Source organism: Watersipora subatra, chromosome 7 (genome assembly GCF_963576615.1).
Source record: "Watersipora subatra chromosome 7, tzWatSuba1.1, whole genome shotgun sequence".
NCBI lineage: Eukaryota > Metazoa > Bryozoa > Gymnolaemata > Cheilostomatida > Watersiporidae > Watersipora > Watersipora subatra.
In genome coordinates this window covers 14374052-14446140 of record NC_088714.1, presented here as the reverse complement: position 1 = coordinate 14446140, position 72089 = coordinate 14374052, and the positions used below count along the sequence as shown (strand labels likewise).

The 72089-nt window shown below is 35.6% G+C and overlaps 3 protein-coding genes across 4 annotated transcripts; all 3 read left to right on the top strand.

Moving 5' to 3' along the window:
* Positions 1 to 20252: 20252 nt before the first annotated feature.
* LOC137401140 (matrix metalloproteinase-14-like) lies at positions 20253 to 34975 on the top strand. Of its 2 annotated transcripts, XM_068087514.1 has the most exons (7): positions 20253 to 20346; positions 21417 to 21574; positions 21685 to 21775; positions 26207 to 26445; positions 27809 to 28028; positions 30790 to 30971; positions 34284 to 34975. In XM_068087514.1, exons 2-7 carry the CDS (start codon positions 21431 to 21433, stop codon positions 34473 to 34475), a joined length of 1068 nt encoding a protein of 355 aa, XP_067943615.1. In that variant the 5' UTR covers positions 20253 to 20346; positions 21417 to 21430; the 3' UTR covers positions 34476 to 34975. The 2 variants fall into 2 exon arrangements, with proteins under 2 accessions (XP_067943615.1, XP_067943616.1); XM_068087515.1 differs by lacking the exon at positions 20253 to 20346 and having other exon boundaries at positions 21401 to 21574.
* Positions 34976 to 38738: 3763 nt separating this feature from the next.
* Positions 38739 to 49606, top strand: LOC137401138 (uncharacterized). The gene is made up of 7 exons (XM_068087512.1): positions 38739 to 38751; positions 39140 to 39261; positions 41303 to 41393; positions 44049 to 44275; positions 46433 to 46661; positions 48678 to 48859; positions 49076 to 49606. The coding sequence occupies exons 2-7, from the start codon at positions 39154 to 39156 to the stop codon at positions 49400 to 49402; spliced, it is 1164 nt and encodes a 387-aa protein (XP_067943613.1). The 5' UTR covers positions 38739 to 38751; positions 39140 to 39153; the 3' UTR covers positions 49403 to 49606.
* A 5684-nt stretch (positions 49607 to 55290) lies between these two features.
* On the top strand, positions 55291 to 62565 carry LOC137400448 (uncharacterized). Its single transcript, XM_068086775.1, has 4 exons — positions 55291 to 55470; positions 56931 to 57144; positions 59477 to 59652; positions 61609 to 62565. The coding sequence occupies exons 1-4, from the start codon at positions 55291 to 55293 to the stop codon at positions 61879 to 61881; spliced, it is 843 nt and encodes a 280-aa protein (XP_067942876.1). The 3' UTR covers positions 61882 to 62565.
* The last annotated feature ends 9524 nt before the right edge of the window (positions 62566 to 72089 follow it).

Below are 72089 nucleotides of genomic sequence, written 5' to 3'. Positions count from 1 at the left end.
GATTCAGCTGAAGTTTTGTGATATCTCGCCCATGAGAGGAACATGAATTTGGAAATTTTAATTGGAGTTTAGAAAGTGAACGAAATATCAAAATATCGACGATATCCAATATTTCGATATGGGCAGAAAGCATTCGATAAGGTCGGTATCAGAAAGTGGTATCAACGGTATACCGAAATATCGTAATATCGTCTCAGCACTACATAGGACTGGACTTTTATCGCATTAGCCGATGTGGGTATGAGAGATAGAGACAGGGTGTATCACGCGTTACAACATTTTGGGCAAGTCTGGGCATGTTTTTTGGCGTAAGCATTTTTACCGCGATCAATTTTTTTGAATTTTAATCTTCAAATATCTTGACAATAAGGTTGTTTAATACAGCAAACATACCAACTGATAGACAATAAAAAATATTTTTTTAAAAATCACCTCAAATTTGATGCAACCACATCTTCAAGCACAATCACTAAACTGCTACACCATTTTGTAGTCTCTGTGACTGGCGGTATAACTCCTTAGTCCACCATCCTGTCGAATTGTTCCTTGGATTTTTCTCTCAACGGGTCTGGTATATTTTTTTTCTTGTGTATATGCATGCAGGCTTAGCATGAGTTTTCAATGCAATCTGGTATGTATAGTCTTTCACGAGCCCTAGACCTGTGAACAACTTACGGAACTTAGCCACAATATCATCTTTGTGAAAAGCCATTTTGCTTTGATCTATGTGGCAAGTAACAAGACGTAGCGCTAGACTTGCTTAACAACGTGAACTCTCTCTGTGTGCTTTCTTCCCTTGTAAGAAATTACAGCCTCAAAGGTGCCTAAAACTTCAATTTGTATCTGGTCTAGACCATGAAGTTTGATTACTGGCTTTGAGAGATTGACATGATTAAGTCAAGGTTCCAAATGATTAATGACTGTTCCATATGCCCCCGTATCTAATTTGAAAGTAGTCTAGTGCCATTTACATCTACCTCAGTTTTTCACGCCGCCACCTTATTTATTATGAGTTCACCAGTGAAAAGGTAGTTTTGACCACTTGTTGAAGCAGTTACTCTATGAGTAGTTTTACTTTGACATAGTGCTGGGCATTACAATTTTGGAAAGTCACTCCTTGTCACATTTTGGGCATTGCTTCTTGCTGTTGCTGCTGGCTTTTGAGTTATGCTCTCTTCTATCTGTTGAACGCCGGGTAGTATGCTTGGCCGTGGCTTCTTTGCTTAAGCTTATATTGGCCTGCTGCACAGCGTTTACTGATTTAACGCTGGCCCCCATAGACTTCATCGCTGTAGACGTAACTTCGTGGCTCCGACACAGTTTAACTGCAATAGCTAAGGTTAATACATTGCCTTGTAAAATCAACATTTTCCTTAGGCCATCTTTTCTGATTCCTAGCACAATTCTATCACAAATCATTTCATCTAGTAGTCTCACCGTCTCCACTATCTCTTTTAAAGTTATTATAACCACATTTTCCTGCTAATGTTTTGACGTCACCATAAAATGCGTCAAATGATTTACCAGGCAGTTGATTTGTTGTGTTAAAGTTGTATCTTTCGTGAATGACATTTTGCTCCCTTACAAAATATTGTTCTAGATTCTAGAATGTCAAGTATTGATGCACAACTCTCATTGGTGGCATATGCTGCAGATGATTCTACCTCTTTTGTAGCATCTGGCCTATCAATGTATAACGATAATGCTTGCTTATACTCTTCATATTCTTTTGAGAGTCTAGTGAGTACAAAATATGTAAGTCACCTACTTTTGAAAACCTGAAAATTAGCCTCTCTGTTATCATCTAATACTAATGAAGCAGCAGGGTCTATTTTGGGTAAATATCTATTATTGTTTTGAACAACGATTGATGAAGTTACAGCCTCAATCGTTTCATGCTCTCTCTGTCTCAAACATAACAAAAATTTACTCCAATGCTGCCACCATGTATTGTTTTGGTTGATACTTATCTTAAGAGAATGGGTGCTTTAGACTTTATATGATAACTGTATTTATTAAGTACTAACGCGTTGTTGGTTAAACCAGAAACTTAGCCGTGTTGAAACGAGCCGTGTCCCCATACGCTGTGTAAATACCAAAACCAGTGTGCACACACACAATAGCAGATGTGTATATACAACATGTTTATGTGGCACAATATAATTGTATTGTTTTTATGCGAATGTGTGATGATAGTAAATGTGTTCTGTTTTTCGATGAATTTAATAATAGTGTCCCATTTCATAGTGTTAGGATGTATCTTTTGTCGAGGAGTATTATAGTCTGAGCATTGGTAGAAGTAGTGAGTACTAGTTTTGTCTTCCAACAAAAAGGTGTAGGTGTATAGGTTGCTCCAATCGATGATATAGAACCCCCCAGGATTGGTTACGGCCATGATGTGAGCGGGATTTGTTGATCGAGCTCTGTTGGGGTGAACCCGAACATGGCCCCAGAACAAACAAATATGCTGAATAGCATTGAAGCCCCTTGTAAATTTACAAATATAATAAACAATGGTAGTTATTTTACTAATCTGTTGGTTTATTTGTGTTGTCAAACTACCTTCTCTGCATTGCCTGGGTATTAAAAATCAGCTTATAAACAATGAGAAGTAGTGAAAGTTGCCTGCCATTTGCTATTAGCCTGGCACATTGCCAATGAAAAATTTGATAAGCTTACTAATGACAATCACTCCAGCAATCACTCTGCGAAGTACGCAAAGCCGTTGGGTATTTGCTCCCATATAGGGACATATACCAGCTAGCTAACAATTCAATCTCTGTGACCTAATGGGTACGGCGTCAGACTGGGGAATGGTAGGATCTGAGATCAAATCTTCTTCGGGATGGATTCTTTATTCCAAGATTTTAATAGTTATAGCTGGAGGGACACGTATCCACATACTTTGAGAAATATATATATAGATAGATGTAGTTGCCCAATATTGTCACAGTTATGATCAGTCAGTTGCCATTCCCAAGCATTCATGATATTAATAGCCGCTATTGTGAAATGGCCCAAATTTGGTCTTACATTTAGAGTTTGAAAACTACTCTGCACAGTTTTGCCCGCTGTCCCATCTTATTGGCAAGGTCAAACAATAGGACAACGATGAAAGACTCATTTTATGGTAGTGGTGACAAAATATTAATTAGCAGTTAGAGAAAAAGGGCCATTGTTCGGGTGATTTTGGGTAAATTGTATTTAACTTTAAGCATATTCTATGATCCCTATCTCAATATCAATAATTGGAAAAAGTAGGTAGTTTGAAATGTTTTATTTTCCATGGATCCATTTTTCTGGTTAGGTATTACCCCTACACTGTAGAACTTCAAGGTTTGCTGTTTCATGGTTTGTTATCCACCATCGACGCATATCTACAATAAAAACCTAGACTAAAAAACCTAACAGGGCAACGAGATCGCCCCGCGAGAATTGTATTAGCCCCGAAACCCAAGCTAGCACAATCCCAACAGGGCTCAATCAACAAACCCTGCCCACATGATGGCCGTGACTAATCCTGTGGGGGTTTTATATCATTGCTCCAATGGTGTATTGAAATATTTGCAGCTTGCTATGACCAGTTAGCAGATCACACAGTGCATCAAATGCTTTCCTTTTTGTCTCAAGAGGTATTGGGTTATTGAATAAATGGTCTACTGGCAGAGTTAAAATTAGGCCTAGTGAGCAGTTTCCATTAATTAGTTGCATCTTCCTTCTTCTCAGCCAGTTTGATTTTGGTAAGATAGTTAATGTTTGTTTTACTGAGTTTTTCAGAGTCAATGTTATCAACTTTACATTTCTGGAGATTATCTTCTTGATATCAGCTTTTAATCATTTTATCAGTGAGCTGTGAGAAGCAGTAACTAAAGGGTGTGCGACATATCTGATTTAATCAGACATCGCACTATTTGTAGCATTTCTCTTGTCATTTGAATATTTATCGGAGGTACCCCAATAAGAACGCGTAATGATTCTAGAGATGGATTGAAATGAAATCCAAGAAAGAGTTTGAGGTGAGGATGCAGTGAGACTTTTTCAGTCAGGCTCCAGAGAATATGCATGTAGAGCCTTAAAAAATTGTATGAGTGAGAATCTTTTTTGCTGTTTGACAGCTCATTCTTGAATACAGAAGCAGCTTTAAGGTGTTTATTTTTGTATTCAGTGATTTAACGCTGTTGCCAATCTGTTTCTTAAATTATAAACTCTTATATACCCAGATTCCAAGTACTTCTGTAGAGTCTACGATTTTAGTGTTTTCTTTTTACATTACTGGGGTTGAAGATGACCACGGAAAACTATTAATTCTGTTTTTTTGATAGTTACCGTATTTTTCGGACTATTAGCCGCTACTTTTTTCTGACGATTTTAGCCATGCGGTAGAGGTGGAACGGGACAGGTTTTTTAAGCTCGAGACGAGACTCGAGACACTGTCTTGTAAAAATTCGAGACTCGAGACACGAGACAGTAAAATAATGAGCATTTGGTGATGATTTCACTACACAAGTACTAGCTACTTGGTAGATATAAAATTAATAAAACTCTTTTTAAATTGAATTTTCACCTGGTGTAAACGATTTAAATACAACATTTTAATAGTGATATGCATGTAGTTTTTGTAAACAAAAGTGACACAAACAGCTCTAAAATACCGAAGTTATATATTCTAAGAATTTTGAGCTTGATTGATCATAATTATTATAAACATATTGCTTTGTACATGTATATTTTTACCATCTATTGAATAGTTCTTACTTTTTAATGTAATGTGTAATGAAACCGATAGCCGTCACTCTACAAAGAAATACCGCAACTAAAAGAACACACGATAACACTTTCATTCTTATCGTTTCATTAAAGTTTTCTTTGTGTATTAGCTGTAGTATGTGAATTATATTTAAATTGTACTCATGAAATTATATTAATTACTGTATACATGCACATGTATATTCTTACATTGAGCTAACAAAACGTCATTGTTAACCGAGCACGGACTATGGTCGACACGGCCTTTCGTTCGTTTCTCCGTGTCCGGGCAAGTTTTACCCGCGATTGGTAGTATATACGTAAAAGAGGCCCGAATTTTATGAAGGGCAGTTGGTGTTTAGACACGATACGATAAAATACAGACATTTTACCCGCAAGTCTTATTTATTAAATTGGATTATCCGAAGAGTAATTAGATACGACCCGGTATCTGTTTTAACGACACAGAACCGAACTAAAAAATAACAGGGCCGTTGTCCGGACTACATGATTAGACTCAGTGGCCAACATAATCAGTAGCAACAGGTAGTAACGGACCGGGTATAACTTTAAAGGCAGTTGCCCGCAATCCATTACAATATATGGAGTTGTTGCTACCGCAAAAAGCCATGTTTTAACAACCGTGCGCAGGCGCTTTAGTTCTACTTCCTGTCTCGAGTTTGGCAATAGTTAAGTCGAGACGAGACCGATACGAGACGAGACAGGTCGATACTCGAGACGTCTCGTGTCTCGTTCCACCTCTACCATGCGGCTTATATAAGGGTGCGACTATTATGTGGCTTTTTCTTTCACTGCTATGGCGCATTAACCAGAATCTCCAGTTAGTGCGCCTCTAGCGGTGAAAGAAAATATGAAACAATGCCTAACGGTACTGTTCCGTTAGACATTAGGTTAAAAAGCGTCAATTAATACGAAACAGTGCCGTTAGGCACTGTTCCGTTTTACACAGCAAAGTTGCTGCCGCGTTAAAAGCACCGTCCTGAGTTCTGCAGCCCATACAAAGGTGCGGCTTATGTATTGTTGTATTATCAGTTTTTAGAAAATAAAGCCGATGTGGCTTATATAGGGGTGCGGTTTGTAGTCCGAAAAGTACGATAATCTTTAATTATCAGTTTGTCATCCATTCTTGGATGATAGGGCAATTTTTGTTGCATGTGTTTTGAAGCTCTGATGATGAATGCTCTGACATCAGTATGGTACAGTTTTCGGCAAATAGCAAACCAATGCCTTTTTTGAGATATGTCTATCTTGACATTGAAATGTTGCGATATCTCTATTATATGACAGCTATTATTCCATCCAGAAGATTGTGTAACAGATCTACATACGTTTTATTAGTATTCATTTCTTAAGACATTCATTTACATAATAACTGCGCTGAATCCACCATTACACCTGGACACGATCTTGCAAAGCACCCAGTTGCCATCTGTGTCATTGTTAACCTTCTTTGTCTGACCATTGTGCGTGCAACAAAATTATAATAGTATTACTTATTATTTATGTTCTTTTTGTATCTTGTGCTTGGCTCATTATAAATTATGATTAATGACTATTATGCTACCAACACTATATAAAGAAATGCTGACTTTTTATTAAGAATCTGATCATTGTTAGCCTCGTTAGCCTGTCAGTACTCATGATAGTTGTGCTAATAAATGCTTATAAGACCAGACACTCTCTTTCTCAAGAAATCTTTAGGCTTTAGGAGTTAAAAGCCACCTTAGAGCAGCATACTGTTACGCCTTCTATTTGTAGTAGCATATCATGTGTGTATATAATGAAAAGCAATGGACACAAAACACTGCCTTGTAGAATTTCTAATGTACATTTTTGTGGTGTATGTATGTAGTTGTTTACCTTCAGTTGAATACTTCTTGTGGTGAGAAATGATTCAATGGCCCTCAAGAAGGCGCCAGAGACCCCGAGGTCAGCTAATTTGGATATTATCCCTTGATGCCACACAGTATCGAATGACTTTTGAAGGTCTTTGAAAATGGCTGCAGTGTATTATTTCTTTTAAGGCTTTGTTGTGTTTCTGATATCAGTTGAAGAATGTATACCTACATCAATATTCCTCTGTTTTTTCTGAAACCAAATTGTGAGTTTGCTGATGATATATTATTTTCTATGTCATCTCTTACTCTATGTTCTAGAATCCTTTCTAGTGTTTCCACATGGGAGCTGATGGTTATGAGACGGTATGATCCTACATCAGTGTTGTCTGCTTGATCTGTTTTCCTAAGGAATATTACCAAGTTTGACTGATCCCATGGCCATATTTGAGTGTTGAAAACAGCGTTGAATAAGCAGTGTAAAGCTTTGAAAAGAAACGGACTCGATTATTTTAGCATCTTTGGGTGAATGCCATCAAAGTCTGCACTTTTTTGACAATTTCAGCTTTTTAAGAGCAAACTTCATTTCTGCGATTGTGATGGGCTCATTGAGTGAAACAAATTTCTCAGCTGGATTACTTTGATTTGTTTCTGGTGGAACTGCATTCATATTTAGGTGACCACCTCAAAATATATGGCCAAAAATATATTTTGCCTTGCTTTTGTCATTGTGTAGAATATTACCATGGTTACTTTTCAGGTCGCCTATTAAGCGATCTTCCTGGTGATAAAAATGTTCTTGAATGGTTAATAAAATTTAGAATTGTCTGCTGAGTTCAGTTCATTAGATGGTTTTTTCAACATGCTCATTTTTAGCTTTGTTCAGTTCGAGATTGAATTGCTCCTTAAGACAATTCATCTTTGATCTATTAACAAAGGAAAAATTATATTTAAATGCTTTCCTTGTTGCTCTCAGCTGTTTGGATAATTCTGACAATGTGGGGTTCCAATATGGGTTGTTGTGAGAGTTTGTTTCACCTTTAGATACCCAATTGTCGTTGCATATCAGTAGTAAGTCTCTGAGATTTTTCCATATTTCAGAGGGATTTTTTTCTGTTGTAAAGGCTTACATACTTCCTTTGCATTCATTTTCTAGCATACTACTGAATGCTGCCCAACCTGTTTTGATCCATTCTGGATACTCTGTGTTTGATTTGGTCTAGAGAGTTTTAAGACTGTTACTACTGGTATTTGACCTCTTTGAGGGCCGCCAGTGAACAACTCTATGGTGTCATCGGAATATTGTTGAGAGACCAATCCCAGCATATTTGTAGAACTGATCGTATGATCAATATAGCTGCTGCAATTGCGATAGTTAGATAGTTACCAATAGAAGATACAGTCAAACATGGATAACTCGCCCACAGATAGCTCGAACACATGGTTAACTCGAACGGTTTCTTTGGTCCGTTCCCACGTAATGATAAATTGTTAAAGATAACTCGAACTCAACACTGTTAACTCGAACTGTTTTTTGCCCAACGGCTACCGAAACGGTTGTTATCGCTTTAGAAAATCACTTTATATTCCAAGCCATAGAGGTAAACCTCAACTTTTCGTAATTCATAAGCATCGTTATTACCACCATCGGCAAAATATTTTTGTCAACGACTTTTCTAAAGGTTTGGTGAAATTTGATTTAAACCAAACATCCGCTTAGCGATCGCCCTTCGGAAGCAAGGTAAAGTGAGGTAATCTTTGCATAAACTTCAAGAAAAATCGGCAAAATTGATCGTAGGTAGAATGCTCAAAAGAAAAAGATGTCTTTTCTTTTGAGCATTTCAACAATGATCAAGTTTTGCCAATGTCAATCTAAAAAATGTCCTGGCAATAACATCATCTCAAACAACAAACCAATCTCAAGTGATAGAAAAATCTCTATACTTTTTGATAAAAACGTTTTAAACTTTACATTAGAAGCATTTAATTTGAAACAAGCCATTTGTGCTTTTGATCTATATTATAATTTGTATATGTACATGTATGGCCATGTATCTACTAATAAATAAGTAAATACATGGACTCGTGACAGTGATCTGATAACTTGAACGCTCTGATAATTCGAACACTTTCGCTCGGTCCCGTGAAGTTCGAGTTATCCATGTTTGACTGTACATCTTTATTTTTGCAAAACGATAATACTAGTAACAAAAAATTAATAATAGCCAATGAAAGTTACAACCTTACGCAAACAGATGTCATCTTCTACGCCAGCTCTTTGCAAGTCTGCCCGCATCAAATGATACAAGGGAATGATCAACCGTAAATTATTGCATTCTAGAGATGTTTTGTGCAGCTTATGTTACATGTATTTCAAGTCTTTATTAGATTAAGATATAGTTAATGCTGGGTATGTATTCATTAGCTAGTGTTAAGATATGGCATTGGTTGTGGATTTCATCTTAGATCTTTGTATTATGCTTAAAATAGTTGTATGTAAAAGCAAATGTGTAAGAGCGAGAGAAAGTGACAATATCGCCTTCCATCTAGAAAGTTTGTAGCGAGTCACTTGGAACATCTCCCTTCTTTTCATCATAATGATTGTGCATCACATCCTGATGATAACTTAAAAAACATCAGCGAGCAGAGCTTGTTATACACTCACTTTACAAAGCAAAAATAAATTAATAGATAATTATAACTCTATCTCAAAATTCGGCAGCCCGATGATAATTATTAAAACTAGTGAGCAGGGCATATCGTACACGCATTTTGCAACAAAAATAAACAAATAAAAAGTGAAGAAAAAAGGTAGGATGAATCCCGCTGTGTGATAGCTCAAACAGTCACCAAGATACTTCAGCCTTTTTATGAACTGCCTATTTCGGCTAGTGTGTGCACGTACAGAAGGTACATCAGTCCTTAGTATGGTTATGAGCGGCGTATCAGCATTACCTTTACCAGCAGACTCAGCAACCATAGACTGGGGCCTCAGGAGACCGATTAGTTCCAGTAATAAGCTCCTCCAATGCCCATCATTCTGGAACAGCACGAAGGCCACATCCATTTTATCTCAAAATCTGCCCATCACTATGTACCAAGCATGGCCCACCATCAAGCTTCTTCATCACAGCTGCTTCTAATCACACCTTGTCACCAAAAACAGTCGGCTTTTTAGAGGTTGTAGGTCTTTGTCTCCTCGGACATACTTGGCCTTGTCTGTTTCTTTCGTTTTTGGGTATGGTTATCTGTTAGTAGATGGCCTTCAGGATTCAGTAGAGCCTTTGTTGCGGATAGATAGGCGCACCCCTTCCTGCCAACACCAATCGCTTCCAATACCTTCTTGTTCGGTGTAAGCTAGTAGTGCATTATAGAGGGTTATCACCAGCTGCCTTTTCCAGTATATTCTTAAGTAATTTCAGAGAGGCTTCAGCATATGGATGATGGTGAGAGCTTGAAGTACGATGTGTATAATTACAATCCTTTGAAAAACGGCAAACTTTTCAGAGAGGAATTGTGGCCCGTTTTCACTGATTAGCATGTTTGACTCGCCATATCGACTCATGAGTTTCTTCACCTTTTTCACAACCTTTTTGTCGGTAGTCTCTCAGCTTATTTAGCTCGGAAAAGTTGGAGAAGTGATCGACAGTGACTAGGTAATCACTTCCTTCCCAAGTGGATATGTCACAGCTGATCATTTGCCAGGGTGGATCAGAGCATGCTACTTGCTTTTGGGAAACACGACCTGGTCTCCTCGGTAGGTGATGCCATCATAGAGAGCAAGCTCATCTTAAAAATTGGATTATGATAGTGCCTCTTCTGGTAGTGTGTTTTGTTCTTCTGGCTACCCATTACAACAAATTGGCCAATAGATTACGGTGCTCGGGCTCATTAGGTCGTCATCCTGTTGAGTAGCTGCTAGCAGTTTTTCCTTCCATCTATGATCGCTCACTATTCTGTGAATGATTTCACAATTGCTAAAGTTAGCTGGGACACGGACTTGGTTCATCAGCTATCAGTTGCTCTGCACCAGGACGATGTACTACATTAGCATAGTAATGCTGTAGTTTCAGGATCATATTTTGCAGTCGTTTGGGTACATATTTTAGGTGTTTCATTGTAATTTTCTCCAGCAGCTTGCAGTCGCAATAGATTGTTGTGAAATTCCCATAAGTGTATTGATGGTATCGCTCTACAACCCATTGTATGGCAAGCATACCTTTCTCTGGGAGCATATCGGAATTCTTTATCTGTGAGAGATCTGCTTCCGAATTCTACAGGTTTTCCACATTGCATCAGTGTAACTCCTAGGCCTTTATTACTTGCATCATATTGTATCTCCAAATAATGTGAGTTGCCGTGAAACCCAATCACAAGTTTTTTGGTGATCAAATTGTTCACATCAGTAAAAACTTTCTCTTGGTCAAAAATTCCAGGCGACTTCCTGGCCTTGGCTGGTCAAGCTCTGAGGGATTATGTGATGCTTGCCAGTCAAGGTAGATATCTACCAAGACACTAAAACATCCTTAGAAATTGTCAAACATCGGTGGCATTTGTTGGCGGCGGTACGCCAGTGATCGAAGGGGTTGTCTCTGAATCAGCATGAATCCCAGAATCAGGGATGATGTGGTCAAGAAATTTGACACATTTTGTTCTCAGTTGCATCTTTTCCTTGTTCAACTTAATGTATAGTTCTTGGCACCATTCCAATAATGCCTGTAACCTCTTATTCTGTTGTTCTGTCACCATTCTGGCATCCTCACTGACACACCCTCTGATGATGTCATTAGCAACACACATTACACCCTACAGTTCATCAAGTGCCTGATGCAACGTTCTCTGTAAGCTTTCAGACGAGAAATTCAAACCAAGGAGCAGACACATCCAACAAAATCATTTGATCAGTGTGTTAAAAGAGTCAGCAGATTAGAATCATGGTCTTGGCGAACATGTCAATAGCCTCATTTGTGATCCAGAACAGTGAACACTTGGGTGTTTTGCTGTTCCCAAAGTAGGTCATCAACAGTGGGCAAGAGGTAGGGTTCTTTCTCTAGAGCTACGTTCAGCTTATCATGATTGTTAAAATCTAACTTGCCTTTATTTTTCTCAGGGGTAAGGAGGTGAAAACCCGTTCTGTTGGGCCCATTACTCTTTCTATAACTCTTTCGCTTTCTGGACGCAACTACTCTGACTTCAGGTTATCTTTCAGGGCAGGAAATATTCGTCTAACGGGGTCTATTGACGGTTCGATGTTTCCATTTTGCCGGAGTGTGTAGATGCCTGGTAGACAGCCTAGCCCATCCATGGATACTCATGGGTAAGCCTCAACCAATGCATCTTCTAATAGAGCCGTCACCATGTTTACACATGTTTCTCTGATGTCGTTCCTGTTGATTTTCACAAGTCCCATCTTTTCACAAGCTTTTAGACCAAGAATCGACATAAAACCCTAGTATACTATCAAAAAATTCATGCTGTATGCCTTGAGAGTTCTTCAAATTTTTGATCCTCATCTTCATTTCAATTAGTGGTTTTCACACCTCACACAGGTTTTTAATGCCTCATTTAATGTAAGTGTATTCTCACAGGCAATCAGCTTGTGGTGTGTGTCACTTGATCCAATATCCCATACCAGTCTATCTTTGAGTAATTGATCTGTGAAGTCTGCGTATTCACAGCTGTTGACCATCTGTCTTAGCTTAGTCAGGTATGTATCAAAATCTTCATGTGCTGACTGGTTTTTACTGTTGAACAAATAGCGCTAGTAGATAGCATTAGTGTCACCAACAATACTTTTCTAGCACCTCACATCTCTTAGTAGTGGTCTTGTCCTCTATGCTATCAGCATCAATGACCTTGGCGCATTCAGCTTGCACAACATACTGCAATACTACCACTTTGTAGTCAACAGGCTAATCAGCTAATTTTGGTCTTTGGCTCTTGGATCCAAGTAGCATGAAAAATGAAGCACTGGCTGTACACCATCACTGGAGGTTTCTGACTCTGGGTCATACCGCCCATTTATGTCATCAATGATATACACTCACATTTTGTTAGCAAAGTTACAGTCCTTGTCGACAAACTGAAGAATGTCTTTCAGAGACTTGAGTAAAGGCAACACCATTGACACGGTGGTTTCAGTTTCACATATAAAGCAAATCCATTTCATTGTCATACAGATGACTGTGGCAACTATTATCAACATATTATGTTGCTTGCAGTCTTAGACTTATTGTAGTAGATGTATAGACATAATAATAGTTATATTACAAGCAGTGTAGTTTTACCAAATGTTTATCTTAACCTGAGAGTAAATCTGTAAATTGTCCCAAAAGAGATAGAACAGTGTGGATGGCTTTCAGCAGCATTTGTCTTGCCAGATCAACAAAAGATGTGTGTGTGTGTGTGTGTGCGTGCGTGCGTGCGTGCGTGTGTGTGTGTTTGCAGTCACTAAATATCACTCATCTTATGGCTGGTTATTGCTGCACCATTCGGTCCAGCATACGGTACTTAGCGCTCCATATAGTCTCACAATCAGACACCATAGCTTTTTGAGGCAGTTTCAGTTCTTCTTGAGCCTTTCGTAGATTTGCTTTTCAATGAAAGCCTTGTGTAAAATAGCTGGATATCTCTCGACATTTACCAATAACTCTGGCAGCCTTGTCATTCTTAAGAGCACCAATGATAGCAAGGTGCAAACAATGGCCAAAGCAATGCTTCTGCGGAGTTGTGAGAAGTTTACAAGCTTTTACCATGTTACTAGCATTGTCAGTGGTCATCGCACTCAAATTCAAATTACACAATGGCAATGAACAGTTGTCTAAGGAAATCTGTATAGCCTCTTGAATATTTTCAGCATTATGATTTTATGGAGTATAGAAGCACTGTAGACATCTGCTTTAAAATGACCAACTTCTATCAATAAAGTGTATGGTTAAAGCCATGTAGGGATCTGATGCATTATTTGCCCCAAAGTCTTAAGTACAAGAACACACAGAGCAATAATCCATAAGTAAACATTTCTGCTTGTTCACTTCAGCATTGTACAGTTTGGGTAGCAACATATTGGTAAATGTCTTTCTACTAGGCAGTTGATAGCGAAGATGTAACACTGGGAGCAAATTTAAAAAAAATAGATTTTTCAACGGTGTAGATAGGAAGTCCATCTTTGACAATAAATCTCAAAACTGCTTCATTTATTTCGGCTAGACGCTTATCTCCAGCCTCTCAGATAGAAGATGTAGGCCTATTGTGTTGCTAAGAAACACTAGTTTTTTATAAACATGAATTAGTTTATAAAAATGACACAGTATTTAAAGCAGGTCAATTTAGTAGATTTGGTGCCAAAGAATCGATCTGGCAGCAAAATCAAGTAAAGATTGTTAGATCAGATCGATTAATCCCCCAGCTCTACTTTACAGCCTACTCTACGTCACTACCTACTCTATTAGAGATCAAAAATAGAAGTACAAGCTGTTAAATACCTGACTAGTAAACACGACTTGTTTTTACTGCAGGTCAATCAGATATAATACACTTAACAGATGTAATATTAGTAATATTAGTAATATATTATAATAATTCCTCGCTATTTTGGGTCAAGAACTCATCCTGTCACTAGTCTTTGTTATCAAGTTATACTCCACTGGTATGATGTACTCAGCTTTCATGTTCATTTGGCATTTAAGTGAGTATACTTAGGAAAGCATTCACATCTGATCGACTATCATATTTTATGAAAAGTTGTTTTCTCTTTGCAAGACCACTTTAGCTCACATTTTACTTATAGGCTATTGCTGTTATTTTTTATCACTTTAATAGGCTAGAGAATATGATGAGGGCATGCGTAGCTTCAGGCACTTCAATTCTGTCACATTACAAACCGATTTATTCAACGGTATGAGGCATCAATGCATAATAATAAGCATTCTGTAGGAGTGGATAACTCTCAAATTTGTGGGGTAGGTATTCATCTCCTTAGTCTTTAGTAACATCTTTATCGTATGGCTTTCAATTTTTGTTACAGAAGCATCGTGTTCTCTTACCACTAAAAATTTCAGGTTTCTTAGGCATAAAATGCACCAGAGTGTATTTAATCAAATCGTCAAAAATAAATTTCTGCTGTGATATATGGCACAGCGAAATATGCTTGAAATAGCTTTGAGGTTTACGTCAATCATGGTTTCCGAGCTTTTACATAATTTAGCATGATTGATATCAACCCACAAACTTTGTCTCACAAATTAGTATAAAAACAGTATGTACGGTGCACAACTTTACTTAAAACGCGTGTGAATACTTTTGATACAATCTAATAGACATAGATAATAAAGCTAGGGCAGACAATACATTCAAAAAGTCAGCAATCATCTCCAAAATACATTAAAATAGGCAAACAGCAAATGTTGCAATAGCATGTGTAAATGAAGGGCAATATTAGCCTTCATCAACTGAGCATGGCAATGAGTCCAAAATTTTCTGAGCTTCAAATTGAAAAAAAATTAATTGCTCTTAGTCAAATTGATAATGTATTTAAATCTACAATTAATTTCTCAGCAGCAAAGAGCCTCAAGATGTAAAAGCATGTTGTAACTCAATATAATATGTTAACATTCACAAACCTGTCAGACAACATTAAGCTGTTTTCAACTCATCTATGATAAACTGGTATCTTTCATCGGCTTTATTCATTTGCCCTAAACATTTACATGTAACTTGAGGAGGAAGATGCCTTTGTGTAGTATCAAGAATAATTTCAAAAATTTATTTTGGTTTTTATGGTTACAGATCATAGGTATAAATATACTTGTTAGTAAGAAAAGTATTGTCATAACAGTAAGGTTTGTTGACCGGGTATTTACCATGCAAGGAGCGAGTTATCTCCAGGAGCTTGTGTGCTCGTTAGTGTAACCTAGTGTTTATTTAAATTATATATCGTGATGTATTAATTATATTATATTACCTGTTGGATTGTCTATCACAGGACTGGTATAACTTTATATTCAGCATGAACTTCTTCCAGTCTAACCATTTATCTGTAACTTCCGAATAGGCTACACGACGCTTCATTTGTATAGCCAATGTTTTTTGGCGTTCGTTTGTAGTGTAAAAAATATGTAATTCAGCGAATATAAAACATTGATGACATTTTTTTGCAACTAGCTATAAAGTCTGGTAACTGTACTGTAGAGTAAAATGTAAATGCGACCTCCAATTTTTTAATCAGGACATTTTTATTGACGCTCATGATTTACAGTAAGATAGTTTGTTAAACGTTGTCAATAATTATCTTTACAGTGCATAATGCTAAGAAGTCATGAAAATCCCAAAAAGAATGGCTGTTGCCATGACAACATTAAAAAGATTTTTGCATTATATGATGTAACGAGCAGCTCATGAGTTTTTATGTGCATTTTATCATTACCTAAAAGATCAGATTTATACATTTGGAAATTTCAAGTGTCAGACAATATCATCGTGTTTTCAGTTGCTATGTGCCATGCCGCCAAGTGATGCAACTATGATGACAGTGGTTATATGGCTGTGGTTATTAGGGCTACTGAAACCTGCTACTAAATACTTGTTTTATGATGCATGCAATCATAGTCCTTGAGGGGCAATTAAGGACTTAAATCGCCTGCGTTTGGTTAATGTGGACATTCGGCATCACAACTGACCATTCATTTATATTTTCATGGTGCTGCCCTGAGAAGAGATGCTGACCCAATACGGGTTCTTGTGCTAAATACCAGTAAGAAATTGATGACAGACGTATTTTATGTGCATCCAGATATTTCTTTGTAGTTTGCCAAGGCAAAGAAAGTCCTACCCAGAGATGCTGCAGGAAAGTTACACAGTGAGTGGTATAAAAAGATATGGATGGAATACCAGAAAGAGTATAAAGCTGACAATAGTGGAATCGCTATCTTGTTATTGAAGTGAGTAGTTCAATCATTAGTAAGATTATTTAGAAAGTATTCGGGAGGGTGGAATAATGTAAAAGCGGGTAATTTGATTTGCATAACATTTGAAGTTATGAAAGAACTGAGTTGAATATTTAGAGGTACCATACTTTTCGGACTATAAACCGCACCCCTATATAAGCCGCATCTGCTTTATTTTTCAAAAAACGATAATAAAACAATGCATAGGCCGCACCTTTGTATAGGCCGCAGAACTCAGGACGGTGCTTTGTAATGCGGCAACAACTTTGCTGTTTAAAACGGAACAGTGCGTAACGGCACTGTTTCGTATTAACTGACGCTTTTTAATCTAATGTCTAATGGAACACTACTGTTAGGCATTGTTTCGTATTTTCTTTCATCGCTAGAAGCGTACTAACCGGAGATTCTGATTAATGCGCCCTAGCGATGAAAGAAAAAGCCACAGAATAGCCGCACCCTTATATAAGCCGCATGGCTCAAATCGTCCGAAAAAAGTAGCGGCTAATAATTTGAAAAGTACTGTATTCCTAGCGTGAGGAAATAATGCGTAAGTAGGTGATGTTAGTGTAGTGTGCATTCAGCATTTGGTTTATTTAAGTGCCCAGTCATATCTACTGATTTACAAATTGTCCTACTGGCATATGTAATAATTTTAGTAAAGTAATAATGTTATTGCCTGCATTAGCTGTTTTCAGCAGACGCAACCATAGATTCATATTTTGAAATGATTTGTAAAATGCTGATAAAGCTTTCTTCCCCTTGAAGAGTTGATGGTGGGAGAATGTTATATTTTTAAAGCTGTTCATACATTATGATTTTTTTGCTCATGGGGTATGGTTTCTTGTGTCAGGCACACTGGTAAACTGTTACCTAAAAGATTGCTTGTTAGGATATAAAACCATGGGTATTTGGGATTCTCAGAAGATCACACCCTGGGAACCAACCTGCAGTACCGGAAACATTAACTTCAATAAGTTAAGTTGGTTTTGAAAAAGACCCAACTAACTAAAAAGTGACTAGTTACAAACAATCATGAAGACTAAATTCTCTACTTATTTTTATGTTTTAATTCTTATCGAAGTGTGAGAGCAGGTGATTAGTTTTTTGCCGTACTTGTCTGTAAAAGTCCTGCATTATTTTCATTGAAAATGTCATCAGCTGAGAGTCGAATGCAAATTTTGTATTCAAAAGGAAACAATAAGGTTGAATGTGATAGCAAGTTCGATAATTATTGAACGATTAACTTACACAATATTCTTGTAGATCTTATCAGAAGGTATCGGTATTTTTCTATCATTTGCGATTGTTTTTGATGTTTGAGCTGATCTTATTGCCAGGATGTTTCAAGATTAAAATTGATAAACTTGGTCGTGGTTACAAGCTCAGAAGAAAGATACGTGCAAAGTGATGTCACTAGGTGTTATTGGTGCGATAGTTGATATCTTCTATTGCGTTCAAGTGGTAGCGTTACGCGTCTCTGTTCTGTTGGACTCTTTGCAGCTATAGATGTCATAATCGCACTTTCGCTTGATTTGAGCGTTTTAATCGCAATGAAGTTATGTTGATTTTAATCCTGGAACATCCTGGTAGTCAGATCACTCAGACTTCAAAAAAGTTTCAATTAATAGAAAAATATCGATGCTTTCTAATAAAATCTATTAAAATTTCGTGTAAGTTCGTCTCTAAGTACTTGGACACATTGTATTATACTGAGTTGTCTTCCCATCATGTTTTCAATGAGTAATATTGATGTTTTATAACATGCCATTTTAAGTGTATAATCACCCAACGCGCACACTATTCCCATCGGATCTATTTAGCAACATTAATTTTTCTTGCACGCTTTGAAATGCTAATGTGACCAAAAGCGTCTATAAGTGGCTTCGTGAATTATGCCATTAGTCAAAGGCAAAAACAATAACTTTACTTGCCAACACTTTGATGAGTTTAAAAACATTCAGTAAATGGATGGATTGAAGCTAGAATCAGAAGAGGCTGATAGAGGTTTTCTGCAGAAGGATCATCTGTTGAAATTTAGTCTAGTATATTTATATACTGTAACAACTATGAGTAACACTGTGAGAGTAAAGCTGGATTGAGTCCCATTCACTTTCGACTTTATATTTCTTCTTACTCTAAGGCTATTGTATGTTTTAGTTTTTTTATCTGAGCTGTCAATAACTTTCACATGCAGGGATTTGTATACGTAATAACTTGGTGTGCATAATAATCTATAATGTGATGCACATAGGACACCTGAACATTAGGCTCTGTAGCAGGTAGATTTTCTCCCAATTAATTTAGGCTAGATCTATTTCTTAGTTTTTGTCACCTCGAGGTTGGGCTTTATGCTGGTACATGGGACCCTTTCCCTACAATTATTGATGAAGTTAATACCTTATACTGGAGACAACATTAGATTGACTGAAAGGCTCATTTCATAATCACCAGCAACCGTTTTTGAAAGAAAAATGGCACCATCTAGAGACACTTCAAAAACTTAGTATTTCTATAACGATATTGCTGACACAAAAACTACACACTTCATGTGCTCTTTTAGCACAAGTCAACCTTTACCGATCGTTCATGTTTACTCTACTCAATAGAAGGCCGCGTAAGGGCTACAGCATTGACATTTCGGAAACTTGGGAGCTATAGTGAGCCAAACTGCATGCCATAGGGTTGCAGCAATTGAGTATAGAACCATTTTATCTTCATAGACAAGATCATTGTCTATGATATTCTAAGTGAACTAGTGATGTTGGGATGGAGTTGTTTTTCCCTAAATACATACCGGGAATCAAACCTGAGGCATAGGGGGTCACCAGACTGACACCCTACCAACTCTGCAATTTGTATATATATATATGTATACAGTACATACATGTACTATATATATATATATATGTATATAGTACATACATGTATGTTAGGGACTGTATATCAAAGTTTCTATGCATTGAGGCTTTTGGCTATACTATTTATTTACTATACATGTATTTACTTTTCATAGATTTGTTATACTTTAGTTTATGGTGCTAATCGATCCATGATATGTGGTATAAAAATAATCTGAGTTAGCAGTTGAATGTGTCCTGTCATCTTTAATATATTTCAATCGGACAGTATTTATGATATGATCAGATACTTTATCTGATCGTATCATAAGGTTATCAGTATTAATGATAGGGATATCAGGTTTCTTACTAAAGTATAGGCATGATTCAGGCGCCATTTGGGACACTAAGAAAATGTTTAAGCCCTCAAGCTTAGCTAGAGGAGTAACTAGACATCCTTTTCTGGTTTTGACAAGATATCCTGTTGTTTATGCAACGTTAGCAGGGGAACACAGTATGGGGCCACTGCTCGTAGGTCATGTGAGCATGATCGGTTCATCATCAAAATGATTTGATAGTTCTTAGTAAGTACCTCCGTATTTTAGTGGAAGAAAGCTTATTAGCCTCTACATACTATTGAAAAGTTTGATAGCCTCTGCATCCTATTGGAGGAAAGGATTTTTGCTTGAATAAATCGTGTCATGATATTAACGTGTAAGACAAGCAGTCACCATGACGCTGATAACGCAAAAAGTTTGCATTTTACGATCATGAAAATTTTGGAGTTTTACAGACTTCAATTTGTTTCCCGCTACTGATTATCTAGTAGTATGATGTCATCAACAGTGCACATAATTACTTGATCAATTGTAAAAAGGAAACGCCAATCATCCATCTCTGTCTTTGGTTCTGTTAGCAGATGAGTCATAATCAGACAGGAGAAGGAGAAGCGAGGTTGTTAAGGTAAGTGTACTCTGCACCCTTTTAGTTACTAGCTGCTTAAGTAGGCTTTGAGAAGAACTCATGTTATATGCATAGGACACGCACTTCCTGTTAGAATTTTTATTTTGGAAAACTTAATTTAATGTAGCTTGCAAGTGTTTGAGAATAACATTTGTTAAAAGATTTAATTAGAAAGGTACATGTAAGAAGGCTGGTGAGTTACGTCCACATGGAGCTGTTAGTAGGTGCTTACAATGGCCTCTGTGGACAGCATTTGTACGGCAGCAGATGAACACACCTAGTATAACTAGGAATGCTGTGAGGAAACCTTGTCACTCACCATTTGTTGCTTTGCCACCACTTCTCTTCCCCGAGTCATAAGGTTGCAGCAGAAGTTGACTTCTTCCCCGATTCATAAGGTTGCAGCAGAAGTTGACTTCGCAAATAAAACCCTGTAGTCATATAGGTTATATGCATTTGCTGCAATTATATCCAACAATTGTTTTATACAACGTCGATGTTAGGCAGCAGATAGGCTTCTACAAGTTCTCATGATTATTTTATAATCAATACACAGTAATATAATAAAAGGAAATATATATAATCAAAATAAGCACTGCTATAATCTCTTGGGATGGTTCAGAATTCCTTTTGTATGTGACTTTCTTTTACCAAGTTGGTAGAAGTTTCGTTGTAAACAACATCTCAGCCTGGTATTGGCATGCGCCTGTCATGAATGTCAATGCGTGACATCATATTCATTGACATCTATGGCGACCGAAGAGCTTCTGTCGCAAACTCTTCAGGTTGGCCTCTGTATCATGGTAGCGATAGACATAGTGTTCCGATTTCCAGTGGCCGTGTCTCGGGAGAAGATTGTCCTGGAGGCTTACCAGTAAAATCAGACTTTTTACATAAACATGTCAGATTAAACTCATTAGTTCCAGCTCAGTAAAGCTAAGGCAAACATCTATGACTCAAGAACAAGCTCTTTTAGATAATAATAGCTTGTAGCACACGTAGTTTAGAATCCAGTGGCTCACCAATAACATCATGGCTTCAATAATTTTCATGCTACAGTCTTATCATAGGTTGGCTCGTCAAGATGTTTCTGCTGAAACTTGCCTTTGGAATTGTCTTCCTAACGTTGACAATCGCTGTACAAGATTCCAACTACAAACATTGCATTGAATACCTGATCAAGCATGGATGGATGGATTCACATGGGCTCCAGAGCAATTCTATGAAGGTAAGTCAGCCAGTCAGTCTATCAATGCTCTTTAGTGATGCTTGTGTAGGGGAGTTCTCATTGGATAAGTATGGCTTTGGATAGTTCTCATGCAAACACCTGTCTTGCAGAATATGAGTGAGCAAAGAGCAAGGAACTTAACAAAGTTTGTAAAAGACCCAATTAGACAGATGCAATCATATCATAAAATCGAACAAACAGGTAGGTAGAATGGTAAAATAACTACAAAGGTTAACTACCAAGTTATTTTTGTGTTATCTTCCCTTTTGTATTTGCAAAAATAATCTGTCCGCTTAAGGTCGGTTTACACTATGTCGCCGTTTGTAAGCGTTTCCCTTTCGACGTTCATCATCAATTATGTGAACCATGAATTGATGGCATTGACGGAGCAGTGCTGACACGTCGGAAAAGTTTGCAGCTGTCAAATTTTTCCGATATTTCGCCAAGCATCGATGACTGCCTTTCAAATTTGAACCATTTCGGCGATGGTAATTCGGGGTCACGGATAGAGTGATTTATTCATATTTGTTTTTGATAGTCGCTGCGGGACTAGTTTTTTATTTTAACAGGCGAAAACAGAGAGGTTTTTTCACGAAAGTTTAAAAAGATAAATGAAAACACTACGTCATAGAGTATTTCCTGATGCAAACGGATGGGTATGTGATAATGTGAACATGATTATCATTAACGAACACCGAAGTATTGTGTCATCAACGTCAAAATATGGCGATATAGTGTGAACCACTCTTTACATATACCTTAAAACCTTTATTTAAACGCCATGGAGCTCTATTTTTCAATCATTCCTTTAGAGTGGCTCTTTATTAGAGATGACGTTCAAATGAAGGGTGGTGTTGTATTTTGCAAACACCTCCGTCAAAATATTGAGAAGATGAATTTAACCCTTTCACTGTCAAATCGAATGCCGCTTATGTTCTGCGTTCTCCTTTAAGTGAAGCGACATTAACTCTTTTGGATGCAATAAATTTGCTAAAATATCTCCATCTTGTCGTTGACCCTTGAATAAATATACACAAGGAAGCTGCAACATTTCTCTACCTATTGCTTGCAATTAACCTGCAATGATCTTATAGCATAGGTTGCAATTTGTTGGAGCTTTGAAGTTTTTTATTTCATTTAAAATTTGAAGGCATCTTCATTTTACAACTATATTTAATGCACACAAAAGCTCATTGTACTCCTGGATACTTTTGCTACAGTTTGCAGCCAAAACTGGCTTTTATGTGTAATAGAAGAGGAGTTACGAGCGTCGATTCATTGTAAGCCAAGTTCATATTACCACAAGGATGCTATCAAGTAAAATGCAATAAATCTTCAAATTTATATGTTATATAGTAATAATCTATCAAATACTACAGACAAATATTCAATAACAAATGGCATAAACAAATCATATTTATAATACATTCAGAAACAAAAATTAAAAATTTTGAAACAAAAATATTTGCATCATTTGCTTGGGCAGTTGCATTCTGATTGTTTGTATCTTTTGGAACCATTTCAAATTCTTCTGGCTGTTCAATACCTTCCACAGTGTCCTCTGACCTCAATTTTTTTCTGTGCAACTGAGCTAGTCGATATTAGCGTTCAAACAATTTTTGCGGTGCAAAGGTTTACGGGATGCCATTTAGAATAGACACATTTCGCACAAATAAATGAAAGCGCGTGTAACGAAAATAGCCTCAATTTTAGCCTCAACATATATAGTAGTACAGATTTCATTGTAAATGCTAAAACTTTTTTCACATACATCGAAGTATCATGACTGCGCTAAACAAGAAACTGGTCATGACTTGATACAGCTATAAATCTTTTTCTGGCAATGCATTCAAAGTTTTAACTAAACAAATTTAAAGCTTCAGAGTTAGAAAATGGACTTCGATTTGAACAGAAAAAAGAATGAATTAATTGTTATACAAATAACCGAGTCATTATTAGTATGATTTTGTGGACACTTTTCTACTGATCACTTGCTATTATGGGTTCATAAGGATCACGAATGTCATATAGTGGCGCTTAAATAGAAGTGGCATTCGATTTAAAGGTGGCGTTCTATTTTTTAACCCTTCTCCCATAGTGGCGCTCAAATAGAGGTGGCGTTTAAATAAAGGTGGCGTTCAAATGCAGGTTTTACGGTACGTGTAAGATAGCCTAAGTGTATTACCTAATAGCGTGTTTAAATGACTACATCTGAATCAATTGCTATTAAATAGAGAGAAGAACAAAATTTTTTTTAGCATACTGCCAAAGTATATTATAAAAAGGTATTGAATTACCACTCAATGGCTCTGAAATATTTGCTTCTGCCTAGTTTAGTAATTTGCTGTGTAACTTTTCACACATTAAGTAGTGCAGAAGTTCAATAATTCATGTTGGCAAAGCAATTTAGCAGCTGGTGCTATTAGTAGCGTGTGAATTCTCACAGGGAAGGGACTCCTCATTATAAACTCATTTTTCACTGATATCAGCGTATAGGTAATAGAGTTGACACTTTATGGCTGATTCATTACCCCGACACACTATCATTACTCTCTGAGGCAAGGGTCTTTTCACTGCGGTATTGTACAAACAATGATCTCTTCACTGCAATATTGTTCATAGTAAAACACCGATTCCTAGTATGTTATTTTAAGCAAGGTTTTTTGTGAGTTTTTTGATGCTGCAACTCTAGCGCAACAAGGTTTTTAAGTTAACTATTGTCTGGGTGGATGCAGTATTTTGATATTATCAGCACTAAAGTTGGTATTTTGTGGTTATTTAGAAGTCCTTCGCATTGTTCCTGTTGAATTTGCTATTTTATTTTTTATTTTAATAAAGATCTAGAAATAATCAGCTGCTGCTATGATAACCAGGGCTCTGGCTGTTTCGTGCGCTATCAGAGATTGTCAGGTGCCAGATAAATCACAGATATTAACTATCTGCACAATCATTAATATGTTGCAGATTGTAGTCCGGATACACAGTTGTTACATTGTTGAATTACTATGCTAAGCGTTGTGAGTTCGAATCCTGTACATTGTAAACTTTTTTCCCAATTTCAATGTTGGACGACATGAGAATAGATAGACTGATGAATGGATAGTCACGGCTCTTGTTATCATCAAGATTTGTGTACCAACTAAAATATAAAAGGATCATTGTAGCATGTGTAACTTCATTAGTGGGATATTATTATACATGTGGTAGAGAGAACATATCAAGTAGCATGGAACACACTGTCAATCTTATGTGGCAGTTTCTGTAGCCACTAAAACATTGTGACAGAGTTTGTTTTCGAAACTGGTGTTCCTTAAAACACCAGTCGGCAAAGCTTAGTGCCAGCATTCATGGTCTGCTCTATGTGTGGGTAGCCTTGAGTTGTCAGGTTTTTGGTAAATCACTGCTAATCTTACAGTTTGTCAGGGCCACTGCTAATGGATGTTTGATTGTGGTAGTTAAAAACGTTTGATTTATTGGCATAATTCTTCACATTTGATAGGCGTAGGAGATATGAACTAAAAAACTGTCATGTCTTTCTGAAAAACGGGGACACGCTAATAGCAAACTACATGTAGGACTGCTTGGTTCTGTTAGCAATGGCACTTGTCATGAGGCTGAGAAGGGAAGCATTTAACACTTGATAGTGATTTCATTGCATGTCCTGTATGATGGACAACAAAAGGTTCTATCCTCACTCTAGCTAGTTAAGTGAAAAGATAAAGTAGAAGCCTTTAGCTCTTGATTGCCACTACTGTACTTACTTCCTTGATCTTTCAGTTTTCCGAAAAATGTCCGGTGATTGGTGAAGCCGGCCATTTCTTTCCGTAGAATTACGGCCTTGACTGAAAAGTGGCTTTTGCGACAAGCGACACAAACGATGCATATGCTTGAGTTCGTCGTTAGAGACGTACTGTAATTTTTGTTTAGTATTATTACTATTGTGTTGTACCCTATTGCAGGTAGAACTATATTTTATTTTTTATACTTTATATGTATACTATCTGTGCTTTCCGGCATTGCCCGGGTGTTAAAAATCAGCTTATGATCAATGAAAAATAGTTGGAGTTACCTGCCACTTGCTATTAGCCTGGCACCATTGCCCATAGAAAATGTGAGTTTGCTTAATGAGAGCTACCAGCTTCTCGTGACGTTATGCTATGACCCTGCCTAGTACGCAAAGCCGTTGGTCCCATATATTTGCTCCCATATAGCTACATATATCAGCTAGCTTTGAATCAATCTCTGTGGCCTGCTTGGTAGGGTGTCAGATTTGCGAATAGGAGGGGCCGAGATCAAATCTTTTTGGGTACGGATTCTTTATTCCAAGATTTCAATAGCTGTAGTCAAAATGCATACATACGATATAATTTGAGCAATATATAAAATGTATGTATTGTACCATATTGGAGCCTAGGAAAGTGCGTGTGAGACGATATAGGCTGTTTAATGTAAAGTCCTCAGTTTCAATATATCCAGTCATGGCCGAGTCTGTACTAGTCAGAATAAATGAGAGTTGTCTGTACTCCCCTCTCTTTGGAGAACTAGATAAATTCAACATAGTCTGTGAACAAAAGCTTGGAGGTTCACTTATTCAGCCCTCCAAGATTTTGTTAAGTATTAAATATTTTGTAGGTCTGTGCAATAATGCCACCCTGGAGTTTATGAGAAGTTGGAAGTGTGCTGAGACTTCCACACGTGGAATGAGCAAGAAAAATATAAATCGTGGGAAACGGTGGGCTGCTCTTTATGATATTCCTCTATGGAACAACCCAGTTAATGGCATTCCGTTTCCTTTGACCATTGGGTTCAAGAATTACCACCCAAATATGACAGAAGCTGACCAGGATGAGGCCTTGTTGCACTGCGCGACTGTAAGTTGGGTCATGTTACTCATCAAACACTGTCAGTATTATTTTTGCTTGTGATATTGTAAAACTCGGGAGTATGTCGTGTTGTTGGATCCAGAAGATTGGAGTATTTTGAAACTTGATGGTTTGCGCTATTATTGAGTCGTATCGGCTTACCGCACATCTGTCTCCTCTAGCCAACATCATCTTTCCTGTACTTTACTAACGGAGGTACATGTATCATGCCAAGTATATTCACACAAGCCTGACTCACAAGATGAATTATACAAAAGTAAAAGTGAAAGACATAGAAAATACTCTCCTGATTCAATAATGTCTGCTATATGATAGCTAGCTACCCTACAGGATGAAATTATTCGCGGAGTTAAAAATCACGGAAATAGTCTTTTCACGCGTGTTCGTGGACGAAGTTGTTCACGAATAAGTTAATCTGTGAAAGCAGCTAGAAATAGAGTAAAAACCTGCACGTGCATTTACCACATGTTTAGGTTTCTATATTTAGCTGAGAAATTTATGTCGATCATGTTAAGCTATAAATTTTTGGCTGCATTCAGAGGTTTTTTGAATGTTCATTGATTTGGAGGCCTTTGGTGAACACAACTTGTGGTAAGTTATGAGCTTTTTCAACGTAAACAATTTTTCGACGACAATGCCATGACGAATAACTTGTGACAACCTTAAAAGACTTTGTAAAAAAGTGTGATGCGTCCGCAATGGGCTTAACTCAAAGCCCCGACGATGATTTTAAAAGAGTTTGGAACTCAGCTACGTTTACTAACTCTGTCTCGCGGCTAGTTTGTAATTTGAGGTAGTAGTTATTCTCCCTTGTGTTAAAAATAAAACTAATTGCTGATTTTAATAATTCGTGAAATTGACTGTACGCGATCTTGCACTTGATCTGTACTTTCCTCCTGCAGGGTATATGATAGCTAACTTAAAAGTTAACTCATTACTGATAAAGATTCTGTCTCATCCTTTGAAAGAATTTGTTTAGTATGAATGTTTTCTTTGAATATGAATAGGAATTTTCAGCACGGCAGATATATAAATGGGTGGCAGTTCTGCATGTTCAACATCGTTGGTGGGCCTGCTGTTAAGTGTATGTTGGCCAGTCACTAGAAGTAGCATATTATTCTAAAATATTATTTTACTATAATCCACAGCTTTATATGTCATGTCATAGCCACTAATCTTTCTCTGTTGTTATTGCCATAACCAATATAGCTAATCATGCTTCATTGACTTTATTGACAATTTTAAAACTTTTGCTGTTACGTCTGCTGTTGCTGCGAATTGCTCATCATCACATATACATGTATATGATGATATTAGTCAGTCAGTACCATAAGAATCATGTTATTTGCAGATGTGGGCAGAGGCATCAGCCATCTCTTTCAGCTTTTCCCGTCATCAATTGACAGCTAACATATTTATCAGTTTCCTGGAGTCGATAGAAGGCGATGACGGACAAGGCGGGGTACTAGCTACAGCCGAGTCACCAACACCCTTCAGAAACCCTCCTCAATCCAACATACAGTTTGATGCAAGGGAACCCTGGGTAGCTAAATGGACTCCCGATCAGCCCGGTAAGTAGTCAAACATTAACCTTGGCAGAGCTGGTGGAGTTTCCAGAAAATTCATGAAGATGCATGTATGCTATCAGGCTGCTCATTGGCTATTTGCTCTTAAGCTGCTGCAGCAGAACCCCGGGATACAGCGGCCCTAGGATATGGTTAGTTCAGGTTAAAATTCGGAATACTGTGTTTTTCTGGCTCCTGGTTTCGCTATTTTCCTTTTCTTATGGTGTGGCCAAAACTACAAAGATGCTGATATGTTATTGGCTGAAATCTTTCTAAAAGGCCTGAAGGCGATATGAGACTGTATTCGTTGGTTATGGCAATCTAGGGAGGAATTAGCAGAAGTTAGCGTCATTTTCATCTCATGAGAGTGTTTACGAAATGTAGCATTTAGGTTGTGTTTTTAGTGCTTATATCAAACATTAATTCGTTAGCCATGGGTCCCAATATGGGTAGTGATGGTAAAGGGAGAAGCAAAGACATGTTTGCTATGGAAATGGATCCGAAAGTAAACGAAAAAGCTGAAAGAATAGTGACATAGAACAAACGTCATTGGCAGAAATAAGGAAAGCTATCGGTTGATTTGAAAGCTATGCTAGATTTATTGCGCAAAAATCAAGAAAAAATTCTCACAAGTCATCTTATGGACAGTTTCAATGACAGGTGCTTTCCTAAATATTTTGAGCAGTCGCAAGGAACAGGCTTCTTTTGTATAGGTATTTCTCCAACATAGAAGCTTCAGAAAGCTTAGGTGTTAAGAGGCCCCTTTACACGGATATCTCATCCTACGGATATCTCATCCTACGGATATCTCATCCTACGTTAGCAATGGTGGAACGGATTAGTGTCGTATCCCAGTGGTCTCCTCTATTTCATTGGTCTCATTCTCTCAAGATACTGTTCTATTTGTTTGTTTATTTTATCAATAGGAAAATAGGACAAAAAATGAAGCAATAAACACATCACATGGCTGTCAACATAAGAGTGTATAATTAATTTCTAATAATGAACAATAAATATAACAACACTAAGTAGGTGATGATGAGGCCTATGTGCCACGGCGAACCGGTCAAGGCAAGGCCCAGTTAGATGATATAGCAGCAAACAAAATAGACTCTCACTCCCGCTCCAGAAAATGAACTCTTAGACTATTTTTAAATTCGGAAATGGTCCTATGTTTTTTAACATATATAAGTAGTTGGTTCTATAGCACCAATTGTATGTTGTTTTTTGATGACTGGCAGCGGAGCTAGATGGTGGAATGGGTAAATTTATTAAACTTTGTCTCATAATTTTTACAGGCACAGTGTATTGAAGATAATCTTGAAATGTTAGAAAAGCACGAAGCAAAGTACGATATTTACATAATCGAAAGATGTTCAAAACGTTTTAAGGTTTGGAAAAGTTCTTTAGTAGGATATAGGAAATCTTTTTTACAAATAATACGAACTAGTCTTTTTTGAAAGAGAAATAAATGATTAAAGTACACAGCTGGAGAATTTCCCCACATTCCAACACAGTAAGTTAGTTTTTAGTTTTCATAAGAATTGTAAATCAGTAGTAAAATATATTCAGGAATACACTGGGAACATCTAAACAATAACCCTGAAATAAGACGTAATTTTTGCAAGATCCAATAAATATGATGTGACCAATTTAAGTTTTTATCTAAAGTTATACCTAAAAATTTAATAGTATCAGATTCAGGGATAATTTCCGAGTTTATGTTAAGGATTTATCAGTAAAATTGAATTTATTTTGGGGTTATTTTTTGTTTGTCCAATGCCTTTATTCCAGCTTCATTTATTTATATTTATATATATATGTCTATATATATATATATATATTCCTCAAAGTTTTTCTGTCATTGTGATTGTCCAGCTATAGCTATAAACTATAAACTATAATCTTGGAATAAAGAATCTAGATCGCAGAAGATATGATCTCGGACCCTCCGGTTCACCAGTTCAATGAATAACCAATTCAGCCACACAAGCTTGATGGATTTACTAGGCAATATATGTTGCTATTTGCAGCAAATACGCTACCGCTCTCTATCACGACGTAAAGTGACGGCGTAACATCATGAGAAGCGGTAGCTCTTATTAGAAAGCTTACTCAAATTATCCATGGGCAATGTACCAGGCTAATAGCAAGTGGCAGGCAACTCTCATTATCTCTCATTGCTTATTAGCTGATTTTTAATACCCAGGCAACACCCGGTAGCGCAGTTAGTTATTATATTAAGTCTCTAAATACTGATTTTGCGTTTTAACTTGTGTTCTGTGTGACTGAGACAAAATGTTTCCGAGCTTGTAGACCAGAAAGTCTAGCCAGACTGCCCATGCACAGTCTAGGATATATGGCACCGTATAGCAATATGCGAAAGACATTAATAGCTGTTGCAACCTTAATCGCCATTTGTAATTAAGACTTAATATGTGATATCAGCTCGTCTTTTCTTGAAAATGGTAATGTCAAAGGTGGAATTGTCTGCACGAGTACAACCATTTATATTTGTGGTCTTGTTAGATCACACAAATATCAAATAGAGATTCTATGAAGCAATTTTTACGATTCCACAAATTCTATAATTCTAAGAATTTGAAGAAACAAAATGAACATGAGAATTTAGTAGTTTCCATACAAAGTTGTCTTCAGATAATTTGCTCTTACTTTAACAAGAATAAAATTTACAAAAAAAAACCAGCATTTTCATATATTGCTAATGTAAAAACACTTGCTCATGCATATGTCTATCTGCTTTTAGCAAAGACAAAGAGCTTTCAAGCAGTGCTCTGCCATGAAATAGGGCACTCCCTAGCGCTGGGCCACTCCAGGGTGAGGACAGCGCTCATGTTCGGGGAGCTGCTATCTCGGCAACAAGAGGCTGCCCTTGATCAAGATGACCGTAATGGGATAGAAGCCCTCTACGGGCCGCCAAATGGCTTGGTATGTTCAGAGGCTATTTTTTAAATAGTTTTGCAAGAAAAGACTTTTTTAAGGTAGACTTTCTTGAATAAATTTGAGAAAAGTTATTGCGTAACTATAGTTATAGACAACTCGCCCTTTATGTGTAGCAAAAAGATCATTTCATTTGAGTTCTCTTGAGTTGAGTGAGATTGTCGAACAATAAACGCACGGTAAACATAAACAATTTTGCTCAGTGCTGCCAAAGATATTTTATGATGGAATTTCCAATTTCCATTAATATATTATGACATAAGGTCATGACAGATCTTTTGAATACTGATATACTCATGTAGCAGACTTCAAAACGGTGTCTAAAGTGGACATTGAAATAGCTAAATACAACAAAAAGAATTTAGCCAGAAGTCTTAGATCAATAGGACTGATGCCCTAAAGTTGACGATAGTTTCTGTTCTGCTGAAGTTTCACTGACAAGCACCTTGCTTACAATCCAGTCTGAGATATGCTTGGTAAATATGAATACTTGATCGCAATTACTAGGGAAGTTGCCGAGTATCAGCATGAAGGATGTGAATGTCATATGTATTACTGCCCTCTTATTCAACGATTCCAAAAAACATAAAAATGGCTCTTTTGCAAATATAAAAGCTATCAAAGTTGAAACATAATACTGCTATACGCGTTCTGCTATGGTATCGGTGAGCATTAAATTGAATTATACGTTATTACCTTTTGGATCAAGCTGTTCAGACATGTGTTGCAATATAAAAGTATTTTTTAAATTTTGTCCCGGTCTGGAGCTTGATGTAGAAATCATTATATGTTTTAGTTTATTTTGATTTACTAAGTAATAACTAATTCGATAGAGCAATTTATACTAATTAACCAATTGTGCTGATTGGATATGGTACGTTATAAATAATAATAATAATAATTGATGATGGTAATAATAGCGCTGAAACGCATGTTTTGCCAACTCTTTGAGAATCCTTTTTTTCTTGTGATCAACATAACTGTGGATATTTTTTATTGTTAGTATTATTAAAATCGCTATCACTACCCATTGAGGTTTTTTTATGTTGTTTGAGTATTCATTGACACTGGGCTGGATGGTTTTACACAGCAACTTGCTTGGTGGCATAGAAGTACACATTATAAAGCTAGATGCATATTATGTTTTCATCTGACCTGCACTGATTGATTGAACTACTTGTGCATCCAACTATTTGTACTGCTGCCGTAAAACTATGATTCAAAGTCGCACTGTTAATAGGTCAAGCGGATTTAAAATAATTAAAGTTTTGGAGTTGTCTGTTGATGCAGAAGATAACTCTGATGCAGATCTTGAAGAGCAGTTAGGCATGGCCATTGGATCATCTGTTATTACTAACGTAGTTTATATATAGGCTGATGGCAATTATCTGTCTCTTTTCGAGCATGAGTACTCTTCTTTATTGCACTCGGAGGCCAGCCATGAATTTTCTTCAAATTTTATATACCATAAAACCTTTATTTGAATGCCACTCTGGGCGAAGGCATGAAAAGTAGGGCGCCACCCTTTACTCGAAAACTACTCCTATTTGACCAATACTATTAGACATTCTTAATCTTTACAAACCCATAATAACAAGTGATCAGTCGAAACGTTTCCACAAAACCGTACTGATAATGATTCGATTACACCAATAACAATTAATTTGTTCGCTGTTTCTGTTCGCATCGAAGTCCATTGTCCAACTCCAAGTCTCTAGGTTTTGTCGTCAAAAACTTTGATTGCAACACCATAGAAATAATTATGAACTGTATCAGGCTAATAGTAGTTTCTTTTTTAATGCGGTCTTGATACTTCGATGTATGTGGCAAAAGGTTTTTGCATTTATGATAGAAAATGTGCTACTACATATTTGAGGCTAACATTTTGAGGCTATTTTGGTTACACGCGGCTTTTCTTTGTTTGCTTCTACTATGTACTTTATACACCCTTTTCCTGATCTCACACGCTAAATGACGTAATAATTGAATTTTTGAATAGAGTTTTTTCGTTCTTGCCGTACTAAGGCTAATTTGTTTCCGCAAAATGACATCAACAGTAATTCCTCTCGAAATTAAATTTTGGCGATTGTATCTTAGTTCAGCATCATTTGTTATGATGGTAAAACTGGGCTTGCAAATGGATAAGGGATAAAACTTTGGTTAAAGGTATACTAAATTGCATACTAAAATTTCCTTCAAGTATGTTTTTAGTAAGCTAAATTCATATGAGTTAGATTCAGCGTTTATGTTACACTTCTGTTTTGGAGGTAACCACAAAATACACTAAAGTTATTTTAGTTAGCTATAGTTGCCAAGGTTAATATATTGTTTTGCTACTTTTTGCTACTTTAATGATGATGATTTTAATGATTTTCACCAGGCAGTGATTGCATTAGATAATTACTATGGGTTTCTATACCACTCTATACGTCTATACGATATTTTCGGCTGATGATGCCAACACTGAAACAAACTAAAATCATATCATGGTATACCAAATAATTTTTCATTGTAATCGTAGCAAAACAGACTTAATTTAGCCATTACTTGCTAACAATTTTACACTTACATTTAAACGCTTTTATAGTTTTATTTTTCCTCCTAATTTATTTCAACGAAACACTTCTTTAATGATATGAAATTTAAAAGTTACAGTTTGAAAAATTTTGAAAACCTTTACAGTTGTTTTATTCTTTCTCCTAATTTATTTGAACTGCACAAACAAAACTTCCCCCATTAAATGAAGTTTAAAAGTTAGAACGATAAATGTTGTATATGTTAAAAAAAGAATAAATTTTCTGTCTAAAAACTTTTTTATTACTTTTTTGTTAGTTATAAATTAAAAAATATGCTTTCAACTTTAGAATAGAATGCCACTTTAAGAGAAGGGTTGTAAAATAGACCGCATGGCGTTCAAATAAAGGTTTTACGGTAACTTCGCTGAATACTAACGGAATGAGGCTGTAGAAGCTCGGAGTTATTTAAAAATAGATTCTTTGATTGTTTTAATGCAGTTCATAATGCCTACTACAACTGTTTATTTCTATCTAACACCTACTAGTTGTAAATTTTAATGGCTTGTAACTTTTTTCAATGTGCATCCAATGCCATCATCGTGGATACAGTGCATGTAGCACATGTTTCAATATTGGTCATAGGGTTAGAAGAGCAAAGACTCTCACATAATGAATACGTTAACCTAATAGTTTCACTGTTCTATGGGCCTTGACTTAGAGTTTGAGAAATATACTATGAATTATTTGCTGACGGCTGTTAATAGCATCATATTCTATTTGGTAGGTTATAGTTAACGCGACTTCAACTACAACATCTGCACCCTCTCTTGAGGATTCAATGACGGATGAACAAACAAGCAGAATCTCATCAACCACTTTATTACCGTCTGCTGACAGGCCTAGCAGGTGCACAAATGGCAGGAGAAAACTGCAAAGACGAAACTGTTCTAGTAGCCGATGGCGGAGCAGGTCTTGACCTTTGACCTTTCAGTAAACTCATAGCAAGGATATCTTAGAGGTTTCATAATCTACTTAGAAAAAATCTGATTTTGCTGTGCTAGACGCTTCATTCAGAATCCGTGTTACCAAGACCCTTTTCGACAATGAGCTCATAGCTCTCTGCAATCTTCATATAATTATGTATACTGTTTTTGAAGAACATATGCAAACCATCTATGTTAGTGCTATATCTGCGAGCACTAGGGATTTAGAACTTGATAGAAACTAAAGTGATATGGTGACGAGACCTGTATTCACTACTCCGTGGTATGGTGACGAGTCCTGTATTCACTACTCCATGATATGGTGACGAGACCCGTATTCACTACTGGGCAATCATAATTCTATTGTTATTACTATTGTTACTATTACTGTTGTTACTATGACTGGTTGCTGTTGCTTGCATGATAATCTTTTTAAATTGTTTTCCTTAATCACAAGAATATAATTATAATTACTGTTTATCCAAAGAAACAAGCTAGTTCGTATTCTAGTGCCTAGTTACCATCATATTTTAATTCTTTTGAGAATATCTTCCAAGTTATCTAAAAGTGCATAAAGAATTGGCAGCAGGTTATGCCACAAATGGCAGTCAAGACTCCTTTTATATACAGTAGTACACTGACAGTCTAGTGTGGTGCCATGAGAGCTTTCAGGTGTAATGTCAATACTCACAATTATGGTGGAAGGCGGTTCATTGAAGCAGTTGTGAGTGTCGAGCTGGTAAGCCAAATGTTGTGAGATCAAGTTCCATATATTACATTCTTTTTTCTCTTTGCAACCGTAGCTTTGAACGGACAGATACAGTTCCTGTTATAGTAAAAGACAAGCCAAATGCACGGTAATAAAACGATTGTCCAATGAATTTGAGCAACTTTCCTGGTAAGCCAGTAAAGGTAAGCATACCTTTATTGAAATGGATACTGTGTCTGCAGACGGTGTAATAATTGTTGTTTTATGCTCAACTGTCAACCATGCTAGTTGATGACACAAGAGCTTCAAGCGTAATTATTTTAACCGATGTAATGAATGTGCCACCAGCTTGACTGGCGTAGCGTAGTAGATTATATCGCTAGTCTGCTAACCGGGACGTTCCGAGAGCGATTTTTAGGCCTAGGTTTTAATTGCTATAACTGGACAGGCGACAAACTGAGATTTATATATATTTATTACCCGTGAATGTTCAGCATAGCCAGAGTAATAAAAAAGTCTGCCCAGAAAACTTATTTTTATTTAACATATACAGCACTTCCCGCTCAAACTTTTAAACTTCGTAACACGTGAAAAGACTTTTTGTGCAGTTTAAATAAACTAAGAGAAAAAGTAAGCAATATTACATGGAGGTTCGTCTGTATAAAAAAAGTTACCGTTGCAGCAGAAGTCCGTTGTATTCAAAGTTTTGATGGATTACGTTAAAGAATAGCCTGCTGGTAATCCTGTGTTTTGTGAGAGCTCATCATGTGTAATAGTTATCTGCACAATTATTCCACAATGCAGTAAGGTGTTTGAGGAGTAGCGTTGGTAGCATGCCTTGCTAAGAGGATTATCTGAGTTTGATACCTGCGCTATGCATTTTTTTCCAACGCTCTTAGCATGGCTTCAAACAGAGGAATGAACACTTATTATAGTAAAGATTTCATGTTGTGAATTCAAAATCTGTTAATCCCTCAAAAGTCAATTCATCTCTATCAGTTTGCAAATATAATACAAATTAGTTTTGATTGAAGTTATTGTTCTTGATTTAAGCTGTTTTGAGTTTCTGCCACAAATAAACTTGATTTTGTCATTTCTTCAGTCCTAACTCAAAGTAGCAAATTTGAAATTTGAGTTGGTGTAACATGGTAGCGGCACATGCGGTAGATCTGCTACCTATAAAAGTCGATAGTTCAAAAAAAATTGAGAAAGCCCATCATATAGCTTACTACTAATCAGTAGTACGTGTCTATGCATATCAATGTGTCCAAAAGTAAGTATGGAGTTTGCTTCTATGTACAATATTTTGGGTGTTATTATTAATATGGAATAGTATGGTTATCACAATCAAATTAAATTTGGCAATAACTAAGATTTTATATAAGTATAAACTATTACAATAACACTATATAATGTATATATTTGTCAGTGCTTCATTAATGACATTTTAAGGTGATAAGTTATTTGAACAGTTTTGCGCATGACTCATTGGTTGATTTTCAATTTTTTTGTAAATGAAAATGTTCAACTATAACAATACCAATAAACATTTTTTTGTACCTGAAAGTTCTCTAACCATTAATGGGTCTGTGCTTGCAAAAAGACTACTACTAACCTTGATAATGTTGCTAAGCAACATGACTCGTACAATATTCATACCTAGATGTAAAGGTTCCATTTTTATAATAGTAGAACCTCTTGACTAGACATATTGATTTGTAGTTGGGTCATCTACACCATTGGACACACATCTGTAAATCCTAAATTTAAAATATATGTTCCTAGTAACATATTCATAGCATATTTTGACAACTGAATTAAAAGTTTCAAGATCTTTTATGGTTTGTGTCCTCAATTTTTGTATCACAGTTACAGGTTTTCAACTCAATTAAAACTTACATAAACGGATTGCATACAGCCACTAACAACTATTTTAAAAATATCAGTGCTAGCTGTTTTAACAATATTTCACCTAATATTCGCTCCGTTAACAGAGAAAGGGATTTTAAACATTATTTGTCAAACCATTTATTTAGATCATATTGGCTAACTGTTGTTCTTGTTTTTGTTTAAGTGTTCTGGTATAGCATAATTTGGAAAAACTCTTTGCTTGACAATAAATTTTCACATATAAAGTAAGGCAGGCATATATATAACCGCGGGTTCTTATATCATATGTTATATTATAATTCCAGGTTTGAAAACGTTGATTTAATGAAATGTTCTACCAACTTTATTTGTATAAGAAGCAATGGTACAAAGCAAAATATTTAAGTCAGATTTTAAATATTTTGTATTTAAGATTTTAAGTTAAGTAAAAATTTTTCAGAACAATCAGTTAATATCTACAAAAGCTACCAACTAGTTAGCTTTTTTTCTATAAATTTTAGCAACATTCCCAATGATCTGATCTAAATAATGCTCAAAATAATTTAATTTCAACTCATTTTATTGTTTAACACAACTGAACTGATCTTCTTGTGAAAAGTCTAATTGCTTTCATCATCACTCTAGATGCAAATGTGGAACTTTTTCAGCCAAAAACAAACTATTAGTTGTATAGATTATTATGTTTCCTAATACAGATATATGCACACATCTTCATATCATAGACTCTACCCAGATTCTTGTCAGCTGTGTACAGGACACATAAATCTTTGTGTTTTCTTTCGGGTCCAAAATATATTCGCAGTCATATAAAGTAATAACACAGTCTATACACAGTAATAATTTGAGCTTAAGTTCACATCAACCGAGTTCTTACGCTCATAGTCATCAAGCTCCTGGAGATTTGAATTTGAATGAGATGTCTATGTTAGTACTGTGAATAAGGCCTAAGCACTGAATTACTAACTAACTTATTCACAACTATGAAAGAAAGAGGAATCAGATACTGAGATATAAAAACGTAACTAAGCATAACATAAAGTTGAGAGAACTAGACACAAACGGATGAAAAGAGAAGTCAAAAACAGATTTGCGTTGAGGTAAGTTATACAGCCTAAACTATAAAACCGTCATCGTAGAAACAGCTCGATAAGATAGAGAAAAAGAGAGCGATTGAAACGCCTATTATGGCATGATTATAGGCATGATTACGCCCATCTCTTTGATGGAGTCTGAGGGTTTGGTCAGACACTGAAATGAATTATAGTAACAGCTGGTGTATGAGTATTGAAACTTTTATAGCGCCTTTAAAAATAAAATTTATTAGGTCGTACAAGATAATTTATATACTATTGAGTAAAACCATAGCGTTTAGTTGAAGAAAACAGGTGATACAGTAAAAATAGCCTTAACTTTATTTAATTCGAATAGCGATGTCAGAAATTTAAAAGTTCACTCTTTGTTAACTTCATATTTATGCCTAGTTTGTCAATTTTGATATTTGTTAATATATTTTTGTAAAAGATTTTTAGACATTTCTTTTGTTTCTTCTAGTAAATTTAGCCAGGTTCCCTAATTAAAGAACCAAATAATTATGCTTCTAGTTACTGGCCTGATATAAAGTCATTTATTCAATAGATTCCTCAGTAGCTCTTGAGCCCTTCACCAGACAGGTCAGCATCTGAAAAAACGTTTATCTCTCTTCTGTAGTTTAGCTAGGTTATATAACAAAAAATAAATAATAAAATTTCATTAATTAATACTTACTTAAGAGTAACACAGGCTCAGTGCTTTAAAACTTGTTGCTTAATTTTTATTGATTTGAAACGTTAATTATTATAAAAATAGTTTAATAGTTTTTATCAAGTTTTTATGATTTATATTTGCTCTATTTTAATAAAAATCTGTATTGTTAAGAATCTAGACATAAATTAAAGATACATTTTAGCGACAATATTGCTGTGTGCTAATTCTAAACTTTAGTGCAGTGCATGTGCAAAGTGATAATCACTTTATCTCCTGTCATGAAATCTAAGCACTCTTATTTATGGTTCACTTTAGACTCGGCTGGCAGCATGAAGCTGTTGGTACTAGCAGTGGTGCTCCTTGGCTATACTCAAGCACAGAATGAGACCAGTTTATGCTACAGATTCCTTGTGAAGTATGGTTGGATGAAGGCTCTGGTAAGTTATACCATGGATATTAGTACGTAGGTCTACTAGCAGCAAGCTGGAGATGCCCACAATTGTTTCATTTTCTATTGGATAGTCCGCAGTTGGGTGTTCAAGAGCTCTATCTGGTTTTCGAAAACCAGATAGAGCTTTGCAACTAAATATTTTAGCAACTCGCAGAAGGTGCGGAACATATGAGAGCAACCTTTAAAGGTTGACTTGCAATAAAATTCACATTACAGTTATTTGGTATCAAAAGATTCACCATGTCTTACACTGTCGTGTTGTAAGTGCCAAATATGTGGAAACGTGATTACAAGCTCTTAAAAGCTCGAAAACGAAAAGCCGCGGTAGATTGGTATCTCTTTATTTCGTTGACGTAACCACGAAATTTGGTTATCATCTTGTCACGTATGTTCTCACGCAAATTGAAAGGCCAATAAAAGCCTCAATATAAAACTTATCGTAGTACTAGTTTATGACAAACACTTCAGGTTTTATCGAAGACCCCGTATCCAATATAAATGCTAGCTACTTTACAGTTTTGTTTCGGCCTGGTCTATTCGGCAAGTTTTAATCTGATCATGTGACTCAATACTTCGCAAATAATTTCTGCAGCACTTTTCGATTATCACAAGTGACCAACAGGCTCGTCATGGTTATCAAACAATGATATGTACTCCTTCAAGCTAAGGCTAAAAAATTAAACAAATTTTTACGGTAAATTATAAGATATCAGTGCTAAAAGTGACAGCATTACGATGACGATAAAACAGACGCGTAGGAACGATAGACATAGTTTTATTGATTGCGTGAAGAATATTTGTGAAAATATTTTGATGAATAAGGCTGCAAAAAAGTGTAAACAGAAACCATCTCTCACAACTACATCACATTTGAGCCGTTTTGGAAAGAGAATCCAAACTACAGCGGTTTCGTGTGGCTGCGATTTTCTGTTCATTTTTGAGCTTTTAAGAGCTTGTTATCACCTTTCCACATATTTTGCACCTACAACACAACAGAGTAAGACATGGTGAATCTTTTCATATCAAATAACGGTAATCTGAACTTTGTTGCCAGTCAACCTTTAAACAAAATCTACTAATCGTACTAACAGACACACACTGACAAAGTGGGGTTTTTAATATAGGTTGATATTATTCTAACAATTGCAACTCACTGCATATTAAAGTTGCTTTCTATAACCTTTTATTTCCACTCTATTTGAGCACAAGTTTCTTAACAGATGTGTTCTCTTTAGGTCATCTCCTAATTTGAAACTCCTTTGTGTTACGCTTGTCTATGCTTGTCTATGCTTGTCTACGCTTTAATCTTATGCTGTTGCCATATTTAAAACTCATCGATATTGTTATGTATTTTTGTGTTTTAGTTGATTTGTAGACAGACTCATTAAATCTAAAAACTACCAATTCTTAAACAGCAGTTGAGTTAAAAGCAAATTCCATCATTGCAGACCTGTAGGTAAAATGATCTATTGATAAAATGCATTAAAGATGAGTTTTTTACGATATACCGGTCAATTTTAAGAAAAAGTATCTGTATTTTCCACTATTTGCAATTGTTGTTTATGTTTGAGGTAGTCGTTCTGTTAGGCTGTTTAAAGATGAAAAAACAAAAGTTCATCATAATTAAAACACCCAGATAAAGCAAAAGTACGATTACGTCGTCTATAGTTGCAAAGAAACCAACAGAATATAGACACGTAGCGCTGAAACTTGAATGTAATAGCTGATACCAACTATCACAACGATAACAATTAATGAAGCCATTCGCACATATTTTCCTTCTTAGCTTTCAAATTGCGATGAAATTTTGTCGATTTTAATTTTAAAACATGCTAGCAGTCAGATCAGCTCAAACATCAAAAGCTATCAAAAATAATAAAATATACTGATACTTTCTGGTAAAAGCTACTAAAAGTTTGCGTGAGTTTCACCTCTAAAGTTTTTTCACTTCAGTTACTATGTAAGTATGTATAGTAAATGTACAGTTAAGTATGTATACATGACCAGACTGGCTGACCTCGTTATAGGATTTGAGGAAGCTGAGTCTAGAGGAATTAGAGGGTCGTATAAGGGAACCGCTGCTCCGACTCCAAAAGTACTACCAATTAGAACCAACAGGTAAGTGCAATACCAGGTTCCTTTACTGGCAACTAATTTTTTAAGATTTTGAATACGAGTTCTAAAATTTAACCTCATGTATAAAAACAGCTTTGGCATATGCAGCTAAATACCGTGTTATGATAATATAGCGGTGTCGTAATAGCTCTGATCTGAAAAAAAGATTAAAAAATAAAGCAATAACTCAGAAATAATTATATCTGCTTGTAGTTATTTAAAAATCTTTTGAGTGTCACATGACTAAATTTTGTCTAGAACTGATATGATCAAAGTATTAAATGGGCAGGATTTAGGAATTAAATGCCGCATGTTATTCATTTCTGGATACAAAGCCATTTGACATCTTCTCTTGACAGAATTTCAGAATATTTATGATGAGTTATCCATCAGTAAACTTTACAAGGCTACATAAAAACTACAAGGCCTTTTGATGAGATCGTATAATTTCACATTATCGGTTAGCCTTAAAATTGCGGTATTTAAATGCCAGAGCATCATAGGTGTGGCACATCACAGTTTGTCAATCACTTTAGCAATTTAGTTTCCCCTAATCATGATTTATCTGACCTCAGTTTATAAATAAATTTTCTGCATGTAGGTCACCTACAAGTAGGTCACCTTTTATGTCCTGAACGATGTCGGATTTATAAATAAGTGTAGTCTGTTATAAGCTGGCCTCGGTTGCGATACCAGTTAGTCAGCAGGCAGCAGCAAGTAGTAGGCAGCAGCAGCTGAACACCAGTAAACAGATCAGGAGACTATGAATAGGCATGATAAGGCTGCTGTTACTGGTGCTCTTTATATTCGGCATATTGACTGCGCTTCTAGGGAAACACAAACACTTCTAAAACCTTAAAACCATTTTTCAAACTAGGGGTGCTTTAATGCAACTTCACACCAGGAGAAGACTTTAAACTAATACTATGGTAAATGTTCTTTTTTCAAGAATTTAATAGCATTGAGATGATTAGCATTGGTTAGTACCACTTCTCATAAAATATTCTATGTGTAAACTTTCCAGGCTATCAATCTTTGTAAAAAAAATATTGCTTCCTTTGGAAAACAAATTCTTTAAACATACATCTATAGTTCCTTTTGTTGAGCCACAAGGATCACTTCGGCCTCAATCTAGCAGACTTTGATATATCACAAAAATCTTATACTGCTTTCTGTCAGGCTTTGTCAGTGTTTATGTAATTTCATATGTGTTTCTTAATCTCTTTTCATGATAAATCTTAAGTAAGCGATAAAAAACAGTGAAAACAGAATAATCATGTTTATACAAAAGGCATAAATAATAGAAAGTGTGGAAAGAAATACGTTAGGTTGGTTGGTTTCATCAAGCAATAAAATCACGCTTCATCTGCAGGTCAGATCCATTAGAAATGCTGAACGTTCGGATTTACTACAGCAGTTTTTCTGCCATAACTAAGAGGGGATTAGAAGTGAAATATGAGATAAAAACGCGAGTACTTCCATGTGTAAAGCAAAAAATAGAGATGAAAAAAATTGCGAAAAACAGTTGGCTGTTCTCAATAGCATCTAAAAAACTTTTCCAGCAAAAGATTCTCATTGTAAAATGTACAACTATAATTATGTGAGAAATTTGAGAAGTTTACAGTGACTGAAATACACTTGGTTGTATAGCAAAAAAAGACATTCAGTCCAAAGGAGTAGAAGACCTATAGACTTGGCGCAAAAATTTAAAGAAGACAGACTTTATTTAGAAAAGTTTAGATGAGTATGCCTTGCCATAATTTCATGAAAGTGATGAAAACCAAGCGTTATAATCACAGTTTGTACCAATGTTAATATTGCTCCAAGTATAAAATCTTCACGCCTACACTTTTTGAGCTTAATACTTATTAGCACACTGATATGAAATTTAAATGTTATGAAACAATTTTCAGTATGACCATAAAGTTTAGAGATGAGTATTAACTTTAATACTCATCTCTTTAGCTAAAACCTAAGAGATGAGTGTTCAGGTCATCTCTTAACTTTAATACTCATCTCTTAAAGTGTTAAGAGATGAGTGTTAGGGTCATCTCTTAACACTTCACATCTGCCAATATGGACAAAAAGTTGATAGGCATTCTCAAGTAGAAGCTGCTTTGCAATCATATACCCAGCAGTGCGGCAGATATCACAGTTTCTTTTTCATAAACTGTGAGTTTTTTTGCGACAACTTGGGCTTTTCTCTGTAATGGCTAGTCGACTGAATGAAGAATAAAATTCAGATTAGGAGCTGCCTGCTCGTTTTTATGCTGATTATATTATAGTTTTTGTACAATCATTTGTACACTTTTCCTGCAGCTAAGGTAAAGCAGACGTTTTTTTTATAGCCGTTCCTTGAAAAAATCTTTCAATATCGAAAACTGTTTTATGCATAAGTGCCTACGTATTTGTAATTTGTCCGAGACATCTTCTTGAATGCATTAAAATACATCAGTCTCCTTTTTAAACACTATAATGAAGATTAGTTATGACTGTTGCCGCCTTTCTAAAAGGTTTCTGGAGAAAATCTATGACTTTCAATCCTTGTAGCTTGCTTTAAATATCTTCCTGTTTAAATCCATCCAGATTACACAATTAATGAAATTGAGAAATAGCGATACCTTGGAGTATATCCATAATATTATTGTACGTTTTTAGGCATCTGTGACAATGAAACTATAGCGTTCGCTAAAGCTCGCAGATGCGGAAACTCAGACTTTCCTTCGCACGCATCTAAGAAACGTCTGCATGACAGATGGAAACGGTTTGTTATATCAGAAGGAATAGACAAATGGGAGACATTCCCTCTTACCATTGGTTTCAAAGACTACACAAATCAGATGACTAGAGCTGATCAAGACGAGCAATTATTATTTTGTGCCACGGTGAGTTTTGGATTACAACATACTCTAACAAACTTGTCTAACCATTACTGGTTTAAAATATGCAACCATCCGTAGTTGCATATTTATGTTTGCACTGAATTAGTCTAAATATTTTATGTCCTTCCATCAAATATATCAAAGGTTATTAATTAAAGGCCTTGAGACAGATGTTTTTTAAATACCAAAAAATGTAAATTAAATTTGAGGAATGTTAGCCGAGAAGTCTACGTTGGTATGTACAGTCATTAGTAGGCAAGCGAGATAAAACAGCAAGCCTTATGCCCGATTCGGACTAATGTCTTATGCGTGGATTGCGAGGTGCTGTACCCTGCTATAGAAAACTTATGCAAGCATGACCTGAAGAGCAATGAAACTGCAAGATGACGCAACAAAATCCTGCGCACCTTTTACAAGAGCATTTTTCTGCCCTGGCGGACAATTTATCAAAAAATATTGGTATGAATCTGGCATTACAAAAGCTTATGTTTTTTTTTATCTTAAAATAGCTAATAATACAACAAAATCTTTTGGCTGATATCTTTTGTCAAACTATAGTAGCTCTTCTTTGCATTTAGGGCATAGCTGATTGTTCAAAAACTCAAATAAGTTTAAAAGATCTTGTTTTACATGAACTCAATTGGTAGCGATAATTGGTTAAGAAAATGAGAGCATAGGAAGTAGTCGGTCATTATCCCGGCATGTATTTTCTTCCATCATCATTGTCAGTCATGGTGTTTCTACAGCTTTTCTCAATTTTCCCCAATGCTTCGTATTAGCATCCTTATAGTCTACTATTAGCTTTAACATAGCTCAACAACAATAAACTCTTTAAATTTTCTCACAGTTATTTTTGTATATTATTTAGCTATGTTGGCCATTACCAGAGTTTTTTGTTCTTATACTGAAATTATACTGCTAGTTGAGAAAACTTGTCAAAGTTTTAAGGGTGATCAGAGAATAATTGACTCACTACAGTAAATACACATGCCTGAATAACGTTCTCTATCTGCTATATATATAAATCTCAAAGTCTGTTGTCGCTTGGTCTATCCAGTTGTAACTATTAAAATCTAAAAATGAAAAATACATTTCATACCGGGATTGATCTTGTAACTTTCCATTCACCGCGAAATAACCTATCCAATTAGGCTACGCAAGATGCAATGGCCTATTAGACAACATGAGTCGTTATCTCAATTAAAATAAGCACAGCACTTTGTGTTACGCAATGTCATTAAAGCTTGCTCTCACGGCTCTTATTACTAGGTTTAGCAATACGGATACTAGCTTACTCAAATTAGTCATTAGCAATGTGTCAGGCTAATGGCAAGTGGCAGGCAACTACATTACCTACATTGCCGATTAATATATTATTATTAAAGTTGATTATTAATAAATTAAATCTTACAATATATTAATAGTATAAAATATTATTAATGTATACAAAAAACAGCTTATAAACAGCTACATTACCTACCACTGTTTATAACACTGGTAGGTAATGTAGCTATTTATAAGCTCTTTTTTAATACCCACGCACGCCCCGGTGTTCACCTAGTCTACATATATAAATGTGAACTTCTGTCCAAATTTAGCAATAGTTTTAATAACGAAAATCTTGTTTCACACAGAATTTGATCTCAGGTTTTGAAAGGAGTCAAGTCTTTCCATTCTGCTACAGTGAAAACTGACCTTAGCAAACAAGAATGGTGAATATATTCATTAAATGGGTTCAAATATGCATAAGATTTTAGTAGGTGAATGCCCGGCATTGCACAGGTATGAAAGCAGCTTATAAACAGTTGCAGGTAATGTAGTGTAAAAGTAATGTAGTAGGTAATGTAATATTTATAAGTTGTTTCTCATTCCCCCAATCTAGTCTATGTACACCATTAGGTTTTAACTCTCTCCATTAATTTTTAAAACTGTTATCATTGTTCAGACAGTATTAGCAAAACTTAGACACGATCACTATATTTCTTATCAATTTTTAGCCATCAAAAGTCTTTTATGTATCGAGGAACTACTTTCTTGTTTACGTCGCTTGAATTTGCAGAGCTTAAATATTCGGTGAGCCTAACTTGAAGTATTGGGAAAAAATGTTTGTAGCAAGATTGCTCCAGACTGATGAAGTTAATATAATTGTTTTGTTTGCAGAGGTGGGCTGAGGTCTCCGGAGTGTCATTTCAAATTGTCACCAACGATCCAACGGCAAACATCTTTTTAGGCTTTGTCACAGGAGTTCAGATAGAAGGACAAAATGACCCAGATCTTTTAATACTGGCAGCGGCTTTGGATCCAAACCCGTTTGGCACACCTCCTCAGTCAACTATTGAGTTTGAAGAGCAAATACGTTGGGTACCAAAGTGGACACCTACAAAACCTGGTATGTTCTAAAGTACACAATATATACTTTATTATATAATGTAAACAAAATATACTTTATTATATATTGGATACAATATTTACTTTATTATATATTATATACAATATAGACTTTAGCATATATTATTATATAAAATATACAATATATGCTTTATTCTATATTTGTTTAATATAATATGCACATCTACATGTGTGTCACGCAAAATATATAGAATATATATAAAGTAGATATTATATTCAATACACACTTTACATGAGCTTAAAGATGAGTCTGCACAAATTTTTTTACAGATTTCAGTGAAAATTACCAGTCCTTTTTTATCATTTGAGACTGTTTTTGATGTTTTCAGTCATTTGACTGCCAGAATGTTTTAGCATTAAAATTAGTAAAACTTGAGTTCGGTTAGAATGCACAGATCAAGGAAAAGTGCAATTACGATGTATATAATTGCAAAGATACTGACAGAATAGAGACATGTAACGCTGTTAATTAAATGCAATAGCCAATTGTAACTATAGCAATGATGGCAACTAGTAACATCATTTTGCACACGTTTTTTCTGAGCGTTTTAATAGCAACCAAGCATTTTTTGATTTTAATATTAATACATTCTGGCAGTCAGGTCACCTCATCCATCAAAAACAATCACAATTGTTCTGCATACCAATTATAATTTTTGGTAAAATCTACTAAAACTTTGTGTGTGTTTATGCTTAATATAATATGCGCAATCTAGATCACACGAAATATATACCATAACAGTATATATATACTATAAACAAGATTTACTATATATAGTACAGAACCATTCAAATTAGTCCACTTTATTGTGAAATTTTAAGCAAGACCACATTTTAGAAAAGTTCAGCATTTCAGCTACCAAAGAGCTATTACAATTTCAAAGTTGTGTTCTCTTTTTTAAATGTCTAATGCAAACAGCAATGCCAAGTTATCAGTCATTATGAATATTTAAATTTATAGCTATTTAAAAATATCAATGCTACAAAGTTGAAAACTGCCTGTATCATATGATCACAGGCCAACAAAGTAACATTATTACCAATTCTTTTCTCACACCATAAGATGTGCATCGAAATTCTAAAAATAATCCTGAGTGCTATGATAACAGATAATAGCTTGTATAACATGCCTAATCTTACATGTACATACAATTAGCTAATGTCAGTCTAGAAAAAAAAGCGCTCCGTACTAAAGAATGGTTTATAGGCACACAAAGATAAGATACAAGACATGTTTAGCTAACGATACTTTGCAAGGTCATTAGTACTACTGCACCGATGTTTATTTTTGTGCAAAATATTTCTTGGTGACTAAGAGAAGCACCTTAGTGGCGTTGTATCAGCTTGCTTCATTATCGAAAAGATCGCTATTCAGTCAAACGAGGCTTAAATTGGGAGTTGTGTCACACTGCATCAACATAAACTGATAACAATTATTGCTGCAGTTATCTACCCCTTTTCTGAATGATAATAATGGTTATATAATCACAAAGAGCATTAATACTCTGAATCCCTAAATGGTCGCAAATTGTGTAGGATAAATTTCATACATGATGTAAGCATCTGCAGTTTTGTGGAATTTTGACACAAGGCATAAGTCAATTCATTTTTATAAATTGATCATTTAAAATGTAAGAGCGCTAATATAGGTGATTAAACTGTAAGTTGTGAGATAAAGTAAAAATTGATAAAGTGCTGTTTATTAAAAGAAAATAAAAATTTAAAAAAGCTCATTTTCTAAAGTTCAGCATGTGCTAGAAAAGGGGTGTAAAGTAGTCGACACATAAAAAATTTGTGAACGCTTTAAACAGGCTTGTTGCAAATTTTTTGCGTAAAAATTTAGAGGAAAAAGTTTGAAGTATGTAAAGAATTTAGCATTACTAATAAAATGTGACTTATATTTCATGTTTCAGGCTGGTTTATTTTTTCCATCTTGAAGTTCTGATTACAACAGCTCTTTGGTAATTCCAGCAAAATCTGAATTTTATTGTTTCAGAGGACACATCAAGTTTCCAAAGCACTCTCTGCCATGAAATTGGTCACACACTCGGCCTTGACCACACACCCGACATGACAGCCATCATGTTTGCAGAGGACCTTGGTCCACCAAATGAAGTGATCCTAGCCCAAGATGACCGAGATGGGATACAATCACTCTATGGCTCATTTAATGGGCTTGTAGGTTTATTCACTACATGGGGCAGTTTATGATTGTATAAATTTCTTCTTGAAATTCCTTCAAATGGATCATCATAAGAATAAACACTTTTTTCTTTATAGGTGTTTGTGGCTTAAGATTTGCTTGTATATGCATAAAAAGCAAACATCCCAGAAAGTGTAATATAATATATATTTTGTCTCAAGTTTTCTTGGAGCGCTTCTATTTCTTTGTAGACTATAATTGGAGGTGTTGCAGCACCTGCTGCCACCCCACCACCACCACCACCACCACCACCACCACCACCTCCAGCTCCAGCCCCTGCTGTACCTCCAGCGGCTACCAGGCCACCAGTTTTTGCTACACAGCCACCATTTATAGCTCCTACTGCAGCACAAGCACCTGTTCCTACAACCGACTTTCCAATTCGGCGGAGAGGGGGTAGGGGAGGTAGGAGAAGGAGAAGATGCTCTCAGATTGCCAACAGAAGACGCAGACAACGATGTCTGAATCGAAATGGCCGTCGTGGCCGAGGAGGAGGCCGACGAAGGCGTAGAAACTAAAACCGCAGCTGGTTGTTGTTCAGCCAAACATATAAATTCTAAATTTCTTTGACATATGCATATCTTACAGGCACTAGAAAAAGATCAGAATTGATTGTAGTTCTGTTGTATATCACCTTTTTTTAGAATATTCTCTGTATTAATAGATTTGCTGTTAACAGTATTAAACTCATCACAAATAATATAAAAAATTGTAAAACAAAACCATTTGCTCAGAATGGGTGTTATCTTCAAAGTATCCATACGTGAAAATTTCTTCTTGGCTGTCTTGTATGCAACGAAACCAGATAGAATACCTGTTCTTGTTCTGCAACTATTACACCTACACATATAGCATGCAAATACAAGTAGTGATGTTCCAGTTTCATGAGTGTATAGCACTCTGTAAACAACAGAGTGAATGGAACAACAGAGTAAACGTAGATTGTCTCTATGTAAAAATAGCTACAGTTTATTGGTAATATTTTAAAAAGCGCAGCTAACGAGCTGAAATGAAATTCAACCGCTCCAATCGTATTTCTTAAAGGTGAAAACACACTGGGAGATATTTAGAGTGATATCGCGCTGCGTGGTGCTAATCTAGAACCCGCTCAGCAAGCTCATGCAGAGCTCATGCAGAGCTATAATGCTAGACTTTCTCTACACAACTTTATCACCAGCGAAATGCATTTCGATTAGTTGGTTTTTACCAGAATGCAATTTTATGGCAGGTAATTATTTCTTATCGATTTTCATCAACGTACAGCAACGACAATTTGCTATTTTGTTACGATTGAAACATCTCCAGAAAAAACACTGAAGTGTTTATAGATTTAAAAAAAGCACTCCCAGTCCTGTACACTATAACAAACAAAAATTACAAAAAATCCGAGTTTAAAACGAAGATTTGGAGTCAATCGTTGCGCAGGTTGACCATCTTGAGAATGGTAGATATTCAATATATCAAATATAAAAAACTACTACAAAATAAAATATTTATAAAGATTGTAAAATATTACAGTTAAAAATACAATAACCGTTTTTTCTTATGCTTTCTTGTAGTGTAGGCAGTGTACAATCCGTGAACGTGAGATAGGTTCAATAACAAAAGCAGAAATTGTTTATGTTGTTGCTTAGACGATGCCATATTGACTTACTTAAATTTATGAACAACTCTGTAGAAACTAATGATACGGAATTTTATTGGTAGTTTGTGAGCGTGCTCATTATATAGTTTGCTAGTAAATCGCTCAAGTGTGTTTAAGCACACGCCAGCGATATCTCCGCCCTCCTCAAAATGCTCGCGATAAAATTGCCTAGTGTCTTTGAACGCTAAAGGTTACAAAAATCAAGGAAACTGAGTGAAATGCTTAACTTAAATATAAGCTACCATTCACAAACTGCCTTTTTAAACTTCATATTGACATACAAACAATCCCATCAACTCTAGAACTGGCACTGTGTGTTTAAACAAAGCTTTAACCTATAACGCACTGTTTTAACTGTGTCTAGTGGCGAGCCTAGCAACACCCTTGATTTCTTTGATTTTGATTTTTAAATCAGATGGTCTGCAGGAGGGTTAAAAACTGGTTCTCAAGAACTAGATAAAACTTGAAACTAAATGTTTTTAGTAATCTGGAAAAAGGCAGAGTGCATAAGTGGAAAAAGTTTGAATGGAATCGGTCAAAAAGAACTCTGAGATATATAACATTTATGCGGGCTGAAACACACACACACACACACACACACGCGCGCGCGCGCGCGCGCACACACACACACACACACACACCCACACACACACACACACACACACACGCACACGCACACGCACACGCACACGCATGCATGCACACATGTGCACACACACACACATGCACATATGCTTGCATGCATGTGTGCACACATGCGCACACACAAATTTGCAAAAGCATGTATAAACACACGGAAACATGTACACACATGTGCTGAACACACATGCACACACACGTGCAAAAGCAGGCACATGAACACACACCTACACATGCACACACATGCGCACGCATGCATACACACATGCATGCATGCACACACACATGCAAATGCACACACAGCTACACACCCACACACATGCCTGCACACATACGCTAACATATGCAAGCACGCACACCTGCATGCACGCTAGCAATCATGCTTGCAGACAGGTAAGATAACAAAAGTAGAGTTTTCTGCATGCACATGTGTATATATATGTATATATATATATATATATATATATATATATATATATATATATATATATATATATATATATATATATATAAATATATAACTAGAGTTTTGGAATAGGTTAAAGCTGCTTATGTTTATTCAGGTTGATACTTGTCTCTAGGGTCACGCCAGCTCTGTTTCGTGCTTCTGCACTCTTCAGACAACTGGCGGTGTATTTACATTTATATATGAGTACCTATATAATACTATATTATACCTAAATATAATATTTATACCTATGTGTATAAAATGTATATGGCCGATTATGGTGGTACTCTACCAAATGGCTACAGTATGATGCAGCAATGTAGTACCTGTCTGTCACAATTTTTATCAAGCCACTAGCTAATTTGGCAATGGTCCCATATTGACCATTTGGTATAATAAGACCTACATATTAGATATATACACTGGTATATGTATACGTACATGCATATGTGTACATTTCCTTGTATGCCACATTGTAGCATAGGCTGCACTTACATTAGCTATATCTTTTTGATGGCGCCTAATCCGGTGTCACTCTATGTCTAGCAACATTTAGTGGTGTTGCTCACCACCATTCTCCCTCATCGTTAATTCAGCCAATCGGATTCAGACACTGACTAATATAAGCCTTTGCACATCTCTACCTCTTGATGTTCATTACCCAGTCTCTACTTTGGAATCTTGCTCTTCCATTTCACTGTAAGTGTAGCTTTGTTTATATACATGTATGGGCTTTAGTCTTCTGCTCTATTTCTCTGCAGAGCATAGTGTATTTGTTAACGGCAAAAGGTAACCATTTGTGTTCACGCTCTACTAATATTATTTGTTGTCAGTATATGATAGCTGTGTAAGCATTTTTAAAATTCTGAGTTGTAGGAAAGGTGAACAACTTCTTTAGAATCTCTTTTAGTCTTTTTAGGAACTTCCTCACTCAAATTCGTTCACACCTTATGTGATTTACCTTGAGCTTTAGCTCTAGTTTAGCACTACATATAAGAACTAGCTTTTGTCTTGCTTCAAGAAAGCCAATTTTTTTCCAAGATTCAGTTTGCAATAATTTTATCCAACATAATAAAATTCAGTTATAAGCAAGTTCTTCTTTTTTGGAGCTGGTTAATTACTGCCTCCATTAATGTATGCATATTGGTAGATTGAATATATACGTATGTGTCTATTTCAGCATAGACTCTACCAGTAAGGATGAAGAACCGGTACATGAGGCTATGGATGTTCCTAACTGTAGCTGCTGCCTTACCTATTGAGGAAATCACAAAGAGTAGAACACAGGCTTTATCGGTAAGCACAATAAATATTCATAAAAAAGACCTTTTACCATAACTTTTCATAGACTTACTTAGTGAGTTAACGCTTTGATGAATCATGTTTTACTTTGCATTTAGTCAAGAGAAATTACCAGAATAGCTAACCATAGCTGCCAAACCACATATGGTCTAGAAATGTTACTGTCAACAGTGTGATGTTGATTTTTGGCATTATTATTTTCCTGTTTGCAGAATCATCCCATTCAAGACATCTCTAAAGTTACTGGTAAGTCCATTACAGTTGAATTAGCCACACATAATGAGCTTGTCATTTTCAGAATTGGGAGCTGTGACAACCCAATTCTAAGTGTTAAGCTGTGGCCATGAATAAACCATCCAAATCTAGACCGGAGTTAATCCAGTTAGATTTATAGTCTAATAGTGAAATCTTGTGCCAGCAGTTTGATTACAGTTTCAACTTACACTGATTACTTACACAACTTACACTGATTACTTGCACAACTTACACTGATTACTTACACAACTTACACTGATACTCCGCAAAACTCTGCTCACACCTTTTGTTTACCAATTACCTGATTTTTCTTATTTTCTGGATAAATAACGCATATTTAATTGGAAGTAGATATTCAATGGTATCTGTCGGTAACCATCAGTGCTCGTGCCGTAACAGTCAGGAAAGGTATGTCCTGTGAATAACACTTGTATTGCGTATTAAATTTGCATTATTTTACATACAAAGACAGTATCTAATCTGACAGAGACGTAGTTACTGAAAGGTTGTTATTTATCATCTCTTGCAATGTTATTCAGACTTGAGGACTGGTAAAGAAATTTATGGTTAGAGGATATCTCTCCAACGAACAGTTCCTTATCTACACGTATGTTTAGAAATAGCTGCTAATCAATTTAGTTCTAGGGCTATATATCAATTTAGTTCTAGGGCTATATATTACATCTAGTGTCACTTTACCAAACCTAATTTACTTTTTGTGTAAGTCTATATATACTAGTACCCTGACAGTCCGGCGCACAGTGAGATACTTTCCTGTGTAATAATTATGTGCACAACTATGTGCACAACTATTCCCAAATGTGGTAAGGTGATTCATTGTGTAGACCGTTGAATGTCAGTCTATGATGTCAAAGGTTATGACTTCAAATCGTGCTAAGAGTAATTTTTTTCCTAATCTCTAAGCATGTATTTCGTTACAGACAGACAAGGCTTTTGTTGTAGCAAAAATTCTAACTCAGACATTTAGTCTAGAAAGTCTATGATAGATTAGCAGTTTCTGAAGATGGATAATGTTAGTTTAAATGCTGAGTTTAAATAAAGTTTACAAAAGGTAAACTGTACTAACTTTAAAAACTCAAAGAAGTGAGCAATCGATATATTTGGCTTGGGTAGGGTGAAGCAAGCAATTTGGATACATTTGACTGCCAACTAAGTAACTCAGTATTTATTTCTTACTGGCAATGTAAGGCTGTGTTATAACTCTCTTAGCTAAAGTATAAAGAAAAAAATACGAATAGAACTTTTCATATAGAACAGACAACAGTAATTTCTTTTAAATAAAATTTATGCTATTCACTATTTTCGAAAAAAGGGACAATTTCTCCATGAGAGTTGATCTACAATCTAAAGAGTGTGCTCAGACAGTGCTAACTCAAAGTATTCACATACCTTTAAACCTTCCATTAGGCTGAGCTTAATGGGAGTGGCTAATCTCTGGCATTTGAGTTCACATTAACATGCTTAATTGCTAATCCAATAATACCAATGGATTACTTAAATTCTGTGATAATCTAATTTGCAGATCTAGTCTTCAACCACACACTCTCTCTAACACAAGGAAATATTTGGTTTTTGCTCATAAAACACCCATTTTTTGATGTTATGCTAACACTTTGACAAAATTTAGGATGTGTCTGTTAAAAGCGTTAGATCAAATTAAAAAAAATTCTTTTTGTGTGCAAAAACATTTTTAAGACTTGTTACCACAATCTTTGAAAAACTTTGAAAATTTCATGTATCAATATCTGTAAAACCCATGAAAAGGATTCAAAGAAGGCTATTCATAAAATCTTTGCAAATGTTTCAACATGTATACGGCTTCATGCAAAGTCATATACATGTATGTATACATCAAAGTTTAAAGGATGATAAGTAGTCAACATGCAGATGGTCAACAGTTAGATGGTTAACATAAATACTTATCATCACATTACTATCTAGAGTAAGAAATGTAAATTTGTGAAAAGGTTTCCTAACCCCCATTTTTTACAAACAGATTTTTGTAGAATATATACTTCACAGGAAATCGTTCTTCAGAGGCGGATAGAAGCGAAGAAACAAACCAAAAAACAAAAAATAACTTACTGTCAGAGGAAATGAACAAAGCTTTGCCGGATGAACTGACTCGAGTTAGAAGATTCACCCTTTACGAAAACCTCACCGCTACCTGGCTAGACCCAAGAACTCCTTTTCCTCTCACAATCAGTTTTCAGAACTACATAGATAGAGATATAAGCACGGAAACACAAGATAATATTGCTGTTAACTGCGCAAGAGTAAGAATTACATCATCTTATTTATGAAAAGAATCTATGAAGCTGATATCATAGTTTTGAAACAGAAGCAAACTTATATGGAAATTCATGTAGATATGTTTAAAACTGTCAGTCTATGCTAAAAAAAGTTTGACTACTTTTTTTCAAGCTTTACTCTGCTTCGTCATTTCCTAAAATTCCTAAAATAAAACTCCGGCGTCATCTATCATCGGCTCACATTATGACAAGTCTTCTATGAGGTTCTTGACACTCGGGATATAAGTTAGCTCTATTGTTTGACCATTAAGCTATTGTTATGTAACCTAGTTAACCGGCAAAGTCAACCCACATCAAAAACTAATGTCAGACAAAAAAATGCAACCTTTACAGAAACTTTCATCATCATCCGACTGGTTAGTAAATTGGAACAAAAACTCTCATTAAAATGGTCTCGGCTAATTAAACGATCTGTCACGAGTGATTTGTTGTTTACAAAAAAGAATATGAGGTTCATCAATTACAAAATAGGCCCATATGTAAAGTGCTCTCACTCAGCTATGGATTTGTTACTGATTTGTTACTCAGCTACTGAGTTATGGATTTTTTGTTATTCATCAGTTGGTGTTGGTATGCGTGCTGATTCTCTCATGACAGAAAATCTTATGAGTTTCACTTCTTAAATATTCTTTGAATATTGCATTTACAGTTAAAACAGCACAAATAGCTGTTATTAAATCTTATTTTAACGCATCACCCATATCTCTTTCTAGATTACATTTTGAAACAATACAGATATATGTTACTAGATTATATGACAGAATACTGTAACATATTAAAAAAGTATTAAATCATAAATAATTTGCTTGCATCTTCAGTATCTGTGATTGTTTTATTTTTTCCATCAACCTAGTAGATATATGTGTAAATTTAAATAACATAATATAAAACAGGACGCAAGCTGAAGACTTGAAGGATTGATCAGTATTTACAGTATTTCAGAGCATAAATACACACAGGTTATACTTTTACTATGTACAATTTGAAATCAGCCATTGCACATGTGTATTTGCTAAAGTTTACTTTATTTAACTCCAACTCTATTTAAAGAAATTTATCATCATCTAGGAAACCTGTGTGTAAAATTTCCTAAAACAGTTCTTAATATACATTTTATTTCCTTTTAGCTTGACATACACTTCAAATTTAATTTGCAAAAAACATCGCTTGCTAGAAATATTTTTGCGGCTTATAAAGTGATTAACTTTTTGAAAATTGTCAAAATGGAAAAATTTGCGCTTCGCTCAACGCAAAATATGTCATATCAACCAAAGGATTTCAAGATATCTGATTGAACAGGCACGTCACAGACCTCTGATGCAATCGTTATGGGCGCAGCTTATTTGCATGTCATGTTTTGCACAATATTTGGCTTGGGTTGTTTGACACTTTAATATTGTAATTACAGCAATGCTGTTTTGTAGTTGTGGGCAGAGCAAACCGGTATATCTTTCAAATATGTAAGAAATGAAGTTTCCAACATTCTCATCAGCTTTGAGCCAATAGTCGGTGACCCCGGTCCTGGAGGAACAGTAGGAGAGGCTGGTCCACCGCAACCTCATAAGACTCCGCCTTCCACATATCTTAGGCTAGATAGCAGAGAAGTTTGGAAACCTCGGTTTTCCTCTCCAGGCGCAGGCAAGTCAAGCAGGGTGAAAGCTATTCTGGAAATTTGACAACTCAGATAATGCTCAGCTTTTAACAAAAATAAATGATGCCTCATACCAGAAAATATGCCATAACCATTCGGGTGCTATGATTGGTCAATAAAACTGTGGCTTTAACAGCCTCTCTGCGGGCAATTTTAGATTTCCTACTAAAAACTTTTTGAGTATACATGTTAAATCAACAATAGATGTTTGTATAAAAATAGGCGCATGATAAGCATTCCATTAGCTCGACACATTCCCATAGACTGAAAGTCATCTGAAGCACAAGACAAATGTAATCAATATGATAACTTTCCTATTAAAGGTTTTCTAGCAATTCTAACAAATATTTCTGACATACCCTAACTACATTTATCATAAAAAATGTTCATTTATCAAACCCAAGAATGTTAAAATATTGATCAATAACTCCCACTTCAGCTATCCCTTATGCTGTGCATAGGCCTATAACCCTGTATATACTGTCCATTGTCAATAAACCCTGCATAATTCGATTATCATGTATCTTTGTGTATTAAGGCAAAAGCTGTTGTAATTTTATGTGTGAGAGATACACAGTTGTGATCTGGACAGCTCATGTGTACTTAACTACATACATGCCTTTCTAACAGCGCACCCTAACTCATGTACAAAGCAGCATTCGATTTAAACAAAACACTTGTGTCAGGCTACACTCATAAAAGAGCGTAAACTATCTTTTTTGGGCAATATTTGTTAGCTTTTCAGATTATAAGTTCATGCAAGTTTTTAAAACCTTCCTAAATTACTTTGATAATTAGACAGCAACATATTTTTGTAATTTCTACCAAAGTCAGAAAATGTTGAAGAAGGTTTTTCTGGTTCATTTTCAGACACTTACAAAATTGCAACGAGTTTCACTTCCGTAATACACTTACAATATATTTATTAGGTGAACATAATATAATCTGAGCTTTGATGATTGGTTATTTTCAGTCTGAAGAAATGCTAATCTCTGTGTATTTTCGAAAGATTTGCCACAAAGCATCTGATCAAATAGCGCCAATTAAGTTAAGCTTGCAAACCTTAAGTTTTATTGGTTTAAAATTACCACTTTGATCACTACTAGATGGTAAACTAGAAGGAGTGTCAACTTTGCAAAATGCTGGCTAAAAGATTTGCAACCTCATAATGGTTTCTAGGACTAGTTTGGTTAATTCACATCTTTAACTTGCTGAAACTGGAATCATTCAAAAATGGAACAAAAGTAGTTGGAACAATTTTACTTTTCCGAGATGGAACTGGCAATTCTCAGTCATTTATTTTTAACAAAATCAATTTTCCTCTAAATCTGACTTACTATTGCTGTTTATTTACTGTGAATATTGATCAGTTTAGAGGCTGGTAACTACTCAAAGCCATTGCTGTTGTTTGTTAAAACTGAGGCAGAGACATGCCCAGCTCTCTAGCTCATGTTATGTTAATAATGTTTGGTGCTACAGAAAATGAGTACTACCAAACTCATCAGTCAGTTTGAGTTTTATGGCTGTTGTTTGATACATACATGTATGTGTTCACACCCATTGTTTCCCATAAATTGCCAGGTTAAACGAGCATATTGTACTTTTATACAAAAGAAGGCTTTTTAATAAAAAAAACTTCAGTCTTAGCTTTAAACAATCTTCCTGCTTGTTTTTGTTGGTCTGTTGATTGGTTAGTCAGTCTGCCTTTCAGTTCAGTCTCTATTGATTGCTAGGTTACTTCAAACTTTTTGTGCAATACTTTATATAAATTCAAAATCTATCGAATGATAGCTTAGTTATTGAAGTTACATAGCCAAGGTAATTTTTAAATATATTTTTTGTAATGACAATACCTTGGTAGTCTAGTGTGCCCTGAAAGATCGTCAGGTGAAATAACAGTATGTTCAATTATCCCGTAATGTTAGAAGGTGATTAATTGGCTCAGGTGTCAAAGCAACATTCCTACAAGATAAATGTTGTAAGATCAAAACCGGCACAATGCAATCTTTTTTCTCAACCTCTTACCATGTTTTTGAATAGACGGACAAATACAGATCTTATCATAGTAAAGTTTGCAGAGGCAAAAACTTCAATTTTACAATGCAAATTGAATATCTTACCAGAAGTAGCCAACTAGAAAATAGCAGTGTAACAGTGTTCTGACCAATTCATATCATCTCAATTTACATGTATTCTTATAGCGCTGAACCTGCTAAAATGCTAAAAACCTGCTAAAAACCTATAAAATACCTCATCTTGTGCATATTATTTATATCCGTCAGCCTTTGTCATCTCATTCATACCTCTCTGTACTTTCAGGATTGAGTCTAGAAGAGGTCATTTGTCACGAACTGGGTCACAACCTTGGGCTAGGACACTCTGAGGTGGAAGAGGCTCTCATGTTTGGCATAATCGGGCTAAGAGAACACGACGTCAGACTTGACCAAGATGATATCAATGGCATACAGTCACTATACGGTCTCCCTGATGGCCAGGTTTAAATTTAACTTATAATTAATAATACTATTCTGCATAATAATCCCATCCTGCTGGAAACAGTCGCATTTTGAGAGGATGGCACTCCTTGGCAGCTATTTAAGACAGCAGTGTTGTGAGAAGGTAATGCCCATTACTAACAGCTATTGTTTGAGATAGTAGCATCGTGAGAAGGTAGTGCCCTTTAGCAACAGCTCCTGCTCAAAACCTTAGCGCTGTGAAAAAGTAGTGCACCTTAGCAACAGCTACTGTTTGAGACAGTAGCATTGTGAAAAGGTAGAGCCCCTTAGCAACAGCTTCTGCTTGAAATTGTAGGACTGTCTCACAATAGCTCCCCTTAGTAATAGCTGCATTCGATAGTTCCTAAAGATTTCTGTTGCTCAATTGAAGGTTACTTCTGTCATGGGGGCTTTTAACTTCTTTTTAAAAAGTGTTCATGTCATTCAAACTCAAGAAAGATAAGTAAGGGTGTCGTTAAACCTAAAAAACCATTACCATTTCTCCAAGTTGGCTTTACTAGTCAATCAGTAGACGAGTTAATTACCATAATGAACGAGTACAAATTATTTAATTATTATTAATGCTTTGAAAGACTTTTGGCTGTTTATTCAACTCTCATGACTTTTTACCGATATTGTAACCATACTCTTCATTATTGGTCAATGATAAATAATTTATGAAGTTTTCAAAATACTTAGCTATTGAGTTCAATGCAGAAAATTTCTTATATAACCATCAGCTCATCAACGACTAGGTGTCTTTGTGCCTTGATCAATATATGTTTTTTAAATATAAATCGACTTAAACAAAATAAAAGATCATGACATGCGCTTTTATACATGAAGTTCCCTCGCAAGCTATAAGTTGTCTGTAGTTTTGAAGGAGGCCGCAAAGGTTTTCAATGCTTCCCTTTTATGACGCTGCTTCTTTCAGTGATTTTCAACTAGAGATTGTCGATTGTTCATTGTTAAGAAACCTCTTTGCCCTCTGTGAACCTAGTCGGATTCAGGGCATAGTCAGAATTCGCTCAAAAGGGAAGGTTTTCACAATAGCAACCACTGCATGAAAAACCACAACTCGCTTTGCATGGTAGCAGCCAGTGCTTGGACACCTACCACTAAAACCGCACCCATCCAACCAGTTTACTTTTAAAAGTAGAATAGGAAAAGAAAACTACCGCTGACACAGCAATATCTTGACATTTGCTTGTGCACTTAACACTAGCAATCTTCCATAGCAACCATAGCATTAAAGCCAACCATCAGTGAGGCCCTAGCAACTAGTATACTGGGACTTACAGCTAGCAATACGCCCTAGCAACCAGTGCACAGTAAATTACATGTATATACTCTAGCATGTATCTTACTGTGCAATGGAATTTTCTGCCTTTTATCAGATAGTTGGGATCAAGAAGAGTCATTATTAGCAATAGTAGTTCATAAGAACACACAGCATTAATTCTACAGCATCTACAACAGCATCTATAGGGTAATATGTAGTACCCAGCTGAGTATTCAGAATGTGTCAACTTTCAATATATTCACAAATTTAGCTAAATAAAATCACGTCATAGCTAGGACTGATTACAGTACTGCTCATTATTATTTAAAAGCCTCAAACCCTGCCACATGTAATCGCCTCAAGCCCTGTCACATGTAATAGCCTCAAATCCTGCCACATGTAATTGCCTGAAACTCTGCCTGCCACATGCACTATTTGTCGGCTTGACCAACATGCATGATTTCACATTTGGGAAATAATGCTATGCAGGATTGGTTGCAAGTAGAGATCAACAATAAATATGGTGCTATTTTATTAACTAGCCAGTGCCGAGTTTCATCATGTTTATGCTTAGCATTTGTAGTCAAGACTTTTCTGTAAACTCCTAGTTAAGTCTTCAACTCTGATGATGTCACATTAGTAAGATATTAATGTACCAAACTTCTACCTTTTAGACAGTCATTGTTGACAATGAAGCTAATCAAGGCAGAAATAGATCTTCGCAATCAGAAAGAGGCTCCGTGCGACGAGTAAGATGTGGTAGACGCTCAGGTAGAAGGAGAAGAAGATGTCAACAAAGAAGAAATTTTCGAATGAGAAATTTAAACAGATCAAGAAGTCGATCAATTCGTAGAAGAGACATTAAACCAAAGACAGACAAAGTTTCTTATGACAGAGGAGTGAGAGATTATATTAGTTCCACATCGGGTTCCCGCTTTCGGTTTTGAGATGTCTGCAGAGTAATCTTTTTTTTAGAGAAAAAGCTTCTGTAAATAATGCTTATATTTCCCTAAAGATTTGCGTTGAGGTTGCATAGATTTTCTTCAAGCAAGCATAATGTAACATAACATCAACAAAAGCAAACCCAGTTCAGATCCAACATTACAGCTTTTTAAAACATTCAGTATGTTCTTGTTAATAACTATGTACTCTTAAGGTAACCAGCTTCAATGGCGAACAACAGTAATGAGCTCAATATCTGACAACTACCAAACAATATTTTATTTCTTAAACTTGAAGTAAAGATTTGCGCTGCGTTAGAATTAGAAAACCTACTTAAAAATCTTAGAATCAGAGCTGTACTTGAAATAAGTTAGTTCATATATTATACAATTGTGGATTGTCATGGGTTAGTTCTGAGGTGCCAGTCATAAAATTGGTCAAAAAATTTTGGTTTTTCATTTTGCAAAATTTATTTATAGGTAAGACAATCCCATATACAGCCAAAATATTTATTGTAGTTATTGCCCAGAATGTCTTGCTTTTATAAACACTATACACATAGTGCAGAACATTGCATGTCAGCCATTGATTACTTCACTCTCCACTTTTACTAGTTTATTTTATTCACGTATACGAATGAAAGCAGCAAGTCATCCTGAATGAGTCAGTATTCCTCATTTTAAAGTTGTATACAGTCTATTCTATTACCGTTATTCTGTTTCATGTGTATAAGTATGTTTAGTATCTTATATGTTTATTTTATTTAAATGATTAGTTTTAATTAATGTTAGTAAATGATGAATAAAACCTTGTTTGAAAAGTTTTACAAACAGTTGTTCTTGTTGAGAAGTATATCTTCTTAAAGGTGACAAAATTCTTTTGGCGTGTGTTACTATGCTCTATGGTGAAAGTCAACTTTCGGATCATGAGTGTATTTCTAACACATTTAATGTCAGTGCCAAGATAAAACAGAATAAGAGATCAGGTACGGGTTTTAGAAACCGGTAATAACATATCTCATTTTGTCATCGTGTGTTTGTGTCTGTTATTTCGCAGAAACGCCATGCTTTTCTACATTTTTGGCTGGTTTCATCTAAACTTTACTTACTTATTTTCCATGACTTTTGCCAGGTTACCAAAAGTCTTGAGTTTCAAGACTCCGTCTCATTATAACAAACTATGCGGCCCCTCAAACCTGCACCTCAGACCACCTGATTGAAAATAGAAGAAATTCTAAACCTCCCCAGGCTTGCTACTAGTAATCTGATTAAAAATGGAATATAGTCTTGTTGTGCCCATTCAATTCATGTTAGCACCTCTAGTCAATTTTTTTACAGTTTAGCCGGATAGAATGAATGAATATTTTATAGGAAACTTCTACTGGATCCTGTTAGGATGTATTCTGTCAGGATTTGGTAATGAGCGTGTTGAAAAATATTTAAAGTTTTATAAAGCTGAAGGGTGACTCATAAAAATGACTACTGAACTGTCATCCGCTAGATTATAAATGCAAGTGTACAAATTAATGACATCATAAATGTCCTTGATATCTGATTCTCCAACCGGCTAATTAATAAGTAAATCGGCCTCAGGAATCCTCTTGGTAATTCTATAAACAGGACACATTCAAAAAAGTAGAAACTGTTTCTAGTCTTTATGATTTCTGATGCATTAGTAAAATAATATCTTTGGAGCTATCAGTTATAAATACTGACACTAAAAAAGGCTTTTTGAACAATTTAAAGTCATAAAAACCTTTTAAGGATTTATAGAAACTAAAATATTTTTAAATACTTTATAATATATCCATTCCTAGATTATATGCCAAAGCAGCACAGTTCTCTGTTCCCAGATTATATGTTAAAGAACCTCAGTATTAAGCAAATCTAATTTGCCCGCTTCAGTCACCCACAGTATTTGTGACTGTTTGACTGTTTTCGCTTCACCTAGATCTACTTGTAAAGTTATATCACGTGATATAAAAATTTCTTAGTAGTTATAGAAGTTCAGTACAGAGTGTAGCTACGCACAACTATACCCCTACTATGCGTACACCAAGATATACCGGTTTAACACCCAAATAGTTTCAAAAGATTTCAGCCTATCAAACTTGGTTACCTATCAAACTTGCGGTTGGAAGAATATAAAAACAAACAAACGAAATGACCGCAATCAAACAAATGTTTGACAACTTACATGTATGTCATGTTAAAAATAACGGTACCCTCTACAAGTACAAGTACAATTGTTAAGCAGTAAACAATCATGAATGAGTTGTGACGACAAACAGGAGATGACTGACTGCAAAAACACGTCTCCGAACTTCATGTTTTCATTGTTAAATTCACAAACAACTGATTAGATACATAAATCAGGCATTCCAGCATACAGCATGCTTGCTAAGGAAAATATATTGTACATAACACTTCAGTCAATTTTTGTTCATGCTCAAAGTCTTGCAAACTTCAGCACTCTGTCAGCAAGTCATTTTATGTATTCACTGGACCAGAATTTAACTCCTTTGACTGCGGTGGGTGAGTGTATGTCAAATACAGTAGTTGAGAGGTCATACTTTGGCTATGTATATAGGTGGGTAAAAAGTGGATATAACACCATGCTTACTCTTGGGCGAGTTTAATGGTTAGGGTGTAATAATTAAATGATTTCGAGGTGTATTATTAATTACTGTATAGTTTGCTACAACTGTTTATTCTGGGTGGGCTCAATTGTTGGCACTTTTTCAAACTGTTTTCTGCTATTTTTTGCTCCTTTTTAAATTATCGTTTTATCAATTTTGTTCCTTCTTTTTTTAATTTTGTCTTATCTATTTATTTTCAATCCGTTTTTTTGTATCTTCCTTAAATTGCAGTAGCAATAGTTTTAACTTAATTTTCATTGTTTTGTTTTCTCATTTGGATTTGTTCTCTTTTACTGTTTATAGGATTTTAGTTCAATCTCTTTTTATACTTTTTATGCAACAAGAGAAAGCATAGCCGACTCCTCAAACCTTATTAATATTTTTATTCTAATATATTAACTATTATTAGCAATAGATATGCAATAGCTACACCTTAAGGTCATCCTCTCTTTCGGGAAACTTTCAAGTTAACATGTGGTGTTTTGACGAATGCATACACGAGCCTGTAAGAGAGCATATTGTTTACCTCTAAAGAAAACTGACTAAATTTCTTGAGTAGTTGAAGTCATTCAAAACCGCCAACAAGTTTAAATCACTCTTGAAGTCACTTTTTTGGTAAAAAATCTCTAGTTTTTGTATATATTGCTTAAAACATTTATGTTCAAAGCTTTCAGTAGATCTCCTCATTTCAAAATTTGAAGAACCTAAATATTGTCAAAATGTCAAACTCGTTGCTTCTGCTCTATAGCTAAGTGATTGATAAATGTAAAACACCATGCAGTCATGTTTACTTTTACTTACGTTTACTCATGTTCAATTTTTGAACAAGTCCATTAAACTGTCATATTTCAGTGTCTATTCAACTTGACAAGAAGCTACAGGAAGAAGAGAAGAATAGTGACACGTTTGATACTAAACTGAATGTGATAGACAAACTTCTAACTACTGAAGACAAAGGAGGTTTTGATGTGGTAAACATTCAGCTTCCTAGTGGCAAAGTTGGTAAAAAAGACAGGTACAGAGCTCTAATGTTCTATTGACACGTACTGAGTGAATTCTGTGATGTATAATTACATGGCTTTAGCTATGTTGTTACAAGAGCTCACATAAATTTCATAAAACGGGTGCCCAACAGATTAAAAAAAGCATTTAAAAACATAATAATATTTGGTGACTGTTTTTTGTACCTGGATTTATGCCAATACTCCAATAAAGATATGGCTTCTTTTACCTGCCATTTGTCTCATAAGGTTATTGGTATGCAGGTGATTGATTACAAAATACTCTATATATGAGCAACTAATAAAAAAATCAAAAACTTGGCTGTATTCCACCTTCAGGCCCAAAAGTTGGTAGATTTTGCTGGTGTTGGTTTTGTAATACAGTCAATGTCTTTACAACATAAATAATCTGTTGCAAGAACATTTATGCTATAGAAATGTTATGTTATATGTAAAACACGTGTAAATAGCTTAATTCGCTTTAAGATTTTTCCAAACTCAGCCACTTGGCTGAGTTTGGGCAAAACACTAAACTTAACTTTTTAATTTGGTGATTGTACAGTATGGTGACAGTAATGGTTTACACATTGTATATAGGCCTATACAACTTTATTTCTTTTTGCTATCACTCAGTTTTGGTTTAATTCCAATATTACAACTATTTTATGCTAAGTTATGGGAAACACTCGCTTTCAATTTTTTCACAGCAAATCGGTGCTGCAAATATGATCATATTGTATATGTTAACATAAAGTAAAAAGCTAAAATAGATTTCTTATGCGCCATTTTCTCTCCCATTTTCTCTCCCATGTGCAGGAAGAGAGAAACGATACTTTTAAAGCTAATTATAGGGCTCTGGTTATAAAAAAGGAATTTGTGAACTTGCTCTGACTTCATGCTTCACGTTATACACAGATATAGTACTCCAGACTAAAGTGGAAGTGTGTGTTTTTTAATCAGGTATGCAAATGGTGTACACTGTCTCTGTCACACCTTCAATGGATACAATGTGTTAGCTTGGACAATAAGTGTTTTCATATATATACTCTACAACAGCAATGACAGCTCAGTGTTGAGGCACATCACAATGTTTCTGGCTCTGATAAACATGATTCAAATTCTAAGATAAAGCTCATGATTCGTTGTGTCAAAGTTTCTGATTTCTCAAGCAAGAAAGTCAGCTTTTACGCAGTGTCAAAACTATCCATCCTTTTCTTGTGTTTATTACACTTATTTTGTTTTGAACAAAAATGAAAGATCTGTAGGCTTGCTTAATAGTTAGGCTAGACAGATTAGATGGCACCAAGTTCAACCTAATCATACAGAACAAAGTATTACCAGTTAAATCTATCCGTACAGCAGAAACAAACTCCTTATAAGATTTTTGTAAAAAGCATCCACCAGTTTTACTTTTCATCTATTTGTACTTTGGGCAAGAGTGCATTGCATCTTTTAAACAGTAAACTGAACTGATTGTTTGTGATAGTTCGTTATTTCTTCAGAAATTGGAAGAACTACCGCAAACTGTCAGCGTCTCTCGTCTCTGAAATAGAAGAAATAGACAAGTCTCTGACAGAGATAGAAGGGAGTGTTGTCGAGGATGAGTCAGAGAGGCAGCTTAACTCTGAACTTAAGATGATTCAGCTTATAATGAGGCTGTTAGGTCAGATGACTGGTGAGTCATAAATACTTCATTCATTAACAAGTCCATCAGCAATATTTAAAGTAATGTTGAGTTGTATAACTAGAAAATAGAAGTATAGTAAAAAAGATAATGGTTGAAACTGCTCTTGCCAAAAGGCTATTGGTCAAAGTCAAAAAGCTATTAGTTGAATTCACAGACTACTATTTAGTAAGTTATTTTATAATTTCTTAATATTTTAGATGTAAATAGATAATGAAAAACATCAACGCCGATGTAAAACATTTATAAATTAAATAAACATACAGTTACAGTTACTCACTTCACTGAGTAAGCAACTGTTATGCTAATAAGCTGAAAATCAACTGGATAACAATAAAAATAATGAAAATAATGCCATGGGTATGGTAAGGTGACTCACTCAACTGACTGAAGTCATAGAATTATTCTTTCCTAGTTTTAACTATTTACATAATGGTTTACGAGTAAAATTGGTAAATTTTTTCCATCACAGTTATTTTTGACTAAATGGCTCGTGTTTTTGCCTAATAGTTTAAATTGTCAGCTAAAGCTGCACTTTTCAGCGATATGCCTCAGTTTTGATAAATGGCCATTCGAGAAATGTATATTTCACCTTATATAATTTCAGTAAAATAATCATAATTCACCATTCAGTTTCATCATTTCTTTTATGTACTAAGCTGTTAATAGTATTTACATGCACTACAGTGGAGCCTTTCTATCCCTCTACAAACGCGTTTACCGGGCGTATTCTGATGAATATTATGAAGTGTTGAAATGCAGTCAAAAGAGCTACTGCACTTAAATAGGATTATCTTAGGTTTGCAGCACGATATGTCTTAATAGTCTGTGGTTTTTGCTAAAGATAGTGAGACTCCAGAGGTCAAAGAGAATGGAAAGTTAGTAATGAGTGGACAAGCAAACATAGATATAAATATTCCTGATATCGAAGGACCGGTAGAAATCTCAGTTTTGCATCCAACATATTCACAAGTAAGGAACACAACAAGCACACCACAACCTACAAACCTAACTGCAGGTATGTGATTATACTTATTCATCTTTATTTCTCTTCTTTAATTGCTTTAAGGATTATTTATAGTACTTTAGATGGTAATATATTATCATTAGCTGTGAGCAGTTGAGGTTTCCATCTCATCGCTATGTAGTTTGACTGGTTCAAAACATAAAAATTGTATTTTATCTCTGGATGAAAGCATATCGACTAGCTGTGTTTACATGAAAGTCTTTCACCTACTGTCAGCTCTAATCTCGTAGTTAATTACATCACATATATGTACATATCTTGTTCTCATTGTTTCTTAACAGCTTCATTTGATTTCAAATTTGCCAAATTATCTCACAAATTATCTATATGTATGTAGGAGGTTATGTAGAAAGCAATTTCAAGTAGATGTCTTATGTAATAGGCCTGTATGCATGTATCAGCTACTACTAGTATAATTTACTCAGCTGCTGATAGTCATACAAAATGCATTACGCAACATACAACAAGCAAAATGCAACATACAACATACAACATGCGACATGCGACATACAACATACAACATGCAATATGCAACATACAACATACAACATACAACATGCAACATGCAACATACATCATGCAATATGCAATATACAACATACAACGTGTGACATGCGCCATACAGCATACAACATGTTATATGCAACATACAACATTTAATATGCAACATGCAACACACATCATGCAATATGCAACATACAACATACAACATGTGACATACAGCATACAACATGCAATATGCAACATACATCATGCAATATGTAACATGCAAGATACATCATGCAATATGCAACATACAACATCTGACATGCAACATATAACATAATCATAGTCATGATAGTCATACAATCACTGTTTATCTTTCAATTATAGTATAAATCTTTTTATATATTTCTCATATGTTTCTAGCAGGTCACAAAAGTTGTTTGTAATGTATTAAAATATTTATATTGTGTAGTATTTTAGCTTCTATGTCATGTATCACATATCATATGACACTCAACATTCACTTAATTTTTTTGAATCAATTCTTTTCAAGATTGACTTTATTACTGGATCAATATTTTAGGATTCGTCACCTCCAAGACTAAGTTGTACAACACGTTAGGATTAGTGCTGGGACGATATTACGATATTTCGGTATATCGTCGATATCACTTTTTGATACCGACCGTACCGAGTGCTTTCTGCCCATATCGAAATATCGGATACCGTCGATATTGGACGATATCGACGATAATATAGATTCATCGGTTTTTTGACGTCATCGCATTGTTTACAAACGCGCTCGTCCACGGAAAAGCCGCCATCTTTGTAGAAAACTATCGTCATTCTCTTGATTAATAATATGTTAGTTAGTAATGTTTAATTTTGCTGATAACAAAATAACGAAAAGCCTCTATTTTCAGGCGTATTATCAAATAAAATGAAACCTGTGAAAGTATCCTGAATGCAAGATAGTAGTGAACAATTCATGTTTAGTTTGAGATTATTGGTGTAAAAATTAAAATAAAATTTACATGAGATGATGACTTCAAATAAGTAATGAGGATAACTTTTACAAAAATAAATTGATTGATACTATATACAAGAGTTCAGGTTTAAAGAATAGGTCTTCTATGAGTATTGATTGTGGCAAGATTAATTGTTATTAATAATTTGATGACTATAATATGGCCTGCATCATCTGACTGTGTAAGTATCGTTGATGTTTACATGAATAATAGTATTTTTGATGTTGTTTTGATACTACAATAAAAAATTTGCAAATAAAAGCATAACAAACATAATTAATTGCAGAAGCTTCGTGTTTTTAACGATAGGAGTTCTCCATAAAGATGGCGGACAACGATAGAAAGACGTCACGAAAAACGAAGGATATTCTTCTTTACCTATTTGATATCCGATTCTTCGGAGAATTATACTGGTATATATATTCATTAGGGAGTTGTTCTTTCATGGCAGTTTTCTGGCAGGTAAGACAACTCCGAATAACATAACCGATATTTCGATATATCGGTTGACTACGCTATCATATCGTACCGAAATGAATTTTTGATATCGTCCCAGCACTAGTTAGGATGGGTAGTATTGCTCTCTGTATTGATTGGAGCAACTGCGATTGGATGCATCTGCTCTATTACCCAGTGCATACCAGTTAATCTCCATACACACAGAAAACAGATGCTCCCAAGATACAAGGAAGTGTCATGGAACCCTTGTTTTTATAACGGGAAAACAGCTTTGAAGCCAATGAACACATTTATATGGTATGTGTTATGTTTCTGCACAGAAGCAATTAAATAGAGTATTAAATTAGAGAAATGGTTTATTGCACACTCCAGAGACAACTGATTTGATAACAGAAAACCCAAGTATTTATATGTTTGGTCATAGAAAAGCTTTGTAAAAAGCTACAAGCATTATTAATAGCTATAATGAGACAGTACTATATAATATTAGCTTGTATAAAGCTTTAGCTAAAAAGCATAATGTTTGTTGGCAAAGTACCAGTAATACTTGGCACTTGCATGACACCTCCTCACTAAGCTAAAGGTTCTTTCTGGTTCTCTTAGACCTTCGGGGTTTGTCTCTGCTATACTCATCTCCATCAGGTAGACGAGGGTTGCGTGGTCTTCTTCTAGACGGAGGTTGCTCGGTTACAGTTGTAGGGGCTGGTAGTTGCAGTTTTGTCTCCTCTGTTATATCAGGTTTATCTCCAGGGTCTTGATCTTCTTCTGTTGAGTATCTTGGTCTGAGTTGTTCAACATGTCTTCTCCAAGTAGGTCCCTTTGGTACCACTTTGACATTGAGACTACGAGTTCCATATATCTTAGTAACAATGGCTGGAACCCATCTAGGTTGTCTGTTGCGTCTAGGTCCATGATACAAGGCATAGCATGGTGCTCCAAGATTGTAGCTGTGTATCTTGCTAACTGTCTTTTCTGCCGATCGGTTGACTTCTCTGGATTGATGAAACTGTGCTATGTGTGCGGGTGATGGCAATAGGGTGTCAATCTTGCATCTCATCTGTCTTCCATTCAGCAGCTGACTGGGAGAGTATCCTGTAGGAAGTGGTGTCCTTCTATAGTGCATCAGGAACTGTTGTAGTGCAGATTTAGGTGAGAGTGACGATTTCTTCATGGCTTGTTTGAAGGATTGTACTAGTCTTTCAGCTGCGCCATTTGTAGCTGGATGGTAGGGTGCTCCAGTGAGGTGAACAATGCTTCTCTCTTGACACCACTGCTGAAACTCTCCTGAGGTGAAGCTGGTAGCATTGTCAGTGACTATGGTGTGAGGGTATCCAAAGTGTGCGAATATCTCCTCTAAGATGTCTGTGGTAGCTCTGGTAGAAGTAGATGACGTCCTGTGTATGCATGGATACTTTGAGTAGGCATCTATCATCACTAGCCATTGGCTGCCCATGAAGTTCACTGCATGATCTAAGTGAAGACGACTCCATGGCTTCTCAGGTAGCATCCAGGGATGTATAGGATACTTCTGTGGAAGCTTCTGGTGTTCAGCACAGGCAGTGCACTGTCGGCTTGTCTCCTCTATATCAGAGTCAATGCGAGGCCAATAGACAGCAGTTCGAGCTAGCTTCTTCATTCTTTCCATTCCAAAGTGTCCAAGGTGAAGGATCTTTAATACTTCCTGTTGTAACTTGACAGGAATGACTACTCTGTTGCCATATAGAAGACAACCTTCAGTGATAGAAAGTGAATCTGAGATCTTGTGGAAGAGTGACAGCTGAGTCTCCTTCATCTCTTTGTTACCAGGCCATCCTTCTGCTGTGTAGCGCATTACTGTGGCTAGTGTTGTGTCTTTCTTTGTCTCCTTTGCTAGACCATTGTAGTCTGTAG

What these genes read in the sequence shown, in the direction of transcription:
- LOC137400448 (XM_068086775.1), top strand. Translation starts at nt 55,291, where the DNA reads ATGAACAAAGCTTTGCCGGATGAACTGACTCGAGTTAGAAGATTCACC. An exon ending in TTGCTGTTAACTGCGCAAGA is followed by an intron (nt 55,471 to 56,930) that starts GTAAGAATTACA and finishes GCTGTTTTGTAG; the next exon opens with TTGTGGGCAGAGCAAACCGG. An exon ending in ACGGTCTCCCTGATGGCCAG is followed by an intron (nt 59,653 to 61,608) that starts GTTTAAATTTAA and finishes TCTACCTTTTAG; the next exon opens with ACAGTCATTGTTGACAATGA.
- LOC137401140 (XM_068087514.1), top strand. Translation starts at nt 21,431, where the DNA reads ATGTTTCTGCTGAAACTTGCCTTTGGAATTGTCTTCCTAACGTTGACA. An exon ending in TCCAGAGCAATTCTATGAAG is followed by an intron (nt 21,575 to 21,684) that starts GTAAGTCAGCCA and finishes CCTGTCTTGCAG; the next exon opens with AATATGAGTGAGCAAAGAGC. An exon ending in CCTTGTTGCACTGCGCGACT is followed by an intron (nt 26,446 to 27,808) that starts GTAAGTTGGGTC and finishes TGTTATTTGCAG; the next exon opens with ATGTGGGCAGAGGCATCAGC.
- LOC137401138 (XM_068087512.1), top strand. Translation starts at nt 39,154, where the DNA reads ATGAAGCTGTTGGTACTAGCAGTGGTGCTCCTTGGCTATACTCAAGCA. An exon ending in GTGGACACCTACAAAACCTG is followed by an intron (nt 46,662 to 48,677) that starts GTATGTTCTAAA and finishes TTATTGTTTCAG; the next exon opens with AGGACACATCAAGTTTCCAA. An exon ending in ATGGCTCATTTAATGGGCTT is followed by an intron (nt 48,860 to 49,075) that starts GTAGGTTTATTC and finishes ATTTCTTTGTAG; the next exon opens with ACTATAATTGGAGGTGTTGC.